The 72089-nt window shown below is 39.8% G+C and overlaps 2 protein-coding genes across 3 annotated transcripts; one reads left to right on the top strand and one right to left on the bottom strand.

Annotated features, from left to right (window-relative positions):
• Positions 1-27221: 27221 nt before the first annotated feature.
• LOC137282217 (ankyrin repeat domain-containing protein 29-like) lies at positions 27222-31552 on the top strand. The gene is made up of 4 exons (XM_067813952.1): positions 27222-27255; positions 30402-30458; positions 30818-30871; positions 31137-31552. The coding sequence occupies exons 1-4, from the start codon at positions 27222-27224 to the stop codon at positions 31550-31552; spliced, it is 561 nt and encodes a 186-aa protein (XP_067670053.1).
• A 35457-nt stretch (positions 31553-67009) lies between these two features.
• Positions 67010-71667, bottom strand: LOC137281212 (putative ankyrin repeat protein RF_0381). Of its 2 annotated transcripts, none has more exons than XM_067812334.1 (7): positions 71388-71667; positions 70859-70925; positions 70472-70617; positions 69739-69907; positions 69085-69116; positions 68758-68796; positions 67010-68534 (listed from the first exon to the last, which is right to left on the bottom strand). In XM_067812334.1, the coding sequence occupies exons 3-7, from the start codon at positions 70476-70478 to the stop codon at positions 67180-67182; spliced, it is 1602 nt and encodes a 533-aa protein (XP_067668435.1). In that variant the 5' UTR covers positions 70479-70617; positions 70859-70925; positions 71388-71667; the 3' UTR covers positions 67010-67179. The 2 variants fall into 2 exon arrangements, with proteins under 2 accessions (XP_067668435.1, XP_067668434.1); XM_067812333.1 differs by having other exon boundaries at positions 70336-70617; positions 71388-71595.
• Positions 71668-72089: the final 422 nt, after the last annotated feature.

Genomic DNA, 72089 nt, shown 5'->3' with positions numbered 1-72089 from the left:
CATCATCCACCATTGGCTTCCACCCTTTTCCCCTATCATGTACATCGTCCTTACCCCCTACCTGTGTTATGTAAACATATCCCATCATCTGTAATGTATTACCATTGGCTTCTATCATTGTTATCATAACTGTCGGTTTCCAATCAGCGCTTGTTTATACTGGCTTCCAGCTTTCGTTAAGTCATTCCCCTTGTTACTTTGTTATTACTTTACCTGTACATATAAATATAGCTCTGTACCCCATTCTCAATCACCTGATGAAGGAGTAAGCATTAACTCCGAAACGTTGTGTTCTCATATAAAGAAGTTGATATCCATAAAATCTTCATTCTTCAACAAAAATGTGTTGACTAAGATGAAGGATGAATGTGCGGGCACAACAATCCCTCGGGTTGAGACCGAAGATGTATTCTTTCCAAACAGCAGACAACGCTGAAACAAGAAAGGCTAAAGGTGTGAAAAAGAATGTGGTGGAAGGACATATCAGGCATACCCTCTACAAACAGGCCCTATTTGAGAAGAAAACATTCAAACAGTGGGCGAACACACTTTGTTGTGACAGGCATAAGATATACGGGTTGACTTTAAATAAGACGTCTCTATCGCCGGTGGATATAAAATGATGGATAACTTCAGATGGTGTCAATACCTATGCTTACGGCCATAAAAATATTTGAATTACATATACATAATGGAGAAAATTTACTACAGCTCACGAGGATATTGGAAAGGGGAAGACGCTATTAAAAAATTAGCTAAAGACGCACCTGTTTTGGAAGAAAGAGCCTGGTTCCAAAAACAAGCTATATAGCAAATATACTTACCAGCACCAAAATATATAACCAGGAGAAAATTCGGTATTCATATACCTAATCAAGTTCACCAGATTGACCTGTTGTTTCTTCCACACGATATGGTCAGATGTAAAATCTATAAGTATGCTGACAGCTGTAGACATAGCAGGCTGCTATAAGGAAGTCAAACCCTTGACCACAAGGGATGCTACTCAAGTAGCCCACATATTCGAACACATATACAAACGCAGTCTGCTGAAGTGGCCCTCGGAGCTGCCAGTCAACCCAGGCCAGGAATTCCTGGGTGCCATGTCACAACTGCTAGCCAAGCACAATGTCGAGGTAAGGCGTGGCACAGGCAGACACCATCAAAGTCATGCTATAGTCGGGAGTAATAATCGCACCACAGCCGAATGTTTGCTTGCACACCAATATTCATGCAATTTAGAATTAGGGCCCCCCACACACAACCAATGACTTCTTTGAGTGGTTGACATTATGAATCATGAAGCAGCAAGACTACTCAATAAGAGACCAGTTGTAGAAATTCGTATGAAATCTGTTGTAGCAGAGGCAGCAGCACCCCATCATAAAAAAGAAGAAAAAATTCCAGATCGCACACTTGTTAGATATTTATGTCAACCAGGTGAATATGAAGGAGACACCCGTAAACGTGCAGCAGATCCTGTTTGGTCTATGAAAATGTACAATATTAATGGAGTGGATATCAAAGACAGAGAACCTAACCTGTACTACTTCTTGGAAATGGGCCACGTAGAGGATTTGTTCACGAGGAATTACAAATTATACCTTGATCTTTAACAAATGTTTAACTTCACTGATGTGGTCTTTTATTTCTCTGAAATCGTATTTTGTTCGCACCATGGGCCTTTACATAATCGGTACTGACCTTTCACTCCTATACCACACACCAAGCACGTATAGTTAGTATAACCTTTATGGTAAAAAAAACAATAACCCTCAATGCGGCTTTTTTATCACAAATTCCAGTTTTCGACATAAATACCCATTGGCACATATACTGAACATCATTGAAAACGCACCACCCCTAAAATTGTGGATTTCTAAGAGCAGAAGTGAGCAATCTATGTAAATTTTACATATTTGTGTAGACCAATGTTTGATAAAGAAAAGAAGCAAAAAACAATCAAGCAAAACAGTGAAGATTTAATGCAGCTGACAATGAAATAAAGATGGGGTCAAAATGGAAAGTCAGTAGCGTGTATGACCCCCGTTAGCGGCAACACAAGCTGTGCAACGTCTCCTCATTGAACGGATAAGTCTCTGAATAAAGTCCTGAGGCACTGCATTCCACTCTTGCTGCAAGGCATTGTCGAGTTCCCCAAGGTTGTTGATCTGCGGACGACGTGCGAGGCGTTGGCCGATCGATGTAATCCCACAAGTGTTCGATGGGTGACAAATCTGGTGACAATGCAGGCCAATGAAGTAGAGGAATGTTGTTGTTAGCCAGATACTGTATCAAAACACGTGCAGTGTGGGCTCGTGCATTGTCATGTTGAAATGTGTGCAGATCTTGATGCTGGTGAAAGAAGGGAACGACGTTGTTCTGAAGAATGTTGTCACGGTAGTAAACGGCATTCACTCTGCCACGACAAACAATCAGAGCGGTTCTGTGGTGATAACTTATCCCTCCCCACACCATAATGCTGCCTCCACCCCACCGATCGGTTTGCACAACACAATCCTGATGATAACGTTCACCCCGTCGACGCCATACCCGTAGACGCCCGTCAGCATTTCGCAAGTGAAAACGCGACTTGTCGGAGAACACCACACCATGCCAACGTCGTAACAACCACACACGATGCTGTTCAGCCCATTGTCGGCGTTCACGGCGATGCCTGTCAGTCAGGATGGGTCCAACGTAAGGGCGTCGACAACGTAATCCTGCCGCACGGAGACGGCGTCGGACGGTGGAAGCGCTGATCAAACCACGTCGACCCTGGACAGCGTTGGCGGTTCTGGCAGCGGGCAAGGTTCGATCCCGAATATGGCGCCGTACAATGTCTCGATCTTGACGAGGGGTGGTAACACGTGCCTGACCTGGGCGTTGCCGGTCCCTGCTGGTTCCTGTTTGTTGGTATCTGTTAGCAAGCCTCAGAATGGTCGAATGATGACACCCAAATCGTCGTGCAATGTTTCTGCTTGAAGCGCCGACCTGCAACATACCCAAGGCCTGTTCTCGTTCCTCTGGTGACAATCTTGGCATGGCGAAAAAAACTTTACTTACGAAAGTACTGCGAAAATGAGAACGGTTTTGTGCCGAAGGTCATTTATACCCCTGAACAGCATGCTTTCTGCATGCAATTTGTGCCGTTCGTGTGTGATGTGCATGCATTTTGTTGTTTTCATGTGATGTGTTCGATGATGTGTTCGAACGATCCGTTTTTTACTGTAGAGCGTTATTTACGATCTAGTGTGTTATTATCAAAATTCCTACCATTAATTTTCCATTTCCAAAAGATTCTATTGCCTTATTTCAAAATTTACAGGTGGTGCGTTTTCAATGATGTTCAGTAGTGCTGATCTCATTGAAATAATAGTTTGTGTAATTAGTCTAATTGTTTAACAATTAACACTGTCGTTGCTAAACCAAGTGCCACAAAGACCAACTCATGATCTTTCTGGCCCTCTGAAGAAGTGTAATACTGAGGCATCGTTTACTCTAAGAATTAATATACATGAATTATTCAATTCTTCTCAATTTGCTGGTTGGGTGAAAATATATGATAAAAATAAACCAATCATTATAAATGGGAAAATATCTGGTTATTATCCATTAAGGGAAAATGATAAAGACCCTGATCAGAATAATATTCATAGACTTCTTGTTAAAGGGTCAAAACATTCAGGGTTGATGTTAGTTCTTTATGTATTAGTAGCATTGGTACTTCAGTTAGTGTTAAGTTACAAACTGCTTTTGTACGAAAGGGTGAAGATGAACATAAAGATACTTTGGATGAAGTACTAAATGATGAAACAGAAGAGAAGGTCACCGAATGTTTTAAATTGAAACTAGTCCCAATGTTTAAAGGGGAGATGAAAAATGATAGTGTTATGGTGTTTATAAATTAAGATGATTGAGGGAAGGATAGGGTTTTTTTCATGGATTATATAGGTTGAGTCACAACCTCTCATAGTACCCTTTTATCACTAATCGTAAACATTTTACATGGGAGATGAAAAGTGGTTGGGCTTTTTTTCATGGGGTTATATAGGTTGAGCCAGAACCACCATTGTTTATACTACTGTTAGGACTTGGATTAGCAGCTGTAGTGACAGGAACAGTTGGGTCAGTGTTTAAATTTGTTTCCCACAAATTTAATCGTGAAGAGAGGAAACACGATGAAATTAGAATACTTGCTGAATCAAAGTTGAACACGATAGAAGATCATGTTTCCACCGCAGTCAGTGATAACAAAATCTCAGAAGAGAAGTTTCGTTTGATCCTAGGTGAACCAGTAAAATGCAACAAAATGAAAGAAGAGATTCGATCAAAGGTTCATAAAACTTCTTCTATAAGCAAGGATGAGAAAAAAGTATATATAAAACAAGGGACACAACAAGCTCAACAGGCATTTATTACGAAAACCAATGGCATAATAGAAGATACATGTTAAACTGTTTCGCTGAAGTCATTGTTTTAGATTGATATATTTGTCCCCACATCCTTGCAGTATGTTTAAACTGTAAATACTTTATGGGTATACCATGACGAGCCATGCAAATGATTTTATTGCCACCTGTGAAACAACAATCGAGAATAAGACTTTCCAGATTTGAGAACATTTGATTGGGATAAAAATGCATTGACAACGACGGAAACAAATTATGTGCAAACATATTTTAAGAAGAGACTGCTGAAGCTCAAATTCCCAGAAGAAGTTCAAGCAAATAGAATTATGACTAAAGCGAACCGCCCCTATGGGCCGATTTCAATCATAAAATATACACAAGATAACCGAGAATCCCCATTATTTAAAGCTGTGTCATTACTCGCACAAGCAGTCAAGGAAGAAATTGCATCAAAGTGCTCACCACAAAATGGAATTGAGATTTATAATCTGCCTCTGTTTACACAAATTCAAACTACTCTGAAAAGTGGGGCTGCGTTAGAAAATTCAATCCTCAGGGTGAAAATCCAAGAGCTGCCGGATTCATCTCAATTTGCTGATTATGTGAGATTTTATGATAAGAGTAAACCGGTCATCCTAAAGAATAGAATAGTCGGATATCACCTATTAATGGAAAATAATAAAGAGCCAGATCAGAATAACATTCACAGACTTCTGAGCAAAGGAACGAAACATTCGGGTGTAGTCGATGTGAGTTCTTTGTATTTGGGGATGATGTTTAATTCACTCGGAGTGAAGTTACAAACTGCGATTGTAGAACAAAGTGAGAAGAAAGAAATTATAGACGAATTACTCATAGATATAGGCGTGTGGGGGGTTCCCCACACCCCTGTTTATAGAGAATGAAACACGTAGAGTAGTATAGGGAATAGGAGGTTTTGGGCCACCCCTATATAAGCCATCGAAGTTAAAAGGATTCTTTTTACTCCCCAAAGTCACCTTATGTGAAAGTAGACACCTTATGTGAAAGTAGACGGAAAGTGTCCAAGACCCCAGACCCCACCCCACCCCAGGTTTTACGGTATGCCAGATACCGTGTATCCACAACCATTGGTCAACCATGATGGACAGAATGACACTCAAGGCTTAGTGCACCACCAATGATTATGCAGTGAATATGTAAATAAACTTGTATTTCACACACAATCTGCACATGAACACAGATCATGGTCGATAAATGGCACAGGATCCCAATGATGACTATCAGAAGACTACTTCAGAGCAAGCGACGTCATGTACGGGATACCATTGATGCAAGAGGTGGATATAACCAATATTAAACAGACCATCATATTCTGTAACTCTGAAGTGTGCCCTTACATTCTGTAAATGTCTTGCTCAAGAAATAGCAAGTTCATATTCCGTAGGAAAGAACTTTTCCATTGCTTGATTTTGGGCTTTTCATTGTGATTTGCTTGACCTGAATAAAGTCACAATTTTCTCCATCGTCAGAATGATATCTCTATCAGATGCTCCAAAGATGTAATTCTGTTTAAACTGATGCCTTTGAAAATATTAAATGTGTTCACAGGAATAGAGGTGGGGTTATAAGAAAGCGGTTTAGTAAAAAAATGGTGTGGTGCAATGCTTATGCTGAGGTGTATATGTTACAATAAGAAATGTTGTTCGATGTTCTTTACTGACATTTTAAATAAAACAAAATATAAGGTAAAACGTCACAGCTGCATAAGGAACAGAGAAATGTATTTACAAGCTTGACCCTGTCGTAATATGGTCAATATACTTCTCGGACAGCTGTGTTTGAGCCCAGAATATGATGTGTTATGACCTGATAACACTGTATTAACAAAACATGCAATAATTACACAATGGCATTTAGAAAGGGTACAAAGGTAACATGTGTGGAAGTCGTGGTGGCTGAACGGGTGAGGCGGCTGGCTTTGTGTGCTGGCGATCAGGTACCTGGCTCTGAGGGTGTAGATTCGAATCCAGGATGGGACTCAACTAAAAAAGTACTAGAATCTGTACTTTACTAAGAATGTGTGATCACAAATATAACATATATAACAAAACACCCTCAAACACACTGTGCATTTATGAACAATTAGGGACCTTTCATAATATATGGCTAGGTGGGGGTGATGATGATTTTCATGGAGTAGCATGTACAATGTGAATGACTGCCAAAGCGCTCCCCAATCCCCCTCCGCAATTTATGTACAAAGTAAGTGATCCCGCCTTGCCCGTCATGTACAAAATCAATGCCACCCCCCACCACCACCCATCCCTCCCTTCACACAAGAATAAAACATTGTGTTTTCATATTTCTGTGTACGAATTTGCTGAACCCCCTAGTACATGTGTACAAAACTGATGACACTTCTCTCCCTTGCACAGAACAAAACTGGTGACTCCCCCAGATGACAAATGCTCATCTTGGTATTTTGGTCTAACATGGCATAAGACTTTTGCGCGTACCACCCAGGCAATACCTGATTAAGACTATACTCAGTGATATGTGTGAAGGTTTGAGTGGTGGGTCGGTGTTATCAACATGGAAAGACATGATGCAATGTGTACGATGTAACAGGTGCTGTCTCTCAAAACCAAAGGATCTAGAATTTCTGATTTTTGTTGCTTACATTGCATACATGTATTTTTAAGGTTCTAAGACATCTGTTCCGGGCAAAGTGATACAATATTATCAACAGAACGTTCAATATCATGTGGTTATCATATGACATTATTCATATATGCGTGAAAGTTGTCTAAAATAAAATAATTCTGTCAAAACACTTTTTTTCATTTAAGGGGGCGCGTGTCTGTTCCAGTCGACGCCGGACATTACTAAGAAATATACATTGGAAACAACATGGTTGTGTGTACCTGATGTCGGATTTAAAGTTGCTGACTCTGGTATATCACAGACATATTTTGCAAGGCTGAAGGAATGTATAAGAAGAGAATACAGGGCTCGTTTGGAACGTGTTCAGAGCGGATCTGTCAATTTCATAGTTCTTCACGAAACTACACAAGACGCCCTGGAGATGATCAGCCACTATGATGAAGTCAAGGCTCTGATCCTGGAATGTCTCCAGGGGATAGATTCTACAGTTGCAAACATCCAGACGGACGTCAAGCTGCAAGACTTCATAGGTATGGTACAAATTGTTCGTTTTTTGCAGATATGACTGGGAATCTGTGTTTGAATATATATGGTTTCATATCTTATTATGGCTTGTGATCATATATTATTTCGCCTTATTTCTCAAGGTTTGAGAGTACTCCAATCTGAAGGTAGCATAAAAATCTTTGCATTTTGATAAATTCGGATTTGTTTTCTACCCTATAACCACTCTCGAGATGAGAAGATTCTTAAAGTGGTTAAAGACTTGCAATTTTGCACTCCTCCTTACGGTTAGGCACATGGTATTGTGGTCACGTGACCGCGCCCACGGGCTGTGTCGCGTATTCACAAAAGAGCTTGTTGATGCGTCAGGTTAGATATGACTAGTACTATATCATGGTAGAGAGCACAAGTTAATAGAGTCCAAAAGAAACCCTACCAAAATAAAAGCGACAGTAAATTGTCAAAATAATCAGTCTCCTTGTAAATAGCTAAAATCACATCACTCAAATACAGAACGTCTATTGCCAGTTAATACTTGCACTGGCATTTCGTATTTTGTGAAAAAGAAACGAATTTACACGAATAAAATGGAAACTGTGCACAAAGTCACCCGTATCAAATTAGGGTATAAAAGCTTAACAGCTTTATTATCTCACATCATGTTGATCGGTTGACAACAAGGAACATGCCTTTAACAGGAGAGCAGAGGGAGAGAACAGTCGGTATGCTACAGGTGGAACAGACACAAAAGCATGGGCCAAGGACAGTATTGCAAATCCACAATCCGAAGATTTGTCACACGTCTACGACAGACTTGCACTACTGCAGATAGGCCAAAGAGTGGTTGACTGAAGGTCAGTATTCAAAGAGAGGACCGGTATTTACGGGTGTCTCACTTGAGGAACCGATACATCACTGCTATACGTCAAACGCCAACAGCATTTGATATTCATGCCGCATACAGACATTAAATTAAGACGAATCCGCATTCGTGGTCTCTGTGCCGATCGACATCTCAAGGGCGTCATGTTGACGAGCTACAGTGTGGGGAATGCTTCAGGAAGAAGGAAAAGTGTGCTCACACACTGAAACAGCCTTATTGGTGGGATAGTGAAAGTGAGGAGTTGAAACCTGAAAAAATATATGCTTTTAAACTGCTTCAAGAGAACAAACAAAAATGACGACAGCAAATATTATACCTCAAGTATATGTGAAAGGAAGAGAAGGTAAATTGAAGAAATTGCGAAAGTGATGGCTCTATGGAGGACACGTGGATGAAGATAAATCAGTTTCTTAGAAAATCAAACTGTCCACCAGACAGAGGGGTTGGTCACTTTACTATTGTGTTAAATAACTATAAACTGTCAATACAGGAGGAATTTGCAATCATGGCGAAATGGAAGACTCAGAGAAAACTGATAATTTCACAGATGGGCGTAGGCGATAGCAATTTATTTCAAGAGTTCAAAATCCAAAACGCTCCTGCTCCTGGTGGTATCGTTGTTGAGGTGCTTTAATATTCCATTCATCTTACCGTACCCTATTTATTGTCAACATACAACAAAGCAGTGGACACAAAAGTCATGACATTTCCCACAAGCTTTTAATGACGGAATACGTCCTTTATACTAGAGTGGTGATAATGGTGGGCCGAATAATTACAAAAGAATATGTTTGCTGAATGTAATTGGGAAACTCTTAACCTTCGCTTTGTTGCAACACTTTCTTTAATTTATGTTCTTAGAAGAATGGATTAGGAACAAAGACGTTCAATTTCTATGTGAATTTCAGATAAATATTTCCAGATCACTGTTTCTGTCTAACAGAATGATTCTACCAATATCAACATATGGATCTGAAATTTGGCGCTACAAGTACTAGGAACACATGGAAAGGATCACCATCAGTTTTGTAGACGTGGGAAGTAATCCTTGTTACTCTGCTGTACTTGGCGAAATAGGACGATTTCTACTAGCAATGAACTATATGAAGAAATGGATCGCTTATTGGTTGAAAATGCTAGACATGCTGGAGGACAGACACCTTAAGAACTGTTATAAAATGCTAACTTCCCTGGATAATGATGGTAGGAAAACGTGGGCTGGTAACGTCAGAACTTTACTGTTTTCATTGGAATTTGGATACGCATGAGTTGCTCCAAGTGTTGGGTGTGTGGAGACATTTTTATTGATTTTTTCTCGACATCTCAAGGATATTAACCTACAGAATTGGAATACACAGGAAAACCATGAACCAAAATTGTCAACGTAAATCACTACTTTTAACATGAAACATATCATTTTATACGTTAAAAACATTCGTTTCATAAGATACATGTGTAAATAGAGATGTGCAAGCCATAACCTAATGTGGAAATGGAAGATGGGAAGATATACCCAGAGAAAAACATTGTTGTGAATATTGCTCTGCCATAATAACATTTATGCCACTGAAGACGAAAATCACTTCATATTTAGATGCCCGTCATACAAGATAGCTACCACAAAATTAATAATAATCAACATGTGTAACAGTGAAGCATAGAACCTTCCAGACATATTACAGGTTTGTTCTCAGACGAAAGTGGGAAAATACAATTGAACTTTTATTAAGTATATAAAAACTTGTGTTCTAATGCTTAGAGTGTATTACTGTTTTGTGTCATTTAATGATGTTGGATTATTACTGTACTATTAACACTATACTGTTTTTAATGTGTGTGTGTGTGCGCGTGCGTGTGTGTGTGTGTGTGTGTGTGTGTGTCACAGAGGATGTTTCCACAGAGCACGTAAGAGCTGCAGAATATAAAACATTTAACGTAGCCGAGGTGATGTTAATGAAACTGCGATTGTAGGTAAAGTAACGGAATAGGATGCATGTTATGCAGCAAGCTGGTCGCTATGAGCCGCAACGTTGAACCACGTTTCAAGTCACCGACTTGTTGAATAATAATGTGCACAAACCGGACACCTTGAAAGTAATGTTAAGAAAATAATATTCAATTGTCATAATGACAGCCTCTTGTCGATAATCGTAACTGTATAAAGATTTCAATAAAGCAGCATGATTTGTCCAAGGACATGTTTGTCATTCTTCATACATAACAACAATGATGAAAACTCAAAGTAGAAATTATTTATTGAGTCGGAATCATAAAAGACTATTTCAGTTTGACCATACAAATTCATTAGATGGAAATCGAGGCAGCAGAGAACAATTTTAGGTTACGTTTTCATTGGAACTTTTGCCATATAAGCAAACAACTATAGAATTGTCAAAAGTTTGTTTCTCACAAGAACCTCAAACCTCGTAGTTTCAAAATTCAAATGTAATAGATTGAATAGTCCTAGAAAAGTGAAACGGGCACAGGTGATTGTTCTAACACTTATATTACGAAATTATGAATACATTCATTTGAGTTTCAGGTTTTTTTCCGTTTGGCTTGAAACACACTTTGAGCAACATTCGGTCTAAAATACATGGATCCTGAGCAATGCTTGGTGGTACTGTAGATTGTAGCACTAGACAACCGCCATGAACACAGGCATAGCTTCCAACAGATGTCTGATTTTAAACACATAGCTCCCCTCAGAAAGGACTGAACTTGAAGTCGGAAAGATCATCTTCCATTCCCTCAAACCTCTTGTATGAGGGGACAGTGTTCTCCACCTGTAACAACATTTAGACAACTATCTGCTTTATAGATATTCTGAATAGATGCACGTACTATCTGTATATAGCTTTTCTACATTTTGATACCAGTTAAGTGGACAATAGGTAATTAAGTTTAAACATCTTGAATGATAAGCTTGGTATTACGTACCTCACAATCTTTCCCAGAGAATACGCTTATGTCTTCTTTAAGAAGACCAGGTAAATCTAGAATAGTTGCACATGCCATCAAATCTACCAAACACGTTGGCATAATATTGTAAAGCAATGGATCTGTAGTCATGTTTACCAAAATAACCTTTGCACAGTTATTATAGTGTCCATGTACCCTCAGGATGTTACGGTGAATAATTTGCCATGACAAAAGGTATATGAAATCACACCAGAACCAGCAAACTATAACTCAGACAAGTCTAAAATATTCAGTAATATTTATTGACCAAAGAGCAAGATACAATGATTCACATTAGAGGTATCTATTATAATGCAACTGAGTCAAATCGAAAGTATTGGGTCACAAATATACTATCAACTCACCAAGGTCTTGTTTTTCAATGAAAATACAGTTCTACTAAATCTTTCAGCGAGCGATCTTGAATGTAGGTCAGATTTGACGAAGAGACAGACAGAGGTAGATAGGATGAATAATGACACAACCCGTATAGGTCCGTGTGTGTGTCAACACACCAACCAGCCTGATATATGGAGGCTGATTATTGAGAATTCCAGCAAGGGTTGAAACGTTCGCGATACGCCTCGTGTTTACATTCGGTCAAAAAACACGGAAGGGATGCAAATCTAAAGCGCTACCTTAAAGGTGTGCCGCTAAAACACTATTACCGGTGATATGAAATGTGACACGTAATAACTATCACTCAAAACTCTAAACATTGTTACCCAATAATATCTATCGCTTAATCAATAATACACTTTACAGAAAATACACTCTCATAACAACAGATCATTAGTTTGCTCTAAACTGGATCACGGCTCCATTGTCTACAGTCTAGCCTGCAAAAGCTCTCCAGAAAAATGAGATCCAACACCAAGGCTCTGCCTTGGCGCCTTTAGGACCTCTCCGGTAGTCTATAACGAACCCTCCCTTGAACAATGCTGCATGAAACTCGCACTCCAGTATATCTCTAAACTGTTTTCAAATGCTTCCAACCCAGCCTACAATTGTGTTTTCAACTCTCTATACGCAAACCTCGTCTCTAAATAATCAAGCCTGGTTCCATCTCTTGGAGTCAGAGTTCAACCACACATATCTGCAGCTAAAATTGATCTCGATATCATGTGACCATATCGGCTTCTGTCTTCGCCACCTTGGCAGATGAAGAATCCACAGATCGATCTTACTCTCACTAAACACAACAAGAATACAACCAGCTACGTTTCAAGAATAACACCCATAGATCCATCTTCACACACGGATTCACGGATGATGGCCAGTACATGTTATTCTAAATGTCCATTAATCACAGGAAAAGTTTTATGTATCACAGAGTATAAATTAAGCTTATATATGACTATCAAAGTATAGGCTGTTCCATACTTTTTGTGTGTAGTATATTATTATTCCTGCAACAATTATTACAGATCTTGCCTCTATCTCACATGCAGACACATCTTTAAAATGAACATAGTTTCTATGAGTTTTTTAATCTGAGATCTATTTTGAAGATGGCCGTTTACTTAAGCCTTAACCAAAACGCAAATGATTTCTCTTTCACCAGCTGAACATCCTGATTTATATTCCAATAAACGGTTTCTTGATATAAAGCGAAGCAAACAGCCTGAATGATAATATAACAGCTTCTTGTTTCCACATACATCGTTAAGGATAAGCAAGCTGATTGGGTGGTGGTTGAAGAGTCCATCACTTGGGCAAGGTAATGGAATTCGACTTAGTCACACCGAAGTTGATTTACAGATAGAATGTATCAATTAGCTGTTCAGTTACTATCCTATCAACCTTTTCGCAATGTAATAGTTTCTGTATACTGGTTTCTAAATGGGTGGTATTTGCTCATCATAGCCTCCGTCTGATGAAGCTGATTTCAAGAGCTTCATGATAAGGATACCTCCTGAGAATTGCTCCTATTAGAGATCGGTACTCGCATCATAAATACACTCATCTCCAGTACATATCATTTCATATCAAAGACCTTTGTCATGTCAACAAATATATTGAAATTGTGTCTGTTTATTGGAGTTTGTGATCAGTCTAATCACAGAATATTTTCAAATTTAGAGATTTTTTAACTCCATTTCCACATTAACTAAAAGGTAAAGAGGGGACCATCCGGATTACCCACGTTGTTACGTGGCGTCAAATTTGCTACAGCTGTGTTCACTTGGAATTGCCCAAAATACAAAGAGACTAAGTATCACTGGCTGGAAGTTCATTTGAATAATCCAAGTGCATATCATAGAGGGAAATTAGAGACAAATTCAGTCTGAGTAAAACTGGAGGCGTTTGCACCTCCAACCAATTATTCCAAGTAAGAAGTCAATCTATTTGAGGCCACTTAATGCCCCTACTATGCCACATATAAAACCATTCAAACCCTCGTAACTTAAGGCATTTGGTACATCATTTGGCACTATCTCAGCCACTGATACTTCCACTTGAAAAATGTTGCCTAAAACTAACAGAAATAAAATTATATGTACCATTTTAGAGGACGTTTTGTCGCTATGAAAATCCACGACAGACAAATCAAAGGGAGGTAGCTTTGGATGGCCCAACATATTACAGAATCTGAAGCATATCGTGATATTCATATTGTGAGACCGGTTTTGTCTACAACACTGCACAGCCTTGTTAAACATATACAATTTGCTTTATCCAGGATCTCACTACAGTGACATTTTATATATTTTATGAATTATACATTATTAAGCAGGCAACCAAAGATTGGGACATTCCTCTCAAACTATTGTAATATAAATGGTGATACGTCCTGGACATTAGAGATCAGATTGGCTGGCGTATTAAGAATTTGTTACTGTCATAAACTAGAATCACTGAAATGTAGTTTCTCTGGAATCGTCTGTGATAAGAGCTCTCTGCTAATTTCTCTAGATATTGCATGCCATGATCTAAACTGAATAATGTATAAAAACATTCAGTCACCTACTTTTTGTAAATAACCACATTAATTAGTTACTATCTGACTTATTTCAAAAGGTATTAATCTATTTATTTACCTCGATCTGCCCGTGTTTAGACCACATACCCAGTTATCTATTTACCAATTAACTATCAACAATTTCATGAGATGTCGTGAATACACCAACTGCATAACACCGTCACAAGCACATACCCAAATGTCCTGTCCCTTGTGACAGATGTTAATTAGGGAATGTGTTCCACAACAACGGGCCTATCACGTCCTGACAAACCTTCACTTTTATGCTAGGTAATACCCTGTTCAGTCAGTTAGTTGGACGGTATAACTTTTAATCCATATTTATTTAATCTATTATTTATACTGTAGCTGTATGTAATTATTCATGCTAACAGTAACTGTGAAAAATCATCATACTTGTTCTTGGGCGGATAACACTTCACCATTTCTGGTATATCTTCACGCATAATACGCATCAGGTGCAGTTGCAGAAATGAAAAATATCAGACTACGGCGTGTTCATGCCACACTTTTATTGGCCATGATTGTGAACGTGCCCTTTAAGTCTTGAAAAAACGCTCTGAGAAACTCTTGTCATATTGCACGTAAACAGTCCAGTTTCATGCCTTTTACTACAGTGATATCTTTAAACATGTTTATCTTTTTGAATCAATGGAATTCCTTTTTTCTTTCGCAAACCACTTGCACCTTTCACCTGTACATGTGACATTACAAACAGAATCGATCAGACTTAAGGTCTACTGCATTGATCAATGAGCTGTTGACAAATTGTTAAACATGTATAAATTCAAAATAAACTGCTGACTTTGTTTCAGATCCACCTTCATTGCCTGGACATGGCGACCTAGTTGAAAGATACGTGGATAAACAGGTATCAACACGCCTGTCACCATTCTCGTTTATGGCAACATACTAGCAAGCAATAGATATCTGTGAACTCTCTTTTACCGATGTATTGTTAGTGAGTTATCCACAGTTGTTCGGATTCGTAAAGTAGCCGGCAGCGATATCTGTAAAATGTTATAAATGGCGTGCATTTGTCCTGATATACGTATATCTGACGTGTATTAAGCAAATATTACTTTAAGATACACAAAATATGTAACTTAATGAACCCTGTCCGTGCTTTGTAGGAATACGACAGAGTGGTACAAGACCTGTCAGAACAAGTGGCAACCTTGAAGCAGCAATTACAAGAGATGAAGGAGAAGGAACGAGCACAACTGGCAGGTACATGTTGTAGAGCGTGTTTGTAAAGATTAAACAATAGTTTGGAAACTCTAGCCACTTGTAAAGGTCCTAATTAGTACAGGTAACTAAATCCATAGAGAGACATGTTCTGAATGTGTGAGTTAATGGGAGCTAACCTAAAACACGTATGCTATGAAATTGAAATACAGTATAGCTAGAGAGGGTAATAGATAAATACCGTTTGGTTATTATTCATAGGAGAAAAAAGGGTTTTGGTAGACAACCGACCCCAACGGGGTCAAAACTGAGAAGTGTTGTCTCAAAAATATATATACCGTCAGTGGTGGGTAATTACAATGCAGATGATCATTTAATGAAGCTACATAACAATAACTGAAGCGCACGTAAAATCAATTTAATGCAAGTTACTATAAGTAGATAATTTCACCACACCACCTTCGTCACCCCTGTGGCCGTGCAGTAGATCGTCTGCCTGAGGTTTGCGGTTACAATCCCGCATGGGGAGCTTAATCTTTCATGTCAGACATTCATATATCATTTGAATGTTGATGTTCATATAAAGTTTGGAAAAGTAAAACTTGAGAAGTGTCCTTGCTAACGAAAAGTAAAACCTGAGAAGAGGTCTTTCTAGCGAAAAGTAAAACCAGTCCCTCCAAAACAAAAAACTCTAATGCGTTTTTTTCTGGGAAAACAAGAGATGACTTAATATATAGTGAGAAGCTCACTTTAGGTTTATATGCACTGATTCTCACGTGTGACCTGGTTTGCTTCAGGCATTCGGCTGTCAAGGTGGGAGACAAGGCCAGATTCCCCTCAGCCCTCAGAAAGCAGTGGATTCTGTGAGTACAAACTGAAGAAAATCACTACATAACTACAACACATTACAAGACAAGTCTGTCTTGTAGCTAGTTCCTGCTGTCCCCAAACGATCTGTTTACTGTGGAAATGTGAGGAATACAGATGGCAAAGACATTCCAATTTGTTCATCTCATCAAATACATAAACAGGTATACATCTTGAACAGTTGAAACGCAGAACACAGTTTTCACTTCACTTCACTTCACTTCACTTCACTTCACTTCACTTCACTTCACTTCACTTCACTTCTTAGAATATCAGAATTTGTGTCTAGTTCATGTTCATGTTATATTCCTACTCAAATGCCTTTAGCAATACTGTAAATCCTATAGCTGCACACCTAACTGTTTCAGATACAGTTACAGACTTTGGTGATGAGGAGTTTCCGGATATCGCAGGTAAATTCCTTGTAGATGCTTAGTGCTTTACCAACCAAGTGATACAAACTATTATGGACATGGAGAGCATATATATGGATGTAATTTGAATTTGTACAATAAACGAGGTTGATGTACAGTCTTAATAGTTGTTGGGACAATAGACAATAGACAATGGTTATAAAGCCAGATGGACAAAGGGTAGGGTCCGCTGAATCTTGATTGGCCGTGATCAGATAAAGGTAAGCATGTAGGGAGCTAGGGTTGTAATAACGTTGATCCCTGTAGAAAATAACTACTGAACCGTAATCGTCACAGTCGTTTACGTATAGTGCCACTGAGTGATATGTTCTATAAGGTTTTCTTCAGGTATTTGGCCATTAGTCAGGCTTAGGTATCAGTTAGCTGAATTCAACCCTTACCGAAATGACGTTATACTCGTTGTGTTATGGCAGTTGCATCATATCAACTTCCGATTAGATTGTGTACTAACACTGTCATGGAAGAATATTAATCCTACGCAAACCACAAGTCGAAAAGTCAGTCTTGTTAATTCATGTTAAGTCTATCAAAATTCAGTTTGATTATTTGAAAACGATGCTACAGCTGATATTTGATAATAAACTTAACATAGCCTCACGTAATCTGCTAGTTATTGTGGTAAAGCGTCGGCATATAATAATGGATTGGCTTCCTGTATTTTCACAATGACAAAACGATTCTGGTTTCTGTGAGAACATGGGTTATTATGAAGGTATATCTGTAAATTCCAGATCAAGCAGAACCTGGAGGCGATCACAGACAATACGGAGGCGCCAGTAAACCACAGGTACAGCGGTAGTCAATTTGACATGCTTGAAAATCAATGCAGTTAGACGTCCATGATGGCAATGTTCAACATCTCCAAGTGACATGACATACAGATCAAATCTGTTATTTATAGTGTTCATCGTTCCCTGAGAGGTGTTGGAACTGATAACTGATGATCTTCGCCTGGCATATACCTCTCAAATACACATAAACTTTAAATCAACAGACAATTTCAGTTTTTTTAGTTGAGCCAACAGGCGCTTGCAACGCTAAAAACTGCCATCAAGGTATGTACTGTCACTAACGGGATCTCAGCACCTTGGTACATCAAAGGAAACAGATGTACTAAGGTCAACACACAAGTTACAAGCTGAACAAAATAAGTTCTTGTATCGCATGTCTAACTAATGATATTCCTGTGCCTATCATCGAGGACAAGTTTCAGGTGCTGATGCTGACTAAGCAGTCTCTATTCATTCACTCGCGTTTATTCATGCAGCACATGTCTGAAACCGTCACTGATCTGAGAAGACAACTTGCAGACATGAGGCAGGAGCTGAAGGCCACCACGGAGAGGATGCACAGGCTTGAGATCGCACAGAAGAAAGGTATTTTGACGGTTATGTTCGTTCCATGTGTTGGCCATACACCAATACTAAAATGTCGTGTCACACCTAGTCTGTTTCAAGAGGCATAGAGACCAAGATACCTGGATATGCAAGCAAATGCTGCTGCAGTATGTCGTACATACTGTAAAATATCCACTGTACACTCCATACACAATAGTATTCCTGCCTTCACACTGCGTCATGTTCTCCTCTTGGGAATAATGCATGCACTGTAATGATGTTTCGTTTAACCAAACCATTACTGTCGGATCATGTATGTAATGGAAGTATTTACACATTTTAGCTTTAGACATTCGCAACATGACCTCTACAGGTAAATAGAAGAATACCTAAAACAGCATCCGCCTATTACAAAACTAATAATGCCCAAAGGCATTCGAAACCGTAACTGGAAACTGTTCCCCTGTGTCCAAACACCATTACTGTTTCAATTTTCTTGTGGACGCAGGTAGCAAAGGTCCTGTAAGTCCCCAAGGTCCCTAGTGTGCTGATCTACCTTCAGTTGGTGGTGATCAATAGCCTGTTTTTATACTGTAATGTCCATGTAATGATATTAGTTTTAACTTTCTACGTTGGTTATAATGCTAATTGTGATGTTCTAGGTTTGTATAATACACATACATTCCATTTTAGTGTTGAATGTTCTCGTCACGATATGGCTGAAATATTGCCGATGTCATCTTAAATATTAACTCACTTCCTTGTGGACACAAGTGTTGTTCCTCCATGTACTCGGTACAAAATATTCACAGGGTGTTTTAGAAACCTCGTGTCATCGTATTATTCTTCTAAGGATATAATATATAGAGAGCGAAAGTGAGCGAGAAATGGATGTTGGGGGTGTTGGGATCAACGTCTTGTCCGAAGAATTACATTAGAAGAAGCAGAAATATACCATCCTAACCTCTCCCTGTGCTTGTTGTAAGAGGCAACTAACGGGATTGGGTGGTCAGACTCGCTGACTTGGTTGACACATATCATCGGTTTCCAACTGCGCAGATCGATGCTAATGTTGTTGGTCACTGGATTGTCTGGTCCAGACTCGATTATTTACAGACAGTGGTCATATAGCTTGAATACTGCTGAGTGCGGCGTAAAAATAAACTTACTCACTCACTCTCTGTCCCTCGTGAATAGATTCTAAAGTCTCTTCTTCAGTGTATTGACCTCCCTGAGTGACTGCTTGATTAAAATTTACTCAAGTCTTTAATGAGTTGCTGGTCGACTCCACTTGAGAGGGAAGGTGAATATCAAGGGGGACTCCTTAGTTCTTTGCCCTTTTGTCTGTCCTTAAATCTTGTGAGCTTTCTGTTCAATAATGAGGACTTCCTCAGCACAGATTCTTAACACCGCTTTCTTGTTTCCTTTACATGGCATCGAGCTCCTTGCCAAGAACAGGTTTTCCTTCTCGAGTCCTTTTAGGTGACATTTGACTCGTTCAATGTAATGCTACTCATTTAAAACGTGGCAAGGTAACTAATGATAAAAAATGACGTTTTCAAACGTCTTTGGAACAGGCCCATGCATAAGACCTGAGAAGAATTCCAGCCAACGAATTTGATATCGTTCTGATCTTTTTTAAAGCCAATGAATTTATGTATGTCATTGAATGTTCTGTCCCTTTTGACAGCACATGAGTGGTAGGAGTCAGGAAAAGCATTCTGAATATGCTGACTTCGCCCTTCAAATGTCTCGTTTGCATTCCAAGTACACTGTCGTCAGACGCCCCATTGTTCTCTGTGCCCTTGGTTCGGTATGTCCTGGAGATCAGGAAAGATCAGTTTCATTCTCCAATTGAAGCACTGCTCTTCTGGCACTTTGTGTAATGCTGAAGGTTGCAGTGTTGGGGAGCCTTCATATTCTCTAGCGAGGTTCCTGGTGGGTAGAACCAGGCAGCAAATGGGAGATGTTCATTCCTTTTCATGGATGACATCGAGCTCCTTGCCAAATGAGATACCCATCTGAAAGCGCAGGTGCTTGTTGGGTCCTTTTCCAATGGTATTGGCATGACATTTGGACTCTGCAAATGTAGCACTCTTCATTTGAAACGTGGCAAGGTAACTAATGGTGGATCGGTCAAATTACAAGGAGGATGAGTTATTGAGCATATTGTGGAAGATAAGGCCTACACCTATCTTAGAATGCAAGTTCTACACAAGCTCCAGAATGTCCAGATTCAAGGCAAGCTTTGGGCTGAGAATAAAGCTGTATGAACCTCCGAACTATATGCTCGAGACAAGGTGAAAGCCACCAATACCTTTGCTGTGCCAGCCTTGGGGTAGTTGATAGGATAATATTGATAATATATCTCCAGTCTTGACCAGATGGATCATGGTTGTTAACAGAGCCCATCACCCTTGTTCCTCTCATAATCGTTTATGTATGTCAATCAGTTAGGAGGTCAGTGTCTTTGAAACTCTCTGGAGTCAAGTTCTGGACACTGAAAAATATTCAATAAATCTTTGATTCAAGATCAGCACTATAATCAATTGTTTCTTCAATGACTAACAGCATGAGGCATGTAGAAAACGGTGAGAGTTACTTCCCCTGATTCCGGCTACAACAGCCACGTGACCATCTTGGGCAGATATTTCACAGTATAAGAGCAAGGCAACTATCCATTTTCTACATCATTACCTTGAACGCACCTTCCATACCAGGTTATACAAGGAATATACACAGCAACATCTCAAACAAGACATAAACCTAGCATGTCCTAGCATTAGTATCTACAATAAAGGATACAAAGCAAGCCGATCTTATGCATTCATAGCTAGAAAATGAGAGGGCCACTTTCATTCGTGACCACCTCGTGTTGCTTCGTGACAAGCAGAATACCGTGCCCGCTTTTAAGATTTCACATTTCATATTGTGAACATCAGAGCTTATTCAAACGAGAACTACAACTCTATTTCTGTATAATCAAACAGTAAAACTGCACAATAAAACTTCTGCTATAGAAATATTTACCTGTCTTAGCAGTAATATAGATGATGCTGATAATGCTGACGATGATAGCATCATTATTACCATCAGTTTGACTTATGTTTCTGAATGCGGTATAAGAAAGGCGTTTGGGATCGTTTTCTTGAATATTCATGCTGCTGTCACTGCTGCTGATGATGATTCGTTGATTATGATATTATCATCATTTTGACTTATGTTTACACATATTTCTGAATGTGGTATAAGAATGGGATCATTTTCTTGAATGTAAAATTACATTTTTTCAGCTGTTATAAGTCCAAATTTAGATTCATAACAAACAGAATTCATGGAGAGCCATACCTTGAGGTAGTGTACGCTGCATCTACCAAATGCCCGTTATCATGTTATAATGTTATGATGAATATGATAGATACAACTTTAATTCACATTCATATATGTGTATCTAAAATGTCGGAAAGCGCACGTAAAATCTCCAAAGCAAGCCCGCAAGATGGTGTACAGTTGTGAAGCTATATCTGCCGACTGAGTGCAGAAGACAGTTGTCTGTGAGGGGGTGCAGTTAAAACATTATTTTTAAATGTACATTTTTGAAGTTTACTGCACTATTTCCAGATCATAACTTGCCGGTATGAAACTGAACTAATTGTACTGTTTTATCTGTCCTTCTGCATGATATTGTTTGGACACTTTTCTGCTCCTAGCCCATCCTCCATGTCTCCAGGGTATACGTCCCGTTAAGTTTCCATTATACCCTGGAGTGGCTTTTTATCCAATCAGGTGTCTACGCTAGGAAGTTGAGCGTACCAGTCATAACTCATTTTCGCCTTTTAAATTATCTAATCGATTAAACTTGGCAACTCAAGCCATGCAGTGGTTCTCTGAAAGAGGTAGAAAGGTTCTTACATATATTGTTTTTAAAGTGTCGCGGGTTCTGGTCTTGAAATGTCCCAAGGACAATTAATGATGAGACGGGGAACGTCGCTTAAAATCTGAACCAGTTGATTGCCTGTGAATGACGAAGATTACAACATTACAACACGTTGTACGTCCGACATAGTCGGATGGTGACATGGAAGGCATGGATTTGATGGGTAGCCAGATAGGGGTGGTACGTACAACTTTCTACATGTGGACAGTGGAGAAGCAGGTATCTGGTGAAATAAAAGGGAAATAGAAGGCTGACAAAAGTTTCGGACCTGTCAGTTTGCCCGTATGATTTCCCAAAATTCCGAGTAGCACTGCGAGCAAACCTTCGCAGGTGCGACCGCTATCCTTGTTGACGCTGGCAAGCTCGGTTGTAAGGGCAATTTACTTTATTGGCAACTGTGAGAATGCGGAGCCAGAAAAGGGAAGTAATAAAATTATCAAGCCAACCCGTAGATGCGTCCAGGGTATGGTAGACATTCATCAGGACGCACACGCTAGAGATATCGAGGATGCACCTAGCTATGTGCCTTCAAACACTGAACTTCTTCTCTTTCTTCTTCTCCTCCTTCTTCTAAGATCAACTGAGATCATTGACTTTCCAATATCAAACCCAAAAGTGTTAAAGTGACGATATTTTAACCTGGCGCCTTCATTTCATCAAAATTAATGTAATATCGAGGCCTACCAATGTGGCATGTAGAGATAAATATGTCCTTTTGCTAAATAGCTACATGTCAGTTAATTCATGTCACTGCTAGGTGCATGATCTTACGTCGATATTCATGTCAAAATATATACTCAGTGAACATTTGCGACGAGCTGTATTTGTTTGACATCAATGCGAAACTGATGTATCTTGTCATGACTAGTTACTTGGGTCTGTCAAAATATGTCGCCAAAGTGAGGTTTGTTCTACACCACTTTTAACAATATTCCAGCATTATTACCGGAGATCAACAGAGATCTAGGAGTTTACCTCCCTAGTGCCTGGTGCATCACCAAAAAAACGTACTAGTAAAAAGACCGACAAGGGCACCCGTGGATCAACAATAATTTCTATGTACTGTTAGTAGTATTACTTTACATGTTGTACATGCTATACATGCTATACATACATCGAAAGATCTCTGTGCATGTCCAAACCAACAATTGTGTATAATAGGGATCTGTCAGTTCTGATTTAATCCAACAACACTGCTATATATTCACAATAAGACGTATTCATTCACTACTAATTCTGTTATGTTGCCATAGTATTCCTGTTAGCTACTGGTATCATGTTGTCATAGCATGGTAACGTCATAAGCATTGGGGGTCATGGGCAGAGTTAACAGATACCCCCTGGATGCCCAGCTTTTGTTTTTCAGGCGAACATTTTCATAAGGTTTGAAAAGTGAAGGTTGTGCGAGAAACTATTCCAGTACAAATTTATCCAGTGTGAGAGGATACATTTTGGTAGTTTCACAATTTGTAAGAAAAGCTTCCAATGTACTACATGAGAAAGCGGGTAATAGCGATTTGGATGGACCTCTCCGATACATAATTTAGTTCTTAGATTCCCATACTCTCCTGTTTGTGTAGATGTATTTTGATTGATTTTGCATCATGATTAACGGCGTAACAGACACATTTTCAAATGCAGGGCTTGTATGAAATGTAAACAAAGTAAAATTCCGATTTTACACCGAGGTGTCGAATACACATTTGAATTCGGATGCCAATCATGAACGCTTCAGAATGTTGTGTGTCAACCAAACTGCTAGAAAGACAAATTGCTAGAACACGAATCCCACGGGCTGTTCAGTTCGGGAGAGATTCATTGTTACAAAGTTGTTAGGTTTGGTTGTTGCTTAACGCCGCAGTCAGCAATAATCCAGCTATATGGCAGCGGTCTATAAACAATGAAGTCTGGACCAAACGGTGTAGTGATCAACGGCACGATCATCGATCTACGCAGTTAGGATACATGACATGTATTTTCAACTAAGTCAGCCAGCCTGACCACCCGATCCCGGTAGTCGACTCTTACCACAAGCATGAGTTACTGACTACCAGTTCTAAGCGAGATCGTCACTCGTGATATTTTTTTTCACATCGTGTAAATCCCATTTTTCGTGTGTCCCATTTTGTATGCTTTTATACTTTTGCAACTGCATTTGTCGTTAACCCCCTGGATGCCGAGTTTTTTTCCAGGCGCACATTTTCGTAAGGTTTGACAAGTGAACGTTGTGCGAGATTTGCGCTCGCGTGGTACTGGATCTGCGCACGGCTATAAAATTGCACAGAAATATAGAATTTTTAATTTCCTATCCGTTGGTATAAAGATAACTGCGGCTACCTCAGAGGTTTGAGAAATAGACACTGCTACAAGTTGTACAAAACTTTTGTGTGTGTTGAAAAACAGTAAACTTCTCCGTTTTTAATCGTGCACCAATAAAAGCACTCTGCTACGATTTTTCTTAATTTGGCATCTTTACGGAAAGTGAGCGAAGAAAATACAGCTTGATATCTGAACGACATGAGTGTATATGAAATGGGTGTATGTGCTAATGCATAACGTCATACTCACAAAATAAAAAATGACCTGCAATAAATGTCAAAATTAGATTTTCTTCTATGACGTCAAACGTCGTAAGAGAGGTCATGCACGTATAAAGATTAGGGGTCATAACTCAACTATGGTTTACATTAGGTCAGTGTACGTAACTCATGGAGAGAATTTGCTGTGGATACGGACAGTATATTTCCGTTATGTTTTGTTCATAGTGAACCAAACTATTCCAATACAAAGTTCCGCAGTGTGAGAGAATACCTTTTGGTAGTTTCACGATTTGTAAGAAAAGATGCCAGTGTACTACATGAAAAAGCAGGTAATAGCGATTTGGATGTCCCAATCCGATACATATTTTAGTTCTTAGATTCCCATATTCTCCTGTTTGTGTAGATGTATTTTTTATTAATTTTGCATCATTATTAACGGAGTAATAACCACATTTTCAAATGTAATGAAATAACTGAAAATAATGCGACATTTTAGTTGACGTCACGGCATATTTTGTGCATTTTGTGACGTTGGAAAAAGACGACTAACGACTAAAAATATATCTAACCTAATTTCCACTCAGTGTGTAATAGATCTCGGCTTCTGTGTCAGAATTCAACACTTTTTAGCCAAAATATAAAATGAACGGTTTTATCACTGAAATAGGGTCCTGAATATATCAACAATTACACGGTTTTACTACATATTATATTGTGTGCAATACGCGCACCAGTCTAGAATTAATTTAGCGTAAATCACAATTTCACAACACCTGAATATCCATTGAGTATTCATTTAGGAAATAGACTTTTCTTCATTTGATTATGAAATCATTTCACTTCATAAGTATGCAATGAAAGGTACAAAGAGATCGCTTTTTCAGTACAGAAGTATTAGCATATGGACGTAAGGCTTGTCCAAATTAAGACATGACCTGGTTTATATATGTTTAACAATTTTCGTATAAATATTGTTTGAGTTAGATATTCTGCCATCAGATATATTTTAATCGAATTTATTATCGAAAAATATGATAATAAATCATGAAACGTTTTTGACAAACTCGCACCTGGTCAATCAATATTGATAATTGTTTTGTCTATAAAACGACACAAACCAATACAAATCATTTTCATTAATATTATCAGTTTCACTGGAATTAAACCGCTGTTTATTAACCTGTTCATATGAAACTGCAATATTTGTCCCAACGTTTTGAATATTGTACATCACGGGAACTAAAGCACATGTTGCAGTTATGGCTACGTGTGATCTTCCAACACTTGTGTAGAGGTTTAAAATGTGGTATAGTACACTTACTGAGTCAATTTCCGATGTAAATATTATTCAAACAATCAGACGCTTTCAAAGAATAAAAAGGTATACCTTATACCCACATATGATATGGTGTTGAACATGGATATATGTAGATACTGAAATCAGTTTCATGAAACAATATCGGAACGATACGCAAAATACACATCACAGTACTAAAAGTGCAATCGGAATGGTATAGGCGTTGTGTTTATTCTTGTTCAACCGACCTTCCCCTCAAAGATATTGCCTAATATGTGCAACAATGTTGACGTGTGACATCACTACCGATGACCGATTTCTTTCAAAATGGCGGCTTCGCTGACAAGGGTACACTGGATTTTGCGAGGACGTTTTCCTTGATTCAGGGATCTTTTGTACATAAATGTGAGATGTAAGTAATCGGAATTATTCTGACTATCTGTGTATTGTTATATGTTTTTATCATTTACATTGTAAATGACGGGAAAAGCCAGAAATGCCGATAAGTACAGTTGTCGTTCTGCGTGATTTTCCGTCAGTCATGGCGTCACGCTGCACTAACAGTTTGACAGTTTCTTATGAATTACCAAATTATTTCATTGTATCTTTTTTAATTTGCTATTTTTTGCTACGATACTCTTCCCCTGAATATACTAAGCGTATTGAGCCATTGTAAGCAATGATTAGACGGCTGGATGTTGGAATATTACCAAAAATGCTACTCAGTGTAAAATTGGATTTTTTCTTTGTTTACTTTTCAAACAAGCAGAAGCAAGTTTGTCTTTCGAGCACAGCGTTCGTTTTCATACCAAGTATATTTCTTTTCGTTTTGTCTAGATAGTTGGTATTGGTGACAAAGACCATCTGTAATTTGATTCTAATATGTGTGGGGAATTCAATGATGCATTTGTCGCAGCTGACTATGAAATATACGTGATGTTATAGGCGTCTCAATACCGGCCTTCTCGAAACGTGATTTTGTAAACACTAACCAATATGGCGGAAAGTGCACTCCGGCGTTCGTGTGAGTGTATTGTCGAAAACATCCCACCCGATTCTGGCTTCATCGGCGACGTTTCAGAATTATCATTACTGGTTACATGAAAACTTGATATCAGTGATCATTAAGATGCTATTTTTGAGATTCAATACTCCCAGTAATTATCCGATATTCACATTTCAAAACATACTGCAAATAACGCTGTGAATCTCGATTTTGTTAAGTTTGAAAAATGACGACATTTACGATGAAAGCTATTTTGAAAGGTAAGTTTAATCACTTCAGCTTGGTCTGAGATAATAGTGGATGGTATCAAGAAACGGAATTTTCTGCAGAATCCAAAACTGTGAAGTGTTTATATATGCATGGTATATTTATAATTTTATTGCACTTCAAAGTGAGGGATGTAGAGGAAGGACATATATGTCCCTGTGGCATCCAGGGGGTTAAAGGTCACATGCAACCAAAAAAATCAAACATAATTAAAACACATTTATCACTTATTCATGACATATAATATACATTGCTGCTTTTAAAAAAAACAAATAAACACAATTACAAGCGTACAATCGCGATTCAAAAGTGCAATATTTTGTACTTGGGCTCACTTCCCCAGAAACGAAGCCCTCGGGAGACCGAACTCAGTCATAGTGGGTGGATATGCACTCAAGTGTAACGACGACTTCCGATTGGCCGTTTCAGTTGCTGATGTGCTGAGGGTTCATTGTGTGTACAGAAAGATGATCTGTTTGACGGGCATTTTAGAAGTATAGCCAGTCACAAGAAAGTAAGATTCTTTATGGATAACAACTTCTTTTTGTGTACTTGATGCGTCGTTTCAGCATGGATTCATATACTGTTGTCAAACAAAATCATATAAACGAAAACAAGTCATTATCCATGAAGAATGTATATGGAGATGTTGGGTTGGAAAATACATGTTCTCTGAATTTGCGCTCGATCCATTAAAAAATCATGTCAGTAGAGATGGTAAACTACTGCGTGGCTGGAATCTGTCATTAGTCAAAGTACAAAGCAGGACCTGAAACTGACAAGAGTTTGCACCAGTTTCCGTCAGATCGAGTCATCCGAAAAAAGTGAATGTAGTTTGTTTGCATGTGTATCACACGTGCCTAGTTGCACAGTGTGGCAGACACGGGACTCGGGTGCACGAGTCATAAATCAACTTATTTTCTTTATGTCGTATAGTCTGATAGGTGTTAAGTTCAAATTGCACGTGGTCAATGATTGAAGCTGTGTATTGCATGTTGTCTTTAGCAGACAGGCAGACAGACATATAGGTGTGAATAAACCAGACACTGAGCTTTCTCTGTCACAGAGACTGCTTACTACAATCAACAAGTTGTTTTACGGAACGAGCAGATTATTTACTTGTTTGTGTACACAACCACGATTAGACTACTGCTCACGACCTCAGACGCTGGGCATGCACACTGTTTCAAGCTCCGCGAACCTATTCACTGCGCATGCGTTATGGACGCAGCGCAGCACAGCTGTTGAAACCAGTTTTCCCCACAGCGCTGGGGGGAATTTAGTGAAACGTTTGAACTCCGATTTCGCGGGCTTTTTTTTTCATCGCGTTTTTTTCAACTTTTTAGGTTGAATTTGCATTTTTTATGATTTGTTTCGGTAAGTGCATACCGAAAGGTACCAGAATCTGCAAAGTTGTGTTTTACGTTGCATGTGGCCTTTAAACAAGACATACTGTATAGACTACGATCAGTTTTCCCCCGTGTGGAATCTATCCAACCAGATAATGAAGACATAGAGTGCAACATAACCTTTGTTTTCCCCATGTGATTCGGAGGGAAATGTCCATCGTATAATATTATTGAAGGCCAGCGGTGCCTTTGATCTTGCTGCGTATTTATATCACCAGTATCGTGCAAAACATGGAGATAATTGAAGTTAATGCTGACTGTTGTAAATCTCTCAGATCCCCCCATGATCCATCATGCGTGATGGATGGCGGCTGTTTCTTATCGTGATCGGTTGACCATACAAGTAACACACGCAGTCGAGCGCCAAACTCGGTGCTGCTCCTCACATGACACGTCACAATGACGTCATAACTCCCTCCTTAGCGCGACCAGTGACGCTAGTCTGGGCATTTCCAGGCTGGCGGTGAGATGTGTATGTTGTGTGAGGACGGTAGCGGGGTAAGTTTGTTAAACACTGTATTTTGTAAGAGCCATCACTGAAATAGGTAGGATTGTGAACAGACCAGAGCCAACAATGACTTCTGTTAGGATTAGGCAGCATGTATCTTGCTTTGTTAAAATGTGAACAGATTCAAAGTTCATTCTGTCAGGTGCATGGTAAAAATACTGTCACTGTTTTGCATGGAGGAGAATTCGCTGGCACCAGTGAACAGCCGCCAACATTAACTTCCTTCAGTTTGCTCTGTTCCTATATTCAAAATGATAGGCTGCATTTTACATACTCTCTTCATGAACTATAGAAAAAATATGCATAGAAGACTACATTTACATGGCATTTTTTACACGAGCATGTTTTAGAATCAACCTTGGCCTGCAACAGTAGCAGCCGTGTGAGAATGCCTTTACTTCGTTTTTTTACAAGCGGGAGTTAGCTTTGATTGTCAAGCCAGTGATGTTTTCAGTCTTAACAACTTCAGCCAAGGTAGCGTACAGCAACATATATAAGTTGAAACAAATGGCACAATAATACCACCATACATAATAATACCACCAGACGTAATAATACCATTGTAAGTCAACATATGTTTGGGCTTCCACATTGTTGTAGTTGTTTCCTGGGCAGATACGGAACCAGTGTTGAAGTCTCCTACATGACATAATCTGTGTTTAAGTTTTCTAGATATATATGCACATGTTCACGAATGATGATTCAAAGTAACATGACATTGAGTCCTGTAAGTTTCAGATGTCTGTCTGACCCACTGAAAATTCACAGGACCCACAGAATAAAATTAAACACACATTTCAGATTTAGCTTTTCTCACTATTGGCATTCAAATTATTAACATTATATAATGACAAACATTATAAACATAAATTTATAAACAGTGAACAAGTGTCACACGCCACAAATAACAACTTCAGACAAAGTCAGTGTAATATATTCAGTCAGACACTGGGGCCAGCAGGTTGGGGACTTCTGTCTGACCATTGGCAAATCTGCCAGGTTTGTCAGAGGGTCAGACACTATTCGTGAACACTGTAATACCACCATACATAATAATACCGCCACACGTAATAATACCATTGAAAGTCCACATATGTTTGGGCTTCCACATTGTTGTAGTCGTTTCCTGTTCAGATACGGAACCAGTGTTGAAGTCCCCTACATGACATAATCTGTTTAAGTTTTCTAGATATATATCTACATGACATATTCTGTGTTGCAGCCAGGACTGAAACGGAAGCACTGAGACCTGGACCTACACAGATGTCTGATGTACCTGGTAGGTGGGAGGGTATGGTGGACCAGATGTGATAGTCGCTAGTTGCACTGTGTATACATGGTATCAAGTTGTCACATCTGTCAGAAATTTGTGTACTGTCTAAACACAATCCCGGTGTCATTTACCGGAAAACTATATGGCTTTTAGAAACTACCCCTTCACAATTTCTAGTCTGTACAATGGGTTTGTTGATACATATCTCTTATATTAATTATTTATAATCTGATATCTTCGATCATACTTATAATTTAGATATCAACGATGTGAATGTAATGTAATGTAATGTAATGTAATGTAATGTAATGTAATGTAATGTAATGTAAATATGTTCATTCAAACCCTGATGTTTGTCTCCACAGCCACGAGCAGGGACACAGGGAAGTCTGGGTCCCCAACAAGACCTGAGACACGAGGTGGGTGGAGACAATGTCACGCGTGTCGTTAGTGGACAGACAACACACAGAACTGTCAGTTAACATTCTAATCACGTAGATGACTAATGTGTGAAAAACATCAACTAGTTCTTGTTATTCCCTGTACACCCCCCATGTTGCTGTCAGCCATGATACATGCATAGATTATGTATCAAGAGTTTTGTATCATCAGTGTAAGATGTGAACAACGCAGCTGTAAGATAAAGATGTCCGACCTGTGTACAGAGTTTACTTTGTGTTACAGCGACACCGACTCCTGCACGTAGAGACGCCCGGGCAGACGCCGTCCTCCATGACGCCTGCAGGGAGGGGAACCTGGAGGAGGTGAAGCGGATCCTGGACACAGGTCGGGCTGACGTCAACAGTAGACGTGGAGTCGGGATGACGCCGGTGATGGCGGCAGCACTGCGGAGACACAGAGATGTGGTGGAGCTGCTTGTGAGTCGAGGCGCTGATGTGTCACTGGTGACTGATGACGGTAACAACATCCTTCACTTGGCCTGTGTGAGAGGAGACAGGGAGACGGTGGAGTTTGTGCTGTCTCTGGACGGGGTGGACGTCAACGCCAGGAACAACGCCGGGCAGACCGCCGCCGACGTGGCGAGAGGCCGGGGACATCGTCAACTGTCGGATCTCCTGTTGTCACGTGGTACACAGTGAAGCGACGGTAGTGTCGATGTAGACAATGATGGAGGACATGTCGTTACTGACGCTGTCGTGGTTTGTGCCGTTCACGTCGTCGCGTTGTCTATAATTCTGTATTTAGGTGAGAATATTTGTTGTGTTTGAGGAGAAATAAACTTTGTTGAGAATATTTTCAGACATTTTGTTGTTTATGGAACTTTACAGAATCAGGTAAGGACATTGTTGACTGTAAATGTTGATGATATGTTGTTGGTATATGAACCCTGCATCTCGTGATGTAGTTCTGTTTTAATTATGTGTCATAATTTCCTCATTAATCGTGAAACAGACAACAACAAAATGTTTGTTTACATCTCGCTGCACTCTGTGACCTCTGACTGAGCCGAGGTTCGCCAGCTGGCGCGGCGCCAAATGCACAGTGACGTCACACTACTGATGACGTCACGATGTTGTGATCAAGGCACCGAAGTGGCCAGCTACTGTCTGTGCCTAGTGTTTCAGTGCTGCACACTGCTGGCTTGATGGCAGGCTTACGGTAGCACCTCTACAGACCAACAGGTGGATCATGTGGATTTAGACAATGCGGCTAACAAGCAACCACACAATCACCCCTTCCGGCCACTGAAACTCGGGTGACAATGAAATGTGCACCCACACCCTAACCCTAACCCTAACCCACACCAACACCCATTTCAACCCCAAACTCTTTCTCAAAATGCTGTATCCGACCCTGGGAATGGCAGATTATCTTTCCCGAGTTACATTACAATTAAATATTAAAATTCTTTCGCGACGTGGAATGGCAGATTATCGCCAAGTCTCGAAATTACGTAATTAATATAACGAGGGAAAGACAATCTGCCATTCCTCGTCATGTGTTGGGTATTGTGTTATTACCCACATCAGTTTTCGATCTGAAAAACGATAAAATGGAAACAGCAGTTTCTCTGAGGCAACCCGCCATATCTACGCGCGTGATGCAGCTTCAATTCCAAGAATTTCATCGCATTACCGTTATATTATACAAGTACTTTATCACGCGACACTAAATAAGGTGTTTTTCTCAACTAACGTAACTCTTCGTTAAATAGTACACATGTATTTTCTTTACTGCATATTTCTGTATTTCTTATTTTTAACTGCAAAAAAACCCATAGTTTATCAAATATTTGTGTGAATAATTGATTTAGAGGCGAGACGTGACACATGTGACAGTCACAGGCACAGCAGGGATGAGAAGCCTCAGAACTTGCATGTCATCGTGTTCAGTCCTCACACCAAATACACTGAACAATATTACAATTCCTCCCAATATGCTGCCATCAGTCTTCAATGTCTGTCACTTTTATCGCAGGTAGGGATTATGCCATGTTTCGGCATCTTCGAAAACACAACTGTAGACGTATTGTATCAAATCTTGCAACATTATATTCATTTCTTTCTCTGCGACTTTTATTTCCCGATGTTTACATGGAATAATGATGTATTTATCATTCTACATCGTCTGTGACGTCATTTGTGTCTACGTCCGATAAGCACAGGCGCAGCTGCATACCTGAGAGCGAGGACATCGACCAAGTCAGTGAGTCTGGGCCCTTATTCTCGAAACGTTCCCTAAGAATTCTTAACTTTAATCGTAGTCTATGTGTTAAGAATGGGCATAAGAAATTCGTAGGGTTACAAACGTTTCGAGAATAACTAGTCTGGCCGCCCGATCCCTTTTAGTCGCCGTTTACGGCAAGCATAGTGGCCTGTCATGGCAAGCATGGGTTGCTGAAGGCCTATCGTAAGCCGGATCTTCACGGGTCGTTTTGCAAATGAGCTGTGTTAGTGTTCTTGAAAATTTACGAAACTCCTAAAATCTGTGTTTTCGGATCTGAAGAAAAACGGTCATGTTTCTCATTCCCTTTTCGATGATTCCATTTTATTTGGAGAAAATGATGATTGAGAGGAAAGTGTAAACAAACGGTTGCCACGGCGGATAGTTTGGGTTTTGGTGTTCAACCACACAAGTCTGTTTTAAAACCTACACAGGAAATTGTATTCTTGGGTTTTCTTCTCAATTCAGTTCATTTGACTGTGATACTTGCACCTTAAAAGCCAACAATTGAAACTTTCCTTTCAGGGACTTAGAGTTACCTCCCTTCAAGCATGCCTGTTGCAAAAGTGATTTCTCACTTTGTAGCCCGTGTCTCTGGTGTTATCACAGGCAGAAACTGGAAATGCTGAGGCACTTCACAGAGTTAGTTGGAATTTTGGAAAGACGATGTTTTGTCTGAAGTTGTTAAACAAGATTTGTTGGTGTTCAAAACTTCGAAGCGGGCTTTGAATAAGCATGGACTCGTGGAATATTCCCCAGAATGTGTGAAAGACTACATCAGTCCTAGAGTTGACTTATTTTCCTTAAGGTTAAACTATCAAGTGAAACCACAGATATATTTTTGACAGACCCAAGCTAGGGCTGTTAACTGTTCCACTATTTCATGGAAAGAATATATCTTCTATGCTCTAACCGATGTAAGCATAATACCCCTGGTTATGCAGAAGATAGAAGGGTAGGGGTCGATGGGTCATTCATAGTCCTTTACTGGACAACGTAGACCTGGCCCGTTCCACCAAACGGTCGTAGCGCTGAGATGATCGTAACTCCCGTATGCCGCATTAAGAATTAAATGTTTCTCGGGCACATTTTTTTTTCAAAAGTGACGAGGGCGGTAGGGTCTTTTTTTTATTGTTGATGGAAAAAAGTTTTTCTCTCAGAAATAAAGCTTGTGAAGGTTAGCCTATGTTAATGAGTTGTAGATTCAGTGACATTCGTTCTTGTAGTGGACAAAAGGATGATCGTGACGCTGCCAAGTCAAAATTATTCTTTCAGTCAAAAAGTCTACAGTCGTAGAGCTTCGATCCCTTCATGGACGGGGCTCTGGTGGCCACGCTTAATGAGGATACTGTTCCTACCTTGTGCTGTAATGTAAGGGGCAGAGAACTCTAGTGCTACCCAGTCAGCCACAAGAAGTTCATCCTTGGTACAAAACTAGTGTTTGTTGTGTGAGGATGGTAGCGGGATAAGTGTGTTTGTCACTGCATGTTATACTTTTAGAACTATCAGGGAAATAGAGATGGTTTTGAACGGAGCAAGATGGACATCGACTTTTGTTGGGATTAGGCAACAGATAGCTTGCTTTGTTAATATCACGGGATCAGGTCTTGAGATTTCCCAAAGACAAATAGTGTTGACAACGGCGCTTAGTATTTAACCGGTTTATTGCCTGTGAGATACGATCATAACATTAGAATATGTTGCACTTCCGTCATGGTCGGATGGTGACATGAAAGAGTCACATGTCACAGGCATGGAACGCTCGTGAAAATATGAACAGATGCAATTGCAATTCATTCTTTGTTCATGGTAGGTACATGTGTAGAAAATAGTATCACGGGTTTGTAGGAGATGACGTCATGGCAAATGTATGTCGGCCCCATGTTTGTACGTACGCTGTGTATATACTTTTGGACATCGTTGAATGCCTGGGTGAAGAATAACGACAGCCTCTAGATGTACTTCCATACCAACGTTCCCCGTACCGTAGATTAGTGTGCAAATGTAGAAGATATCGACAACCTCCGGTTTCCATGGTTCTCCTAGTAGGAATCAGATGGAATAATATTAATGATCAGTCTACTCCTATGATGTAACATTGTCATCTGACGTGGGTCTGTGGTAGTGTTACTGTCAAGAATATACACCGGATTTCATGATCTGTGAAACCAGAAACATCTCTCTCTCTCTGTGTCTCTCTCTCTCTCTCTCTCTCCATAAACATTAAAAATATATTCAAATTGAGAGGTTGCATGTATGTTCTTTTCAAAACCTTCAGAAATAATTTATTAACAATCTCAATCGACGAGAATAACATGTTCCGCAAGAACAGAAATCGTTAGTATGCTCGGGGTAGGTTTTAGAGGTAGGTTTGCATAATCTAGTACTCTAGCAACGTTTTACAGTGCTTTATTGGTTTGAAAGGGCTTCTTCAAACGCAAATTCTCTTCTGTCTCCATGAAAATCCACATGCTGTTAGTTGTTCTAAGCTGTTAGCTCTACACTGTCAAATGAGCAAGCACAACGTGAAAACGTGACCTTGAGATCTACCAATTTTGAAGTGATTTTCATCTTTGAATGGAACATTTAACTCTGTTTGTATTTCTGCTATATTTCATTCAAGACTGTCCTTATGAAAGTAAAAACAGGTATAAACGACAAAAGCACAACCTGGAAAGAAGGAAGTAACAGTCAATATCCAAATAATCATGATTTAAGCTGTTATGTCGACACTTAGAACACTTGGAGAGAAGAAAATCATCGGGCAAGTGTTCTATCTCCAAATTGAAACATTTTTCAAGAATTTCTTATTTATTTTAACACTTTCAGCTCATTTGGCTATTTTCTGATACTGTTAAGTGCATGTGAAAAATTCCAAAATGAATGAATAGTTTAGACGATATCATTCTCGTAAAGTTGAAGATCGGTTTTTGTGATTTAGGACAATCTGGTTTTCAAGCGACGAAATTCTGCAACCTTGAGACACAAAGAATTAAGAACACTAGCTTATTATCATCTTATAATACCATACACAATTATTAATCATTTATTAAATATAAAAATATGGCAGCATGAAGACAATTATTACCTCACTGACAGGGTTAGAACTAAACTTAAAATGGCCACTAGCCCTCCGGGCTAGTAACCTTCAACTGTCACTAGCCCGGACACAAAACAAGTAGTCCAGAGGAATGAAAGTTATTCACTGAATTGTTAATATCGTGGCACTGTCTACAATTCATCTGACACAGAAGATTGCTTCCCTTGTGACATGGCTGAAAGAAGGTCATGGGCTCTTGCTTCCTTCTTTCTGAGTTCATCAACATCAGGAGCGCCTGAAGTCGTTTTTTGATTTCTTAATCTACCGAAAATAGCAGGTCCACAGACAAAGGAGGCAGAATGCACATCAGAATGATAGGAATACTTTTGGGAACCAACCTGAATGTCAGAATGTCTGACAACACTTATGACATTTCAGATGGTCATACATTATTGACAGAATTCGAATTATAAACTTGTATTTGCAGTGTTATTTTAATTTGAAAGACACGATTATCGAACTCATGGATCGGCAACGTGTCCACATCAAAGTTGTCAAAAAAAACCACAAAAACAAAAAACAAATGAAAACAAACAAAACGATGAAGCAACACTGTTTGGCGGAAATAAATAAGCAAACTAGATAAACAAGCAAATAAAATAAACAACAGTACTCATGAAAGTTGTCAAACGTACCATGCCGTACCATGTTTTCGGGATATTTCTTTTCCCTGTAATTTCTTGCGTACAGTGACAGTGCCACCTGTAAACACCGTCTCGTGTGCAGAAGCTTCCGTCGCAATCAGAACACAAAATATTTGAAATGTTCAGATTTCACTGAAGTTGTGGCCTAATTTCTGTCAAAGTACTAAAAATCTACCATAGAACATAATGTACTTTGAAAACCTTCGTAAATGAGATCATAACTTTTGAAATAACGCTCGCAACTTGTCAAGCGGACCATCGTCTGCTCAAGTGAAAAGCCAAACATAAATATCACGTGACTCGAATGGAATGTTGCTGACGTAATACAAAACAACAACATTGTTCAAACACCGAATTGGTCATCTTTTACATATATGTCTTTCGTGCAGCAGAATTCACACCAGGCATGTGACCTCCGGGTTCATTTAAAATGCCACTGCGATGATACTATACCACACAGACATGACACGTTTCATTGTCCCTGGCATGGCGGACCATGCAGACAAGTAGAATGAATGTGCAAATTATTGAATAATTTACCTGTAAATATGTTTATTTTTACAAATTTTACAAACAAAAAAAATAATAAAATAATCAAAAACAAAATTACCAGTTTGCTTGGCTTCTAATTAAAATGATGCGTTGTATTTGTTGATTCCCGTGGAGAAGAATACATCACATGCGCTTCCATTCAAGGGTTTGACCCTGCGCAATAACGAGTAACCCGAAAATATGGTACGTCACTTCGAGCGCTAGAGCTTGCGGACAAGACACGAAACATATGTTGTATTGGAAACCAGCGGACGACATGACATTCTAACAATAAATTTATAAAAGGCGAGGTGATATTTATCTACAGAATTACAGTTTGGAAAATCTACTGATACGCAGTAATATTCATGATCATCTTTAGCGCTATTACCCCGAGAACAAGTTACACCATGGTATATCAAGTTGCTGTTTAATACTTTTTACGCAATTGCGTAAATATTTAGTGAAAGCCATGTGACGCTCACGATGTCTAATGCTAAAATGTGTGCACGAAGAATTTTTATTGTAGGTAACTTAAAATTGTGCACGATGCATCCATTAAGTTCCATAATTTACATATAGGCGGCAAGGTTTTGAGTAAAACGTTCTATCTGGCATGAGTTTACCTAAAACTTGCGTCTATATCTACAAGCTTTAGGTCACGTGCATGATTTGGACCAATCACGATCTTTATAGCAGACAGTCGGAAATGCTTCATTAGAAACCAATAATGATCCAATTATTTATACTCCACCTGGGTCAGAAGTAAAGAACTGAGCATGTGGAAATGTATAACTGAATTTGCCAGATGTTGAGGGGCGTGTGCGAGACTGCGATTTGTCAGATATTTATTCTCTATCAGGGCCAGCTGTGAAGAACTGAAGAAATGGAAAGGAAACTAAGAAAGTGAAATCCCAAATATGACATATGTTGGAAAGGGATAACTAAAATTGTAAGCCGTGTAACTCTTTCCAACCTATACCGTGAGGTAAAGCGAAGGAGCCAATAACATGATTGGAAAAAAGTGACACGATGTATATGTTAACTTTTGAGTTTTGCAACGATAGAGATTCATTAGTCTGGTGATTTGAGTAGAGAATGCATGATCTCAATTCCAGTACCTGATGAATTATAGTAACCACTGAAAAAACCCAAGTAGTCCGCCGGACTAGTGCATTTATATTTCCATTCGCCCGTCAAAACATTTATTCGCCACGGGCGTGCGGGCGAGCGTAAAGATCGAACCCCTGCGTCAACATATGTTTGGCTTCAAGCATTGATGTCAGATCACGAACCTGTGTTGAACTCTTCAACATGACATATTAAGCCCCGGGGTTATCTACTATATCGCTTTTAAAAACTATTCTTGAATAGAACCTATGTTCTATACAATGAACATATTGATTTATGTATTATATATTTGTAATGTGACATCCTCGAAGATAAATGTAATTAAGATACCAACGTTGGTAAGGTAAGATATTGAAACACAAAAGAAACGTCACCTTTCAAACCCAAATGCAAAATGTTGTTCTTACGAAGTGGTGTTGTAAATCCCATCTCGCTGGCTGAGGTCGAAGCAGCTATTGCACGTGCGAAACGAGGAAAGGCATTTGGCCCGGACTCTATACCTGAAGAACTGACATTCTTTATAGACTGTTTTCATATTGTTATGATAACAGTACTTGTCCAGATGTTTGGCGTTCAAGCATTATTAACCCAGTGCGTAAACCTGATTGTGACCCCAGAGACCCTTTAAGTTATAGAGATATATCTCTCATTTCTATACCATGCAAACTTTACTGTGATATTTTAAACATTCGTTTAAGTAAATGGTTGGAATCTAATGATGTTTTAGCAGACAAACAAAACAGTTTCCGATCTAAACGTGGTACCACTGAATATATCTGTTGTCTACACTCCGTGATTAGCAACAGAAAGTCAACACGCCAGTCTACTTTTGTTTGTTTTATTGATATACCAAAAGCTCTTGATTCTGTAAACCGTGATTGCCTGTGGTATAAGCTTAGATAAATTGGGATTCAGGGTAGAGTTCTCACCATTGTTCAAGCAATGTATGCTAATACTTGGTCTTGTGTCCGTGTCAACAACTTTCTTACAAACCCATTTCCAGTCACTTCTGGTGTCCGCCAGGGCTGCGTTATGTCGCCCATGCTGTTTTCACTGTATGTTAATGACTTAGTGGATGAAATTAACAGTTTGTCATGTGGTGTTAAGACTGATGACCTAATGCTTGGTGTGTTACTGTACACTGATGACATAGCTCTCCTTGCACCTGACAAACTTTGATTACAGCGACTGCTATATTTTTTTTATATATGTTACTATTAATTAAGTAATAATTATTATTGGGTCACAATGTTTAGTGTTTTGAATAATAATTATGATGGGTCACATTTCGTATAAAAGACGGTCAACACTTTTAGGATCCTGGCAGGAGGTTTTCCGGAAATTATCTGCCCTTGGCCTTCTATTTCTGACTTCCGGGAGATTATTTGAGGGCATTTCACGTGAGTGGCGATGGTCGTATTTGCTCGAACTTTCGGGAAATGATTAAATATACATTTATAAAGGCTAGTTGTCCTGTTGTGAGGGACACATTCACATAACTGGAGTATACACCATCATCAATGGCTGCCAACGCTTCATCTTCATAACCGCTGTCAGACCGGTGGCTGTGTTACGTTCTCCATCAGTGCATGACTGTTTCTCCCTCGGACTAAAAATTAAAACTTTGGTGAGTTTGCTTTATTATATTTTGTGACCCATTGCCTTAGATTTTGTCTCACTTGCATTGTATTTGAAATCGATATTATGAAATTGACTTGTGACTTTGTATAACTTGCTCTATTTGCCTTAATACAAACTCTGAATGTTTTAGACTTGTCTTTGTTCTGTCTTGCTGGTTCACAAGGGAGTTTCTTACATCGTTTGTCATGGCAAATTCGTAACCGTAACAACGTCGACTGGAACTACACCTAAAGAACTTGCTAAGTCTGCTAGCCGTGCCTTGGACGTGATAATTTGTAAACTTAAAGCCGTTGGTGGGATGGCCTATGATGTTTTTAACATCTTTTTCGATAATTTAGTCCAACCTATTTTATGGTTCAGTCATTTGGGCCACCCGGCAATTTAGCTGTATAAATGCCGTTAGAAACCGTGTCTGTGGGTTCGTTTTTTAGGGGTAACGGGTAAGACTCCAAATGTTGCAGTCAGGGGTAACTGGGCTGGTTTTCTGCCTTTACCAAACGTAAGATTGAAATTGTGAGATTTTGGCATAAGTTGCATTCCAACTGTCACAGTATAATACCCACTGCCATTAACAAATGGTCCACTAAATTCAGAAAATGATGGTATAATAATGTATTGTCACTACTTAGTTCTTTACAGCATCCAACCAAGGATATAAACAACATGTCTCAGTCAAACCTGGAGTCTGCGCAGGAATGACCCTTAGCGTTAAACTATAGGGAATGACTCTCGGAGCTGTGGAATGACCGGGTACAAATTAATGGTAACAAATTACGCACATTCAGCCTAATTATGCAATATCTTTTTACAGAGACTTACGTCAACTCTATTCTAGACAGATCACAACGTAGTATATTTGCAAAATTTCGTTGTGGTACATTACCTTTACAGGTCGAACTAGGCAGGTTTAAACAATCTGTAACATCAATAAAGTCGAGGACGAAGTTCATTTCTTGGCTCGCTGTAGTTTTTATTGATGTGATTTATGGGATGCTGTCTCAGCAGTATATCCGACCTTCACCCAGTATACCCCTGGTGACCAGGTCATTCTCATTATGCAACATAGCCAGTTTATTAAACAAATAGCCGCTTTACTACTACACATGTTTAGGCGTCGTCGGCTCACGAGTTAGCTCACCTCTTCACAATTTTCCTTCAGTTTTCGCTCTCTTAACGCTCTCGTAACTTAGTAATCTTATTAAACAACACTATTCTAATGCTACACTGTTAGAACAACTTTAGTTGTTGGTCATTTATTTTCTTATTTTTAACTCTTCCTTTTTAAAGGAATCTAGTGTCTCATAGGCCGTGTTGGCCGGATGTTGTGCTTTAGTTTATGCCAATGCTATATGATGCTTTCTACGATGTACAACTTGTGACACTTTAATAAAAAATCTTCTTCTTCAATATTCTTTAGTTAGCATGTTTTTCTTTCAATCCAAACATATATTACAAACAGCAATATGTTTTCTTAAGAAAAACTTCTGGCCAAGCATGCATATGATGGCTACCCTACGTGTAGTCTGGCCAATTTGCAATCCTCCCAAGACATGATTCCTCTCATCTCTCGTAAGCCGAGGCACGGTGGTTGAGTCAAAACAACAAATGATTCCAGACGAGCTTGGGACTCGTCATCATGGGTATAGTTGTCACGATATCCACATGCATATTCATTTTCACGAATATCATAACGAACTGTTTACAACTTTTGCCTTTTTCCGTGAGTTTGGTCGGTATGCTTTATCATCAGAAAACACACTGATGTTGTAAAAGATGCTAACCATTGGGTACAATCTATTATACAAACGCCGCTTTGTAAGAAAAAAATCTTGTATTTGTTTTTTAAAGGCAACGTTTCTTTCACATATACACAAACTCACAAAGTCATGTTTACAGATACATGATAGAAAATTCAAATAAAAGGTTTTATTTATGATATCTCCCTTTTCTCAATTCAAACATGATCAAAGTAAAAAACTAAATCAACCAATTCAATCACATAATTCAATCACATAATTCAGTCTAATATGCAGTGACACAATAATGGGGTCAGAGGATGTGGTCATGTAGGCAGAGTTAATTCACAACAAATGTATCGAAAATTTAATATCATGGAAAAATACGTCCCAGGCCCGATGTTCGATGAACGAATACTGGACGGTATCACAGACTTGCTGAGCCTGAATAGTGAAGCCTCTTCTGTGCCTAAAGTGTCCATCGTTCAGGTCATGTAGGTCCAGTATTGACATGTTAATTCCCACTTGCTCTCCATTTGTAAGAGCTCACACCGAGAAAACACGTCCCTGTTAGATGCGGGTTCGTTTATTGTCGAGCTAATTAACATAAGAGTCGTGAGTTTAGTTTTACGCCGCATCAGCAATTTTTCCAGCTATATGTCAGCAAGCCTGACCACCCGATCCTATTAGTCGCCTCTTACGACAAACGTAGTCGCCTTTTATGGCACGCACATGTTGTTGTTGGGGTGGTTGCATATTCTACCCCGGACCTTTCACTGGTCGATAAGCATAAGAAAAGTACCCTGTAAACATTTCATCATAAATATTGATCACAGTATTTTGTATCACAGTGGTATCATTAGCGCGTATATTATGAGAACAGAAACGCAACTGAAAAAACATGTAACGCATGATCACATTAAACAATAAATACATTAGTAATGAACAGGTCTCCTTTCCAATAATTTCGCTCAGAAAACGGCTGTAGAAGAGTTGGTGGCACAATCCAACCTATCTTGCTCTATGGCTCCGAACTTTAGGGGACAATGTTTCGTAATAACTTTTAAACAGTCCACTTTAAGTTTTGCAAATTTGTCCCAGGAGTTAGTTACCGATTTTCTAATAAAGCCATTTCACCAGAATGTGGAACATATCCACTTGATGTCAGTTATATAGCAAACGTTATATCAGACTGGCTAGGACAGCTCACTCACAGCCGGCCACGAGATATTCTAAACGTTGCTACAAGCTACAATGTGATGTAAAATCTACATGATAATGGAGATACTACATGGACATCTTCAGTTAGAACACGGTTTTACATATGCATGGATCCACAAAACAGTTGGAGAGTTGGTCAAAAAACGCTGTAGAGATACATGTTACAAAGAATGATTATCCGATATCGCAAGTTCCATGTATTTGCATGCATATTCATTACTTAAACATGGCATTGTCCGTGAAACATATTATCCTCTATGTAGTTCCGTAGATCTCATACAAACTTTGGGTATGGCGTTAGTAAACTAAATGTTCAAATCTGCAGAAGACCCCAAAACGACCACTCCAGTTCTGATAACAGGCCTAGAACTTAGAATGGATTGTCTGGTCAAGAATGGATTATTTGCAGACCCCCGTCACATGACTGGAACCTTGCGGAGTGTCGCCGTAAACACCACACCCACACCAGGTGACTGACATACAGGCAACGCAGTTCAAGGGAGGTAAATCGTGTAAGCTCACCGCTTAGTAGACTGATGAGGAGTCCTAAAATCTCAGTTACCGAGTCCCAAACATACCTTCAGACCGCGCTGCGCTTGTAAGATGTTGGCAAGTCACCGGTTGCAGTTATTTGTGAGTTACTGAAAATGTTTTAGTTGACTGAAGGAAAGTGACTTCTAGATGAAAACGATTACCCTCATTTGACTGTACACCATGCGGGGTTTTCACAGTACAAATAACGCTCAGAATCTGAATATATACTGAGGGACAAAATGAGTGAGTGAGTTTAGTTTTACGCCGCACTCAGCAATATTCCAGCTATATGGCGGCGGTCTGTAATAATCGAGTCTGGACCAGACAATCCAGTGATCAACAACATGAGCATTGATCTGCGCAATTGGGAACCGATGACATGTGTCAACCAAGTCAGCGAGCCTGACCACTCGATCCCGTTAGTCGCCTCTTAAGACAAGCATAGTCACCTTTTATGGCAAGCATTGGTTGCTGAAGACCTATTCTACCCCGGGACCTTCACGGGTCGGACAAAATGAGGGATCACATGAAAGCACGAGTGTTCCCGTATTTTTATTTTGTATCGCATAGCTTGTGAAAAAACCCGGAAAACACTTGTGCTTTCATGTGAACAATTGTTTTTCCCCTCAGTAGACCGTGCTGGCTCCATTCTTTCGTCGTCATGTACACGTCATATGTTGTGATATATTCAAGCATCTAAAATCCCGATGATGGATACACCCCTGTGGAATGAACATGTCCTGATGTTTACGTTTGCCCACAATCAAAGACTGATGATGCACACTTTTCTTTAGATCACAGGTCACGTCTACAATACACTAGGATAGCACTACGATGCACATTAAAACAGAGGCACAATACATCCTATGATAGCATGGCAATATAAATACACACTCATGGGTAGCACTGCAATCCATATCTGAATGGTACTACGATACTGCCTCATCGATAGGACAGAGCACTGGAATGTGCTACTGCGTAGGACTTTCAAAGTCGATTATTTAATTGTGGCTAAATAATATTAATAAAAGAAATCTTTAATTAATTTCCGATTATAAACATATTTACTGACAAAGTAAAATGTTGCTGAAATATTACGAAAATATTCCAAATGAATAAATGTGTATCGAGAACACTATTCAGATTTTTGTTTTAAAGTTTGTTTTAGTTAAAGTTCTCATATAATGTTTCTTACATCGAAGTGAGAGTTTTCATTGAATGTTCTTCACAAGAAAGTGATACTATTGTGTTTACTATTCTTAACAATGAAGTAGCAGCTTTTAAATTCTCTTTCACAGCTAGGGTGCTACTATATACTTTTACCTAATTTTAGTGGCGTTTTAGATATTATTCTTCACAACGGGTTTTCATGCACCGTTCCTTACACAAAAGCGATAGTTTCTGTGGCAGAGTCACCTTTGCATATAGTTACTGTTGTAAATATAATAAACATGTGATTCTTTTAAAGTATCGTGTCATGGTATTATTTTGATGAGATATACTATCTCATTAAATAGCCTAAATCTACCTAAATTTATCAGTTATTTTACCTTCAACATTTTATATCCTAACCCTAGCTCTCTAAACACCAATCTAGTCTCAATGTTATGATCTATTTCAGTAATATTCATTTGCACTGCATGCTTTTCTCCTGTCAATCCCTCTTAAAACATGTCCTTTGCTCAGGCTAGTGTGTAAGTTCTATTGTTCTGTGTCCATCCAAGCGTGTAAGGTATCATGATATTTAAAGTTTAATTTGATCTAGTTTCATGTCAGTATCTTATGTGGTCAGCGTCAGACAGGTTGTGTTTTTTGGAATCGAGATCATGGTGATCTGGACTGTGTTTCATATATGAAGGTTAGTAATGCCTAGTCTTGTATATATTTCTTGTGGTTTGCTATGTGTGTTTAATAGTTGGTGGTTGCATTGGCTATTGTCTATAGTATTGTTACCATCTCAACATTCACTCTTCATTATGTGTAAATAGTTTAAATGATGGTAAGTCACAGTACAGTGAGTTGTGTAATTGCTATGTTACATAATTACCTATATTATAGCATCACATGTAGTTATTAGTTTCTATTTCACTTAAGTATAATCTCAGTAATCTTCTCATCTTCCTACTATGTTGAAACATAATTGCCGTTAGTAGCCTCGGCCTTACGATAAAATGAATGCTTGGATAGATGTATGTGCGTATGTGTGGTTAGATGTGGTTGTTTGTATTTTTGCCGTAGTTGCTATTTTAATACTTTGTTATACATATTACTATCTGCACATGGCATTTATTCATCCTACAGATAATGTGGGCAGGATGACGTAGGTGTGTCAAGTTGGCAAAGCACAGGTGTCACCAACCTAGTATATTTTCATTGTTTAAAGTACATTCTTTTTCGTATATTCTAATGTCTACAATAAGTGTAATGTTTACATTATCAGACTGGTGTGATGTAATTAATGTATTATGACGGTGCTAATCATATGAATATCAGAAGCTGTCATGGTAATGCATATATGTTTAGCAATATATGCGCATGTGTGTGTTTACATTTAGTATTTGTGAATATGTAGTAAGTATGTAGTAATGAGATTTGTTTTACCATATTTCAGGCTAAATCGTATTTATTGCATTTATGTAATAAAATATCCACCTCCTCACACCCCAGTGGTTTTGTGATTTTGTCTGCATCCTAACGCTACTACATCTTATATATGTACATGAAATATAGATACTATTCCTTTCATTAAGGTGATATTTTCATGTACCTTTACCCAGTGGTACTTTTCCGAGATTAGTCCTCACAAAGAAGTAATAGTTTTCATAAACTACACTTCACAACGAATTGATACCATGGAAACGTTTTAATACTTGTATAATATTTCTATGTTTGTGCAAAAAAATCTACTTTAAAAAGTGATGCTGTTGTGTGTGATGTGTGTAGTCAAAAACGGGTTGACGTTTCGTATTAATGGTCCCTATTGTCTGCGCTTGTCAATGGCGCCACGACAGTTCAGTGTATGGAAACCCGTTTGGGTCAGAATCGAGACGCGTACGACAAGTGCTGGTACGAGCTGTAGGAGATGACAGTGACCAAGTGGCAATATATAAAGGAATAATCGTTGTACTTTAACCAGTCAATAAAAACACAGGTTTGACTTCCTTCGTTACTTGTCAATGCCTCGCATGTGGGCCATACTGAACACACAATCGTGTTTGATTCAAGGGAATACAGAGGTATTGTGGGAATGCGCGACGTCATCTTTCCTGGGAAATTCGAGGACATTGTAGAAGTTACTACCATCCTGTGTCTCCATTCACGGACTGCGTTACAAGTAGGACCATATATGTATACCAGCAAGAAATTGCATGTTCTCTAATGACAATACGTGTTTGATGACACTTAAATAGAAATGTAAATGCCACTCTATGTTTATAGTTGAAATAGTTGTTTATATTTATTGGAGTAAAACATGATTTTAATTTGTGGCATACTCGGTATTTTTAAAACTGCTTGGTACATTAAACTGACTATAACTAAAAAGTGATTTTTCATGATAAATATACTCTTACTTTCATGTCTTCTCATATCAAATATATCAACACTGATTGTAAAAAGGGAAATATCGTCGACAAGGTTCGGGTATTTGTAACTTTATTAACTCGTGGTAATATAATTGATATCAAAATCGGTACTGAAACTGCTTGGTACATGCACAAGGGTCTAAAGTTGTGATTAAAATAATGACCGTGTGCCCTTTATACTGCCGATCAATCCCCCATATAATTACACCAGCTGTAAAATACCATCAAGCGTTCACTCACCACCCCACGTATAAATGTCGGTACAACTTATAGTGACTGCTCCTGTATTCCATGACCAACATTGTACACGACCACGTGGTCTAGGAGTGACTTTGGTATTGCAACCTCTACATTAACCCGAGTGACATGTGCGATACTCGCATGTTTCAGCAGTCATTGATCTAGCAACATCATCATTGATCTAGTACAATTACCTTGAGAGTAATCATATTTTGTGAGCTCATATGTACACAGTCTAAAGTTTCGTCTCTAAATATAAATATATTATCTTGATAGTAACAAACAAATCAATTTAAAATGTAAATAATCCCCAGGGAGACCAGAGAATCTACAACTGGGGGAAACTACATCTAGACTTGCTTCATTAAGAGTTTCAGCATTTCAGAGAGGGCTACTCAGTAGGGAAAATAATGAAGTTTGAGGACTGTGAGACAGACTAGATTGCAGGGAGGGCAAGGCAGTGGGAAAAATAATGTGGTTCGGGGACTGTGAGACAGACTACATTGCAAGGAGGGCAAGGCAGTAGGGAAAATAATGAAGTTCGAGGAGTGTGAGACAGACTACATTGCAGGGAGGGCAAGGCAGTGGGAAAAATAATGTGGTTCGGGGACTGTGAGACAGACTACATTGCAGGGAAGGCAAGGCAGGGAGGAAATAATGTGGTTGAGGGACTGTGAGACAGATTACATTGCAGGGAGGGCAAGGCAGTAGGGAAAATAATGAAGTTAGAGGAGTGTGAGACAGACTACATTGCAGGGAGGGCAAGGCAGGGAGGAAATAATGTGGTTCGGGGACTGTGAGACAGACTACATTGCAGGGAGGTCAAGGCAGTAGGGAAAATAATGAAGTTAGAGGAGTGTGAGACAGACTACATTGCAAGGAGGGCAAGGCAGTGGGAAAAATAATGTGGTTGAGGGACTGTGAGATAGACTACATTGCAGGGAGGGCAAGGCAGTAGGGAAAATAATGTGGTTCAGGGACTGTGAGACAGACTACATTGCAGGGAGGGCAAGGCAGTGGGAAAATAATGTGGTTGAGGGACTGTGAGACAGACTACATTGCAGGGAGGGCAAGGCAGTGGGAAAATAATGTGGTTGAGGGACTGTGAGATAGACTACATTGCAGGGAGGGCAAGGCAGTAGGGAAAAAAATGTGGTTCAGGGACTGTGAGACAGACTACATTGCAGGGAGGGCTTGGCAGTGGGAAAATAATGTGGTTGAGGGACTGTGAGACAGACTACATTGCAGGGAGGGCAAGGCAGTGGGAAAAATAATGTGGTTCAGGGACTGTGAGACAGACTACATTGCAGGGAGGGCAAGGCAGGGAGGAAATAATGTGGTTCGGGGACTGTGAGACAGATTACGTTGCAGGGAGGGCAAGGCAGTAGGGAAAATAATGTGGTTCAGGGACTGTGAGACAGACTACTTTGCAGGGAGGGTAAGGCAGTGAGGAAATAATGTGGTTCGGGGACTGTGAGACAGAATACGTTGCAGGGAGGGCAAGGCAGTAGGGAAAATAATGTGGTTCAGGGACTGTGAGATAGACTACATTGCAGGGAGGGCAGGGCAGGGAGGAAATAATGTGGTTCGGGGACTGTGAGACAGATTACGTTGCAGGAAGGGCAAGGCAGTAGGGAAAATAATGTGGTTCAGGGACTGTGAGACAGACTACTTTGCAGGGAGGGCAAGGCAGTGAGGAAATAATGTGGTTCGGGGACTGTGAGACAGACTACATTGCAGGGAGGGCAAGGCAGTAGGGAAAATAATGAAGTTAGAGGAGTGTGAGACAGACTACATTGCAGGGAGGGCAAGGCAGTGGGAAAAGTAATGTGGTTCGGGGGCTCTGAGACAGACTACATTGCAGGGAGGGCAAGGCAGTGGGAAAATAGTGTGGTTGAGGGACTGTAAGATAGACTACATTGCAGGTAGGGCAAGGCAGTAGGGAAAAAAATGTGGTTCAGGGACTGTGAGACAGACTACATTGCAGGGAGGGCAAGGCAGTGGGAAAAATAATGTGGTTCAGGGACTGTGAGACAGACTACATTGCAGGGAGGGCAAGGCAGTGGGAAAAATAATGTGGTTCAGGGACTGTGAGACAGACTACATTGCAGGGAGGGCAAGGCAGGGAGGAAATAATGTGGTTCGGGGACTGTGAGACAGACTACATTGCAGGGAGGGCAAGGCAGTGGGAAAATAGTGTGGTTGAGGGACTGTGAGACAGACTACATTGCAGCGTGGGCAAGGCAGTGGGAAAAATAATGTGGTTCAGGGACTGTGAGACAGACTACATTGCAGGGAGGGCAAGGCAGGGAGGAAATAATGTGGTTCGAGGACTGTGAGACAGATTACGTTGCAGGGAGGGCAAGGCAGTAGGGAAAATAATGTGGTTCAGGGACTGTGAGACAGACTACTTTGCAGGGAGGGCAAGGCAGTGAGGAAATAATGTGGTTCGGGGACTGTGAGACAGACTACATTGGAGGGAGGGCAAGGCAGTAGGGGAAATAATGTGGTTCAGGGACTGGGAGATAGACTACATTGGAGGGAGGGCAAGGCAGTAGGGAAAATAATGTGGTTCAGGGACTGTGAGATAGACTAGATTGCAGGGAGGGCAAGGCACTAGTGACAAGAATGTGGTTCAGGGACTGTGAGACAGACTACATTGCAGGGAGGGCTGGGCAGTAGTGAAAAATAAGGTGGTTCGGGGACAGTCAGACAGACTACATTGCAAGGAGGGCAAGGCTGTAGGGAAAATAATGTGGTTCAGGGACTGTGAGACAGACTACATTGAAGGGAGGGCAAGGCAGTGGGAAAATAATGTGGTTCAGGGACTGTGAGACAGACTACATTGGAGGGAGGACAAGGCAGTGGGGAAAATAATGTGGTTCAGGGACTGTGAGACAGACTACATTGCAGGGAGGGCAAGGCAGTAGGAAAAATGATGAAGTTCGAGGACTGTGAGACAGACTACATTGCAGGAAGGGCAAGGCAGTGGGAGAAATAATGTGCTTTGGGGACTGTGAGACAGACTACTTTGTAGGGAGGGCAAGGCAGTAGGGAAAAATACTGTGGTTCAGGGACTGTGAGATAGACTACATTGCACGGAGGGGAAGACAGTTGGAAAAATAATGTGCTTCCGGGACTGTGAGACAGACTACATTGCAGGGAGGGCAAGGCAGTGGGGAAAATAATGTGGTTCGGGGACTGTGAGACAGACTACATTGCAGGGAGGGCAAGACAGTAGGAAAAATAATGTGGTTCGGGGACTGTGAGACAGACTACATTGCAGGGAGGGCAAGGCAGTAGGAAAAACAATGAAGTTCCAGGACTGTGAGACAGACTAAATTGCAGGGACGGCAAGACAGTAGGAAAAATAATGAAGTTCGAGGACTGTGAGACAGACTACTTTGCAAGGAGGGTAATTCAGTAGGGGAAAAATAATGTGGTTCAGGGACTGTGAGATAGACTACGTTGCAGGGAGGGCAAGGCAGTAGGGAAAATAATGTGGTAGAGGGACTGTGAGACAGACTACAGTGCAGGGAGGGCTGGGCAGTGGGAAAAATAATGTGGTTCAGGGACTGTGAGATAGACTACATTGCAGGGAGGGCAAGGCAGTGGGAAAATTAATGTGGTTCGGGGACTGTGAGACAGACTACATTGCAGGGAGGGCAAGGCAGTAGGGGAAACAGTGTGGTTTGGGGACTGTGAGACAGACTACGTTGTAGGGAGGGCAAGGCAGTAGGGGAAATAATGTGGTTCGGAAACTGTGTGACAGACTACATTGTAGGGAGGGCAAGACAGTAGGAAAAATAATGAAGTTCGAGGACTGTGAGACAGACTACATTGCAGGGAGGGCAAGGCAGTAGGGGAAACAGTGTGGTTTGGGGACTGTGAGACAGACTACGTTGTAGGGAGGACTAAGCAGTAGGGGAAATAATGTGGTTCGGAAACTGTGTGACAGACTACATTGCAGGGAGGGCAAGGCAGTAGGGAAAATAATGTGGTAGAGGGACTGTGAGACAGACTACATTGCAGGTAGGGCAAGACAGTGGGAAAATTAATGTGGTTCGGGGACTGTGAGACAGACTACATTGCAGGGAGGGCAAGGCAGTAGGAAAAACAATGAAGTTCGAGGACTGTGAGACGTTGCAGGGAGGGCAAGGCAGTGGGGAAAATAATGTGGTTCGGGGACTGTGAGACAGACTCCATTGCAGGGAGGGCAAGGCAGTAGTGACAAGAATGTGGTTTAGGAACTGTGAGACAGACTACAGTGCAGGGAGGGCAAGGCAGTGGGAAAAATAATGTGGTTCAGGGAGTGTGAGATAGACTACATTACAAGGAGGGCAAGGCAGTGGGAAAAATAATGTGGTTCGGGGACTGTGAGACAGACTACAGTGCAGGGAGGGCTGGGCAGTGGGAAAAATAATTTGGTTCAGGGACTGTGAGCTAGACTACATTGCAGGGAGGGCAAGGCAGTGTGAAAAATAATGTGGTTCAGGGACTGTGAGATAGACTACATTGCATTGAAAGCAAGGCAGTAGTGAGAAGAATGTGGTTCGGGGACTGTGAGACAGACTACATTGCAGGGAGGGCAAGGCAGTAGGGGAAACAGTGTGGTTTGGGGACTGTGAGACAGACTACGTTGTAGGGAGGACTAAGCAGTAGGGGAAATAGTGTGGTTCGGAAACTGTGAGACACATTAGGTTGTTTTGAGGGCTAGGCATTGGGGGAAATAATGTACTTCGTTGGCTGAGACACACTACGTTGCCTGAACGGCTTGGCTGTAGGGGACTGTGAGGCACAATACATGATACAGTACGAATATTTCAATAGAATTGTTCCGATGAATTCGGAAGTTTGTGTCACCCATCAAGAACATGTGTTTGTGTATGTCTTTGTAACACACGGGTGCAAAGTACCGAAGAGCGAGTGAATGAAGTTTTACGCAACTGTTAGCAATATTTCAGCAATATCACAGCAGGAGACACCAGCATTGGGCTACACACACACTGCACACATGTCCGAAGACGGGTCCATGGTGTGATGCACGAACGGTTTAACCACTAGAATACCCCATCGCCATACATTCCTGATGACGAAACACAGAAGGGTGAACTCATTGAGAGAATTCTGTGACATTCCCACATCAGTTCTCAAGTGTGCATTGGTCTCTTTAAAGCCTTGGTTATTCTTTACGTCCCGGTGAACATACAGGTTAGAGTTTGGTAATCGGGTTATCCCCTCTGTCAGTTACTTTCCCCACTAATGAAATATAGAGAATACATACACCGGTTCCTATAAAATTATAACTTTAACATTATTTAATCATTTTGGCTTTGAGAATCTCATACTCTACTCGTAAACGTTTTCATTGATGAATATACAAATACAGTGTTTTGTGTCGAACGTGGTTAGAATGTGGAAGAGAAAAACTGAACTGAATTGAATTGAATCGAAAAAGTACCTGTAGAGATGGAGGCTCTATTGTTGGCTTCTGAATTATGCTCATGCTAGCCATCACAGGGTTCAAGGCAGACCAGTGAGTTTTTTTAACGTTGAACGTTGAGAGTGCCCCCCATTACTAAGAAAGGTCAACTAAAGCCAATCGAAACATGCCATCTTTGAGTTACTACAGAGATCGCATAAGACTGGTCAGTATTTCAGTTACATCACGGAGTGACTGGTTAATGTGGGGGCAACACCCGGAGTAATGCAGACACGAGAGTTTACAGCTGTGATAGCCACGCACTGAGAATCACGGTGGCAGCCCATCTGGTTGCTCAGCCCATTGTGTATTCATGGGTGACAGGTAGAGGAAAGGGGCGTAACCCTGATCACCAAACTGCCTGCAAACACCTGGACCACCTTTGCAGAGAGCGCTGATTGTGTACACCAGTCACCCTGTCGGGGACAGGTTAGTTTCCTCTTCAAATGTCATACACGTAACGAAATAAGTAGGACTGTGTGTTGGCAAATTGTGTTTCGGAAGGCGAGTTTTCCGGATATCTGAGGTTCGGATAAACGGGGCACGACTGTATTGTGAATCAGGTGCCCGTATAAACTAACAACTAGGCCATGAAATGAACATATTTTAGAGGGAAAACACAGTTCATAACATTCCATTATAACACACACACACACGCACGTACGCACACACACAGAGAAGTGCACGTATTGCGATACATATATTATGATACATCTAAAACTAAAGTGCTTGAAAGTGAGTGGCACTCATTGTGCATGTCAGTTCTATTTTCTACATCTACATAAGTCCCTGAACATATATGTTATGGTCCTGATAACAGCAACCTCAAAATGAGGATGCGTAATAAGAGATGCACTTTTCTTATTTTTCAACAATTTATAGCTTTACTTACTATGATTTGCCATAAAAATAACGAAGAAAAACATTGCATTACTAAAAATAATGCCATACGTATCGTTTGAAAAGCTGGTTTACTGGTAATACCGTGCGGTCCTAGAAATAAGCCCAAATAGTACGTGCAGTTCTAGCTACAGACGTCACTTTACTATAGAACGTTTGGATAAAAAACGGCCTCACATGGGTACAATGTGTGGAGCCCATTGTCTGGTTTCCCTCTCCATCATGTTACTGGGATAGTATTGCTAAAAGCGGTGTAAAACCCAACTCACTCACTAACCCAAAAGCGGCCAGATGAATTACAGTCTAACTTGTTAACTAATAACCGTTAAATACTCAATGAACTCTGATCACAATTAAAAACATCATACCAACTTTGTAATGGTTGTGCGGATTTTTTGTCCAAAACAGTTGTTTACCAGTCTATCATTAAATATTGACTGAGTGACACAGTTCACTATTTGTTACGAGGGCGGAGTGCAGAGAAAGGGACAGCCAGATTTTCGAGAAGTGCGCGCACAAATGCCGACAAAGGTATTTATGAATTTACCTGTGCTGTGCCTACTCTTTTCTTTCTCGAACACCCGATTGTCCATTTCGCAGCTCTCCTCCCTCGTAACAAACAATGACCTATGTAAATATTTAGTGATAAATTGTCAATCAATACATATTAACTTTAGAACAAACATTTCTGCAAAATCCAGAAAGAAACTAGTAATTAACTATAATCAGCTTTTCTTCAGTTTTAGAATTAGTTTGATCAGGTGCCAAAAAACATGCAAAAAGTGACAAAGTGCACAAAGTGCGTATGCCACACCCTATGTGTGAGATCAAAATGCAAAGTGCTTGGCTACATGTTTACTCAGGGTTACTAGGTTTTGTATTTTTTTTAAAAAAAGAAAAAAAGACTAAGATCATTTTTACAGATGGATGTGGGTTTAAAGTAACATTCCTCAGATGTGTTTTGTATTTGTATATCTCAGCTTTAGTATTTAGATAATGCAAAAGTGTAAGTTCTAGGCTTTTATATAGATATGATATTTTTAGTCAGAAGAAGCATTTACATGAAAGGGCTCCCAAATTGAGTGAATTGTGCAATATCAAAATTCATCAACTGATTAGTTCGGTAAGCACATGTTAATCCACTCGAAATATTAAACGAGTGCAAAGGTAGCATTTTTAACACTTGAATGTCAAGTAATATCAGAATCAGTTCCTTGAGAAGTTTCTTCATACTTGAGATCTTGCGTTAATTCAACATCTTTGTTCTGAGCGGCGACTTTTCTCAAGACATATCCATCATACAGCATATGACTATGTCGCTTGTCATGATCTTGCCAAACGGGCACCACATGCATGTCTAAAGAATACAGGTTTGATGCAACTCTGAACATTGCCAAGTTACGGGAGATAACTCATGCTCATATAGTAAACTTGCACCTTGAAAACCACTAAAATAATCATCTGGGAAAAGCATGATGAATGGATTGTCACTATTTTGCCCCGTCCCATTCAAATATCGGACATGAATGTTTTTTTAGGAAAGATTACGTTTTGTTTGAGTTGATAAGGTTGTATTTTCCACGAACCTTAGGGAAAAAGTAGGACCCTTCAGAGATTCTTCACGGATGTCAACCGATCCTATCAGTCCACGGAGACATGGCCCTGAGCTGAGGCAATATTCCATTTATGTCATGGATATAGTTAATAGGTTTTTATTATATTTTATTCGTTTCAAGGAGATGGATCATATCTTGCAACAGGTATATTTGTCTTGTGTAGATTCTTGTGGGTTTGTATTTTTAATATATATCCATCAAATGATTAACACTGACCATATATTTCATATTTCATTGGTCTGTTTATCGTCCTTTAATCAGGAGCTGGCAGAGATTGTTATTTTTTAATTGTTTGCTGCTTTAAGGCACTTGAGGCATGTAATAGCCGTGGCGGACCAAGACACTTTTGAAATAAACAGCGGGGAAATACCTAAGTAAAGGTTTACGAATGCCAGGTAAGTTTTTACTAATATTTATATTAATAATATTGCTCATTAATGTTCGAGCGAGAGGGAGTGCAAATATGTAATTTGCTATACTCCAAAATGTCCTGCCAATATCATAGATACGTAATATTCCTCAGTTCAACAAAAGTCTTTGTGCTGCATTTGTCTTTTACACAGCGAACGCCTTTACTCTGTCAGTATTTAAGTTTTATTGTTTTCTGTCTAAAATGAAGATTGAGCCAAAGTGTGTGAGAGGAAATGTCATAATAATAAAGGGAATATCTTTTATTTCTTTTCCTAAGATGGTTGAACAAGGCCTCAAGGCAATTTGCCCGTAAACGTTCATTTATATGTGTTGTATAGGAAAATACCTAGTTTCAGTTTTCTGTTTGTTTTACTTTTTGTTCTGTTTTTAAGTATGTACTAATTTGTTTGTTTTATTTTCTTATTCACTACTTCATTATATATATCTCACTTTGTGTGTTGCCGATTAGGTGCGTCACACTGATTCTGATTGTGGATGTACCAGGGGACACAGGTTGTGTTTGTGGATGTATCGGGAGATACAGTTTATGTTTGTGGGTGTACCAGGGGATAAAGATTGTGTTTGTGGATGTACTAGGTGATACAGATTTGTTTGCCACGGTGTATCAAGACGGGGGACACCAGAGGGTTTCACACTTTCCTCGAACATGGGAAACCTCGAACCCAGGTTTGATGAGTGAACGCTTTAACCACTGGGCTACCCCGCTGCCGGGGACAGTTAACCTAAGCCATATAAACCTGAGCGACGTTTGGCGCACGAAGTGGTCTCCCTTGCAAGGCACAAAGTGAGCATGAGAATACGTCCGGTATAGTGACAGTGTTGACTAACAAAAGCCACACCTCGCATGTGAGGTGACTGTACTGTTACTACCAGTGTAGTGGAACGCAACCTCACGGAGTAGTCTCCCTTGCATCGTTCACCACGATCAATTCTTTCAACATCCAGAGTGACGGTGTTCCTATCACTGTTTTTGAATGAAGGCTAACAATGCAGTGTCAGCAGCGACTGTGGTATACCAAACATTGCCAGAGTAATCTCCCCTGCACTATTCATATCAAGCTCGTATGTGCACGCTCTCAGAGAGCTGGTGAGACTCTGGCAGCGATAGGTATACTTCAATACTGTAGCTAACATGGTTATCTGTGAACGATCCGTACATTTGAAATAGGGCACACGGTCTGATGGGATAAAGGGCACATGGTCTGATGGGATAAAGGGCACATGGCCAAACGCAGACCGTCATTTTCTATTCTGAGAAATAAACCTAATCTCTGTTGAATGACTTATGTGTGCGTCCTGGGTCCGTGTTACTCCGGCCCCACCATGCAGATCTATAGACCCCGTCCCGTCCCGTCCTGGGTCCATGTTACTCTGATCTCACCACACAGATGCATAGAGATGTCATAGCACCCCAGTAGACCCCATCCCTTCCTGGGTCCGTGTTACTCCGACCCCACCATACAGATGTATAGAGACGTCATAGCACCCCAGTACACCCCGTCTCGTCCTGGGTCCGTGTTACTCCGACCCCACCATACAGATGTATAGAGACGTCACAGCACCCCAGTACACCCTGTCCCGTTCTGGGTCCGTGTTACTTCGATCTCACCATAAAGATGTATAGAGACGTCAAAGCACCCCAGTAGACCCCGTCCCGTGCCGGGTCCGTGTTACTCTGATCTCACCATAAAGATGTCTAGAAACGTCATAGCACGCCAGTAGACACCGTCCCGTGCCGGGTCCGTGTTACTCCGATCTCACAATGTAGATGTCTAGAGACGTCAAAGCACGCCAGTAGACCCCGTCTCGTCCTGGGTCCGTGTTACTCCCATCTCACAATGCAGATGTCTAGAGACGTCAAAGCACGCCAGCAGACACCGCCCCGTGCATGTATTGCTCATGACTTCTTGGTTCTAATGTGACTTCATATATAGATTTTAGTTATGCGACAAAACACTGTCAACAGCGAGAACCAAACACTGGTCATTTCTAAGGCATAACATGTTTGTGACAGCAGCTATTACAACAGATCTAGACTTAAACATATCCAGTGAGTTCGAAGTGAAAAGAATGCATCATTTGTAAAGAGTATTCTTTACAAACTTAATGCGCGCTCACAACTCAACCGTATTGAGATCTTTATTAGGATCTAACGCCTGTGTATTCTCTACATTATGATTGGCTATAAACAGATCCTTACAATGAGATCCTTACATACAGAGTATTCTTTCAATCTGTTGATGCACCACAGCTTACGGATCAAAGTTACTCAGTTGTTTATAAATCGTGTATAGAAACCAGTTCAATAGAGACCACCCCTACATGAACACAAAGCCCCAGTCTGACATGCACATGTTTAAACATTTGGAACGTTATTTCAACAGTGCGCCGCCATCATCATTGAAAGACTTTGGTGAAAGATATTGTGACAAAGTTTGTCCTCACAAAAGACATGCTGGTTCGCAAACGATTAATAAATCACCATTATACTTCCTGTCCACAACATCATGCATGTCGCAGTTTGTATTAGTCATGTCTGTGGTGGTGGTTCGTGCACAGCGCAATACAGTAGGCCCTACTACCAACGGTAGTGATAGACGGGCGACACTGCATTATGGTATTAGCTTTAAAAGATCAGACCACATCGCGATATGGAGAATGGCCACATTAAACGATGACTAACTAATTAATTATATGTTTGTACAAATGTACACCATATCGTAAATAGGGTCACGATACATAAACACAGTTCAACACACCCGTCCCTGTCGTGACATTTACAATTGAACCAACATCAGCTAATTCCGTGGAAATTAAATGCAATAAGTATGACAGATTAAACTGTTTTTGGTTTCAACTTTGTTGTAGTTATAATGAAATGTAAATATATTCTGGGATGTCGACCCTACTTCTCTATTTCAGGAAATAGAAAATGAACAGGACATGACTTGTAACTGAATTCATATTAGTATGATTGGTTTGATGTTTAACGTCACAAAGCCAGCTATGTGCCGGTAAATATTCGAGTCTGGACTCGCCAATCCAGCGATCAACAGCATGAGCCTCCATACAACTGAAATACGATGACATGTGCCAACCAGTTTCTCGAGCCTAACCATCCGGAACCATTATTGGACTCTTACGACATGTGTTCCTGAAGACCAGTTCTACGCCGAAGCTTATTACATGTTTAACTGCTTAACAAAATCATGATCAGATGATGTTTAAAAACAACTGTGCAGTCGTTGTAAGTTTGATTTAGTAATCCAACATTAGGAGTTATACGGTAGATCTCTGGTGCAGTAACAGTAGAAACTATTGTGCCGGGTAGTATCTACTATGTGCCTTAAGGTATACCAGTAACTGTCTGTACCCTCCAACGGGAGACATGATCATTCATGTCCCCGTTGCTATCGATTGAATTTTACCAGAACAGAATCACTAAACTACTTCAAATTATCAAATAAATTTAAATACCAAAATACTAATCTCGATATGATGACACACTCATTCCTTTTTCACCCTCTAAATCTTCTAAATATAGGTAAACACAAAAAGGTCAAAATTCAGTTTTCTGATAGTATGTATACTAGATTAAAACATACGGGCATTCGTAAAGTCTGAACAACAACACTGGTATCACTTAAGTCTTGGCAGCGGAGGTGAAAATCTCTCAGTAGATGGTTGTAATCAACATACATATAAAACTGGACGTTAGATATGTGCACCTGTCAACTCTTTCAAAATCCATATGGAATCTCTGCTAAATGACGATTCGATCGTAGAATTGTGACTAGAGTATATATGTGCATACATTTGTTTCACCAACTCCATTTTCGAGTAATATGTGCATATACTGGGTATACTGTACCAGTCCTAGTATACCGAGATATCAGTCTTCCTGCACTACTACAGCAGTGGACACAAGACTGGGCTTCACACATTATACCTATGTAGAGAATAGAACTTTCACGTGAAGAGTGAACGCATTAATCACAGGACCACCCTTGCCCCCATGCAGCATAAAGTGTTTTTGGAAAGTATTGATCGTGTATAAATGAGTAAAACTTATCATACAATGGGCAGTGTTTCAACTGCTTCTAGCATTTACCCACTGGCTACAATGCAACGTGAATAGCAAGAACCAGAAACCATTCTTTTCTGTCGCATAGAATGTTGTTGATAGCTAATGTCACATAGTTCTAGAGTGTCCACTGGTTCGTATACAAATAATAATCATCAGTTAATTCCTGTGAACAATGTCATGCACGCAGGTTTCCTTGAGAAAGCGGTTTCTATTAGCAACATCTGTCACGCTGCCGACGGTAGCGACACAAGTTGCACAGCACAGAACAGTACGACCTACTACCACATTACTGCATTACCACGATACTGCATTATGTTAGCATTAAATAGACTATATGTGTTATCGACAATGTTTTGAATTTGAATTTCCTCAGGAGAGTTTCGGCGTGAGTCATGTCTGTGGTGGTGGTCGTGGTGCACAGTGTAGTACATTGGGCCGCTAACTAAGGGCAATATCAACAGACAAGTGCACACATCATAATACTAGGCTACAGAAAGTCAGTACACATCACTAAATGGACAATGTCCAGCACTAAATGGACGATGTCCAGCACTAAATGGACGATGTCCAGCACTAAATGGACAATGTCCAGCTTACACGACGGTGTTGAATTAAACATGGAAGCTCTGCAGACTGACTGCAGTGACATATCTGAGTACAAAGTGTCTTTGTCGTGAATAGGATTAAAGTTCAAAAACAAAGTTCAACACATCAAAACAACACAAACGCCCCTGTTCTTGACATTTACATTTGAACCCAGTTTTAAAACACTACAAGAGATGAAATGCACATTCTGGAATGTCGACACAGTCAAACTAGTTCAAGGAAATAAACATGAACATAACATGTCTGTAAACTGCCTACATTTTATGAAGAACGCAAGGCGGACAGTAAACTCACGTGTCTATGTTTTGCCTTTTCGAGATGGAAGAAAGTTTCTGTCTGTCTCGGCTCGTCAATATGTGTAAAGAAAATTATCAACTTAAAGCCGCCCATCGCCCGTCTTAAACCACATTTCAATGTGCCGCCGAAAATGGCGATGAACCCTCACATATCCATACCGGAATCCATGTTTGCTTCATTAATCTTTGAGATATGGAAACTACTCCTACGGCAGGATTAAGATTTAATAGTCTGAAATAACGAGCTATCTAATTAGCATACGGCCTATCTCTGGTGCGTCAATAGTGAGGAAACTGTCTGGTAGCATCGTCCGCGTGGTTCAGTGTATACTAAACGAACAAAGAAACTTCACACGAGTTACTTAATGTTCCTAATATACCTATATAGAAACATAGTGGAGAAATCTGTCTGGTTTATGGACGTACATTAAAACAGGATTAGACATTAAGATATTCTTGGAGTCAACAGCAGTAGCGTCACACAGTTAGCAGTCTACCTAGAACAACTCCATGTTGGAGTACTATATGCATACTTTGTGTGGCAATGTCACTGGTAGGGAAAGTACTGTCAGGGAAACTCTCGTTGTTGTAGTTTATCCCTAGTATTATGTACACAGAAATGAAGGGACACTGTTACACTCCACACCATCGAGTCAGATGCTTCTCACGTCCTCACAGTGTCAGGTATATCACCTTTAATTTGGCCTGCACCTGCATGGGCGTCATAGACGGACACAATATACGCACATAGGATATGTGAGTTGATACAACTACTACCAGTTGAGTGGCTAAAAGCTCGTCATTGAAAATGTCAATCCATACAAAAACAACCAAGCAGAATATCTTTGGACTAGACGTTGGTCTTTGTTGTACAAGACCCATAAAGCACCATTAAATTCATGTGAGCGGTAACGAGGATTGTGAGTACAATGTAGCACGTATGCTGATATCAGTATACAACAGTCACCCATGTGTGACGCATACACTCTCTCTATGAGAGGGCAGTTAAGCTGGTACCTGCCATAAAAGGAAACGTACAATATGATCAACAGGCGACATGGACTGACAACTGCACACTGCACACTGCAAACTGCACGCCACAACATCGAGTATATGCTAACCTCGATTTTGTTCACAGCTGCCAGGTGTAACTAGAGTCAATGGGGTCTACACACTATTCTACCACTGAGTCAACGGTGATAGACATTATATCACTGCCATGAAATTAGGCACAATATTAATCAATGAAAATGAGTCCAAATAATTATAACTTAAACTTTGATTTCGAAATATAAACTTTAATTTTAACCCACATGTAAATGTATTTTCAAATGTTAAAAGTGTGTCCTTGTTTCTTGGAAATAGAAATGAATCTAGAACCACAACCCAGGCCAAATATATGGTCACATTGATACTGAAACCTTTTACAGAGGTCGCAAACATTAACGTATTGAACGAATAGATTTTGGGATTGAATGATACGGCCCGTAACAACACATGGTTAGACTATGAATTGAAAAGATGACTATAACAGATGATAACAATAACTTTTATCAAGGACGGGTAACATGCTCGGTCTCCATGAACCATACATTAATAGACGAGTTAGTTTAGCATGCACTGTAATGGAGTCACAAAGTAAGTGAATTTATGTTTACGATGCTTAGCAACAGCAATGCCATAACAGAATTGGGGAACAGGAACGTCTTATCCATGAGCCTACCGACCGTCCCTGGCCATAGATAGAAGGGACAAAGTAGTACAGATAGTTAAACAATACTTGTCATTTGATTTCGAAGCATATGCCAATGTACATTCAAATGTTGTATCCTTCTGTCGTCGAAATGAAAACGAATTTACAGCCGCCATCAAGGCAGCAAATCTGACGAGGCTGATACTGAAGGATAAATGCAAACCGTTTAATAATCCTCCATTTAAATATGTATAATGTTACTTTTTACATTTAATGTATTCTAAAACCCGAAGCAAGAGAAAACAAAAGCCAGTGTCTTCGGAAAATAATAACAATGATAGTAGCAATAACCTGTCAAGAACAGAGAGTGACAGGGTAACGTTCCAGACTCTCTGAGACCCAAAGTCAAATACCAGTTCCAAATCCTGCATTTCTGAATGTCAAAGAGTGTATCAATGGGAGTATGGGTGATTGGGTTGTGCCTGGCTGTTCCTATAAAGTCAAGTGCAATACGAATTGTATGGGTTGCAATACAACTGGTGCTTGTGTTTAGGAGTGTTTTCCAGGTTACTGTGGAGATGACTGTAAGTCTTGTTCTGTAAACAGTTTCAATTACACATGTCACACGAACAGCGGTTCATATGACACCGGATGTATCCAGGGTTACCACGGACAGCTCTGTAAAGCGTCTTGCACTGACTGTCCGGGAGGCGACTGTCATCAAAGTACTGGGATTTGTGCCGGAGGTGAAAGTATAATCAGATATAATAAGAACGAATAAAAGTCATAACGAAACATCTTTATCAAACCACGTCAAGGTTCCTCTTTGCAGATTTGAAGTCTTCTTACAGGCAAGACACAAATTGTTTTCAACATTATTGTCCGTTCGATCTCAAAATTGCAACAAAAAAAGCCCTATGAATTGCAGTCTATATCGAAAACTAATTAAAGTATAATACTCAATGCAACGCAGATTAAATATGTTTGCTTGTTTTTTCTATCGGTCGGCCGTTGAGCCAAACAGACTATAATTGGTTATTTGTTTTCTTTACTAACAAGGTGCAGAATCACCGATTCCCTGGAGAAGTCGTTCGCATGTTAATGTCAGTCCATATTTATAGAATATATCCTGTCACAGGGGTGGATGTTTTGGTTCGTTGCTTCTTTGAGGGACTCCTGTTGTGTAGTGTCCGGAATCAAAAGTAAATTTTCTCTGAGGAAATCGTTGGAGTAGCGGACTCCTACTTGTCTTTCATGATTGGAATTATTACTATAATTCTGAACCGTGCATAACCAAGATTTACACACACAATTTCCATTTTAGGAGAGTGGCCATATTTTGTCATGTCGAATGCCCATGTGATTGAATGCTTCCTTATCCACATGCTCCAGTTGTCCATACCTATCATAGAGTGTACCCTCTACATGTGATTTTATAACATTACTGCTTGAGACATCGCAACTATATAACATCACAAGAGCATCACCTGTGATAAAAGTCGCATGAACCGTTTTTATTAGTTTGGTTTCTGTAAACAAAAATGCAAAAACGCATTCGATCGGTATTATTTATAGATAAAAAGCATTTCGTCTCTCTCAATTTGTTTTTGTTTTTTCTGGTTGTTGTTGGTGGTGGTGATGGTGGTGCTGTTGTTTTGTTTTCAGGCCAAAGTTCTATGTCTAGTGAAGCAATTGAAACATCAACTGCAATGAAAGGAGGAGTCGCCATTACAATTCTATTTGTCGTCTGTAATAGACCCGCAGCAAACAGGTTTGCACAAACCCAAACTGGCATTTGACGCAAAGTGTAATATCTAACTGAAATATCTTCCAATTGTATCATCATGTTTTCTACTGCTGTTCAAGGAGAGTTAACTATACTGCTCTGCCGTGTAGAGAGTACTACACATTACATCGATACCGGTAAAGGCAAGGACAGCACCATGAAAGGGCAGAGGAAGACGATTACGATGAAGCATCTCAGCAGCAAGGACAGCACCATGAAAGGGCAGAGGAAGACAAATACGATGACGTATCTCACCTGCAAGGATAGCACCATGAAAGGGCAGAGGAAGACGATTACGATGAAGCATCTCAGCAGCAAGGACAGCACCATGAAAGGGCAGAGGAAGACAAATACGATGACGTATCACACCAGCAAGGACAGCACCAAGATGGGATGACATTCTCAGAGCATATGATACACCACCTTCAGCACTATTGGTGGATAAGTTCCCAGGGGAGCACTGAACACTGAAGGCAAGATGACACATAATTCAGTTGAGCGAGTGGTTCCCAGTCATACACACCTTCATTGGTGGATGACCCGCGAACCATTGTAACGTACATCACACCAACTGAAGACAACAACCAAGGGGAAACTGTGGCTGACTCACAAATTCTTTGAAAGAAACTTGGTTTTATATGCAGCGTTTGACCCCAGTTCGTTTGGTTCCACTTTCCAAATTCAGTTCATTACAGTGTTGATATCATCTGATGAACCAAAGGGTTACAGGTATATGATAGCATTAAACTGGACATAGCTTGACGTTTGTGTCTATGCTTTCCACTCAGATGTTCGTTCATGTTGTGTGCAACTAAACAAATGCAAGGAACCACCCTATCATTTCATGTCACTACAGCTGTTTACTTTGTTTTATGGTCTGCTTACTTTTTTAGGTTTGGAGACTTACAATATATGATCACTGGAACTTAATGATATTTTTAACAGTTTCGTTGAAAATTGGGGTTTGAGGGGGAGGGGGGGGTGGCGATGTACAACGGGTTATATGTCAAAATTAGCATTTTATTGCAGTGTATATTGTGTTCAAAATTTTAATTTCTTTTGGTGAATTATGATTCTTGTAAACAATGAATATTTCGGCTTTGTATACATCACGAGTCGTGCAACAGATGCTGCAGATGGTTTTGCTCCCACATACTTGACATAAGAATATCTGTCAGTAAAACAAGATTATTTAGTTACATATTTCATTGAAATTCGCATAAAGTATAAAAGGCAGAATGAAAGTTACTTTGAAGTTTCTTGTTCAGTTGTTGTAGAGACTATCGTTTTAATAGGTTTTATTGTGTAACCTTTGTTTATTGTTAAAACTGTTTAACGATATACTCAATGTGTAAGTATATCAATTGTACTCTCTTGTATAATTCCTGTTTTGATAATAAATGTTTCCCTCCTTACCAAACTGCTGACTGCCATTTAAGACATATATGTTGTACTTCATTTATGTTGTTGCTACTAGTGTCAGACATCCCCTTTAAACCCCCAAACCAACAGGTTGAATCTGAGGGCGATCTCTTAAATGATGAAAAACTTCCCATCAATAACTAGTTGTTATCTACAAAACGTGAAATATGTTATGTTGACAGTTTATTCCTGGAAAGTTTGTTTTGCGCGTCTCTGAGTTGATTTATGTCTGTGTGTCTCCACAAGGTTGGGACCTTTAAGGAGTGTGAAATCACACGTCATTTGCTAAAAAAGATTTTATGCTCATGAGTCTACAGGCCTGACATTTTCGAAATACGCCATTAGTACAATTCTACACCTGCTGGGCAAAATCTCTCCATACATCATCAGCAATTGATCTAATGTGAAATGACAAAATAGCAGATACTTAATAAATAGTTCACTGACAGCGATCTCCACACCATTGCAACTGCTCCAACTAGCCAACCAAACATTGTTGAGATATATTTTGGATGCTCCTTTTTCTGAGCCCTGAGCTCACAAAACATTTCGCGTGACCCGTGTATGATTTTTCTCGTATGGAAAGTTGAAATGTTAAGTAGTTGCAGAAGCTACATCCTCCTGATTGCCGATGATCTTCTGCTCATGGTCATAACATGTTGTGTGGTGTGACTTTGTTGAATAAATATTAAATAATATAAACCGGGCAGAAGAATATTTATGTTATCACAGACTTCCCTTGATCGAAAAAAAACAAACAAATCGAAGAAGTGTTTTAGAAACAGGAATCACGTTTCATTAATTTGACTCAGAACGCAGCCAAGGCAATGCGTTGAGGTTAACGTTGTACCGATATTCTCGAAAATTCCCGCTGGCATTGTTGTGCTGGAAAATCACTTCTCTTTGATGTTGTAGGCCATGACAAATTATTAACACGCACGTTGTATCAGCGTTCTTAAAAATGGAGTTACGTGTTAGAAATGAGGTTAGGTTAATCCTTAATATATATATATATATATATATATATATATATATATATATATATATATATATATATATATATATATATATATATATATATATATATATATATATATATATATATATATATATATATATATATATATATATATATATATGACAGCTTGTACTTGATTTGTAAATGGCTTGAAAAAAGGAGCTTACTGATTGAGGCATCATACATTTTATTTGCGCATGGAGTTTATATTAGTTCATAACAACTGCAACTACTACTTGTCACTACAGTTATCAAGCAGAGTTGATGATTCTACAAGTGTATAATTTTTACGTGATGATTTCAGAACACTGGAGCACGCTAGTCACAACTTCATGTTATATGCTACACCTCAAAAGTGCACGCCTGTTCAAAGTGAGCAGGTGAAAGACCTGCCAAAATGTTTTTGACATGCTCCACCAGATGTAAGTGCCCGTTCATGCAGATTAGTTGAAGAACTCCGAAACCATCACAGTCAACTAGTGCCAGGTCGGCTCCACTGTTTATGAGTAAGTCAAACACTTCCTTGTGACCATGTGCTGCAGCCACCATAGCTGGTGTTCTCTGAAACTGTCCTCTACTATTGACGTCAACAAGTGTCTTTGACAGAATATCTCCAACAATGTCTTTGTTTCCTCCGATGCAGGCCATGTGAAGTACGGTGTTTCCGTCTTTGTCTACTGTTTTCATGTCACATTTTTTGTTCATAAGTATATCAATTATATGTCTTTGTCCATTATTTGCTGCAAGCATTACAGGTGTCATTTGGTTTTGTCCATAACTGTCAATATTAATAAGACCCTCTGTCAGAATACACTTTACTATGTCAACATGGCCCAGTGAACAACTTGTATGCAGAATGTTGTTTCCTGTTTTACAGACGCGTTCTGCGTCACACTTGTTATTTACAAGCAGCTTAAATACATCTGTATGTCCACACTCTGAGGCAAGCATGACAGGTGTCTTTCCATCACCGTCTTCACTGTATATGGAAACAATGTTTTCTTTGAGGATATAATTAACAATCTCAATATTGTTACCTACACATGCGACATGAAGTATATTCGCACCCCTTTCATTGATTATTGGCAAAAGACACTTCTTCCTGATAAGAAGCTGAAAGACACTTAGATGTCCAAGGTATGAAGCAAGCATTACAGGTGTCATCCCGCTGTGCCCCTTGCTGTTAATGTCAACTTGGACTTTAGTAAGGATATATTTGACGATCTCCACATTTCCTCCGATACAGGCGATGTGAAGGATGTTGTTTCGATCTGAATCAACAGTTAAAAGATCACTTCCGTTCTTCACAAGAAAGTCAAACACTTCCCGATGGCCAAACCTCGCTGCCGCCATCACTGCTGTCCTGTTACAGTGTCCTGTAATATTGACATCAACTGGTTTCTTTGACAGAATATATCTCACTATCTTCAAATGTCCTTTGATAGAAGCCACGTGAAGGGCAGTGTTATCGTCATTATCTCTCAGCGACAAGTCACTCCCTTGTCTCACAAGGAGATCAACTAGGTCTCGGCGTCCACCCTCAGCTGCTATCATGACTGGTGTGCAGCCACACTTTCCACTGCTGTTTATGTCCACCTGTTCATGGTTTAAGATTTGCCTGACTTCAGCAAGGATCCCTGATCTGCAGGCTTTATGCAGGTTGTTGTCTTCCTGGCGACTGTCATTCAGATTTGCAGCTAACAAATAAGCATAATAAACTATCAATATTTGTGTGGCTATTGGAAACAGAGATGTTTTGTTCTAAACATTCATATTATAGAATTGCTAACGGATATTTAGCCTGGTGATAAACGTCGTTCATTATGGAAAGAAGGGTGACTCTGGAATAGATACCATAGGTGTTGAAATAGAAGATGTGTTTGATAACAATGTTCGCCAATGTAAAGCCTTTTGTCCTACCTGTGATTAGTCTCAGTCCAACTTCCGGATCATCCGTACCTGAACAGACATAAAAGGAAGCCAGATAAACTATATGCACATTTAACTTGAACCATCTCATCTATACACATATGCAGAATCGTAATAAACACTACAGAAAACCTACAAAGGATCTATGCATATCGGATGTCTGATTCAGACTGTGGTGTTAAGGTGAGATACTAAATGGTTATTAATACCAGCGAATTGTTTCACCACAGCTGCAAATTGACGAGCATACATGAGATGTTCTGGTGGCTGATTCTGTTGATTTGTGAACTGTTTCGGGTCTTTCTAAGCAATACTTACCCTTTTTACCCTTTTTACCTTTTTCGCTGCATCTGTAAATAACAAAGCCATGGTTAATTGATGGACATTGACACTTCATTGTGTCTTACACGCATTACGCGATGTACAAACCAGTTATTACTCGCCTCTAGGAATTGGATATGTGTCCTATTGTACAGATGGGGATAAGTCATTTGGAATGAGAAAAACTTTGTACTCATGTGCCAGTGGTTATCTGACCATACAGTTACTGTCATGTTCCTGGTTATTAAATGTGCTCTCATTTGTTACATTGCATTATTTCAAACACGCTCTTGCATGCATATGAATGCAGAAAGGACGTTCTATGTTTTAAACACATTATGCCGTTTATGCACTATTGGCTGCTAATGCATAAATACTCCTAAGTGTATTTGTGTGTGATTTAAACAGTGCGCGTTGACCAGAAATTCAAGTCTGTTAGAAGAAATGCAATACAATAACTATTAACTCTTATATGATATGCATATGAATATGTAGTTCAATGTCATGATTGTAGTAGCGAATCTTACGTTCGCTTTACTGGATCAAATGCACTAGTTTACATGAAACATTCTCTTTCAAAAAACAGACGATGAATCATTGTCAAAAGATATACACGGACTTCTTTACGTTCTTAGTTGCAGCAACACCTACCTTTTTAGGACGACGGCTGTGCTGACAGAGCCAACAAGGACAAGTAATAAGACGATAACAACTGTTATGATGACCTGGATAATATTCTCAGAGCTAGCACTGTCTGTCTGTGCCATTGTTGTAGTAAGGGTTGTATTATTATCGGTGGTAGGACGGGCAGTAGTTATACCTGCACATAAGGATCAGAGTCAGAGAATGTGTACATGTGAGTGAGTTTAGTTTTACGCCGCTTTTAGCACTATTGCAGATATATGGCGGCGGTCTATTAATAGTTTAGTCTATACCAGACAATCCAGTGATCAACAGCATGAACATCGTTCTAAGCAATAGGGATACGGTGACAGTTTTCAACCAAGTCAGTGAACCTGACCACCCGATCCCGTTAGCCGTCTCTTATGACAAGCATGGGTTACTGAAGATCAACATGGGAAAAAACCTATTCAAGTTCTATTCAGTATTTACACTTTTCACAAATATGATACGATGACAGTGAAAATGAAATTCACAGCTTCATTGTTCGCATTACGTTAGCATTTAACTATGTAACTATGTAATTATGTAAAAATCTGCTCGTCTTGTGCGTTGCCGTCCAAATACCTGGGTTAATCTCACAAAAGTCCCCGATGTGATTACCAGTGCAGCCCCAAGTGCAGTGCCCATTGACTTGTGTACAGGTGTGGTTCTTGCACTTGGTGCTACAGGATTGATCACACTGAACTCCATAGAAACCCACATTGCATCCCTCATAGCAGTGTCCGTTTTCTTTATTACAGTGCAGGGAGTTCTGCGGACGAATATAACAGTTTGGAGGACAGTCAAGATGGCATCTGTCTCCATTTTTCCCAGGCTCACAGTCCTCGTCACCAAACACGGAAAAACCTAGAATATAGGATGTGCGTTTGCCAAAGACAAAGAACATTGTAGTGATATATGAACATGTGAGTTTATGTATACATATGACTATATTCTAAGACCTCCACAACACGTCATGATGGTAACAGAGATAGATACAATATGCACTCACAACACTTTTGATACAAAAGTTACTGTAAGTAATCACTCAAAAGTACTTAGTAGAATGAAATATAACTGTATGTACAAGAAACTATGAAGTACTTACTGGAAATTAAAACAATTATCATAAATATCCACTTTTCCCTGTAGTGAGAATTCATGTTGACGATCGCCTGAAATTAGATGAACTGTATTAATACCTGTAGCTGTGTAATGGAGAAGAGACATGGGGTGGGGGGAAATAATAAATAATAAGAAGAATAAAGAATATTTCGCTCATATGACGACGAGCATGCTTGTGTATGTGTGGCTGCTTGTGCTAGTATAAACTGAAGCTGTTTTATTGTGCTCTCTGACTGAGATATGCTGCAGTTAAACACTCAGACCCATTACACTGACTCCAAGCCGACCAGATCCATCAAATGTATATATACTTATACTGATTAGGTAGTGCAAATACTGACACACAGACACCAAATTCATGGAATACAAAATGATGGAGTCCTATCATTGTCCCACAACGAAATTTATGAAATTCGTCTCACCAACTTTACCCCAGTTATACTCAGCCCATCTGGGAAAAGCCAGTATTGTGCTTCGCTTCAAACATCCAATAACGATAGCAACCTACTTACCAGGTTTCACTCGAAGATGCCTAAATTCACATCGACTCTTCTTATGTGTTTACGTAAGTTGTGCTTCATATCAAATATCCTTCAGAGGTAACTGATATGTGCCGCTCCGTTCATTCTGCCTTTGCTGGCTTGGCTTTGTGTCGGTTGCCGTCTCAGCTTTGTGCGACTTTCTACCTCTATTGCTATCGATGTGTTGAGCAGTATAACCTTGAACACATATTTATGACGCAAGGGAGTTACCGCCAGGCTGACAATTGGGTCACATAGCACATGTAGACCCTTCCAGCAAGATGGTGGTGTCATATCCGACATGCGTTATATATAGTGCAACATCCAAAGTAAGTTGTATATCTGACACATCTAATAGCATATAGCATATCATCAGACCTATCATGTTGTATACAGCATATGTTAGGGTTAATAATTTGCCGTGACAAAATGCATAAAAAAAATCCCCTCAGAACCAGCAAAATGTAACACAGAGAAGTCTAAAACATTCTGTATTTTGTATTGAGTAGGGAGCAACATACAGTGATTCACAATAGAGGTTTGATGTATATAGGACCATATCACACTTATCATATTGTATACAACGGTATGTGGGGTTACATCCGACATATGCTGTAAACAGTCACCACATTCATAATATCATGTTATATAGAGTGTTATATCCGATATGTCATAAAGTACACGTCTTAGCAT

Source organism: Haliotis asinina, chromosome 4, assembly GCF_037392515.1.
Source record: "Haliotis asinina isolate JCU_RB_2024 chromosome 4, JCU_Hal_asi_v2, whole genome shotgun sequence".
Taxonomy (NCBI): domain Eukaryota; kingdom Metazoa; phylum Mollusca; class Gastropoda; order Lepetellida; family Haliotidae; genus Haliotis; species Haliotis asinina.
Note: the sequence above shows the minus strand (reverse complement) of the source record. Positions and strands in the feature narration are given on the sequence as shown.

Bases quoted from the DNA above. Each gene is read 5' to 3' on its own strand.
- LOC137282217 (XM_067813952.1), top strand. From the start codon at position 27,222: ATGACGACATTTACGATGAAAGCTATTTTGAAAG. The intron at 27,256-30,401 runs GTAAGTTTAATC...TCTGTGTTGCAG, and splicing joins GATGAAAGCTATTTTGAAAG to CCAGGACTGAAACGGAAGCA. The intron at 30,872-31,136 runs GTGGGTGGAGAC...TTTGTGTTACAG, and splicing joins AACAAGACCTGAGACACGAG to CGACACCGACTCCTGCACGT.
- LOC137281212 (XM_067812333.1), bottom strand. From the start codon at position 70,913: ATGAATTCTCACTACAGGGAAAAGTGGATATTTATGATAATTGTTTTA. The intron at 69,117-69,738 runs GTAGGTGTTGCT...TGTTATTTACAG, and splicing joins ACAGCCGTCGTCCTAAAAAG to ATGCAGCGAAAAAGGTAAAA. The intron at 68,535-68,757 runs GTAGGACAAAAG...CTTATTTGTTAG, and splicing joins TGGACTGAGACTAATCACAG to CTGCAAATCTGAATGACAGT.